The 72,089-nt window shown below is 41.7% G+C and overlaps 1 protein-coding gene across 1 annotated transcript; it reads right to left on the minus strand.

Annotated features, from left to right (window-relative positions):
* Positions 1 to 12,490: 12,490 nt before the first annotated feature.
* On the minus strand, positions 12,491 to 42,395 carry MAL2 (mal, T cell differentiation protein 2). Its single transcript, XM_069601092.1, has 4 exons — positions 41,838 to 42,395; positions 26,460 to 26,630; positions 17,248 to 17,403; positions 12,491 to 14,614 (listed from the first exon to the last, which is right to left on the minus strand). The coding sequence occupies exons 1-4, from the start codon at positions 41,967 to 41,969 to the stop codon at positions 14,543 to 14,545; spliced, it is 531 nt and encodes a 176-aa protein (XP_069457193.1). The 5' UTR covers positions 41,970 to 42,395; the 3' UTR covers positions 12,491 to 14,542.
* Positions 42,396 to 72,089: the final 29,694 nt, after the last annotated feature.

Below are 72,089 nucleotides of genomic sequence, written 5' to 3' on the forward strand. Positions count from 1 at the left end.
TCCACCAGGTAATGACCACCCACTCCGGTACTCTTGCCTGGAAAATCCCATGGACGGGAAGCCTGGTAGGCTACAGTCCATGGGGTTGCAAAGAGTCAGACATGACTGAGCAACCTCACTTTCCTTTTCCTTTCCACCAGGTAGGAGAAGCTAAGGATATGCTGCCTACTAGCGGGTAGATCCTAGCTCCCAGGCTACTAGGAGGTTGATGATGCTGACTCCCACTTACCTCACTACCAACCAGTCAGGAGACTGTCCCTGAGCTGATCATGCCCTCTTTGAACCATTACTATATCATTTCTCACTACCTTCTCCAGGGACACACAGTTTTTGAGGGCATTAGCCCACTGTGACCCTCTTTGCCTGGCAAAACAATAAAGCTATTCCTTTCTACTTCACGCAAAACTGTCTCTGAGATTTAGCTCAGTGTTGGGGTACAGAGGCTAGATTCTGCTGGGGTCCAGCCCCGGTGGATCCAGGGAATTGGAAGCAGGGATGGCGTTGGTGAGGGAAAAAAACTTGTTTATTTATTAATATAAGATTAGATTAGGAAGAAATAGTGTAGCAGGAAAATTAAGTGGAGAAAAGAGGCTGATTAACTTGGTTTATGTGGAAAACCAATAAAGTTCCAGACAAGGAACTTGCACCGTCTACGTTGGGCCACAGGCGCCCACTTGAATAGCAGAGGGTGCCCTGCCTTGGGCTCCCTCTCGCGGGGGTCTCAGAAGCCCAGGCAAGTAAGTAGACTTGGTGAGCCTCCACGTTCCAAGGGATCAGCCAGAAAAGGAGAGGGAGGGAGCAAGAGAAAGAATCTACACGGGGGAGGCCAGGCTTGTGCAAAGACCCCTTCAACTTTATTGTTCAAAAGGTGTTTATTTACCCTAAATTTTACATAATGGAAGATACAGAGTCACACAGGGACAGCAGTCCTGACCCTTTTGGTATATCTTTTTGTATACAAAAGGTCTCAAGTGATTTACATTATCTTCTGGCCAAGAGGCTTGCTAACACTTCTTGGCCCTCTTTCTTAATGAATGTTAATCTCGTTTCCCCTGAAGTGTTTTTCTTTAATCTGCATCTCCTTAAAGCACTAAAGTTACATCTCTATAGAACAAAGGCGCAGTGGGTTATAACAAAGAAGGTACTTAACTCAAAAATCTAATGTTGCTCCAGAAAAATAAACGACCCTATCAAAAAATGGGCCAAAGAACTAAATAGACATTTCTCCAAAGAAGACATACGGATGGCTAACAAACACATGAAAAGATGCTCAACATCACTCATTATTAGAGAAATGCAAATCAAAACCACAATGAGGTACCACTTCACACCAGTCAGAATGGCTGCGATCCAAAAATCTGCAAGCAATAAATGCTGGAGAGGGTGTGGAGAAAAGGGAACCCTCCTACACTGTTGGTGGGAATGCAAACTAGTACAGACACTATGGAGAACAGTGTGGAGATTCCTTAAAAAATTGCAAATAGAACTACCTTATGACCCAGCAATCCCACTTCTGGGCATACACACCGAGGAAACCAGAATTGAAAGAGACACATGTACCCCAATGTTCATTGCAGCACTGTTTATAATAGCCAGGACATGGAAACAACCTAGATGTCCATCAGCAGATGAATGGATAAGAAAGCTGTGGTACATATACACAATGGAGTATTACTCAGCTGTTAAAAAGAATTCATTTGAATCAGTTCTGATGAGATGGATGAATCTGGAGCCGATTATACAGAGTGAAGTAAGCCAGAAAGAAAAACACCAATACAGTATACTGACACATATATATGGAATTTAGGAAGATGGCAATGACGACCCTGTATGCAAGACAGGGAAAGAGACACAGATGTGTATAACGGACTTTTGGACTCAGAGGGAGAGGGAGAGGGTGGGATGATTTGGGAGAATGACATTCTAACATGTATACTATCATGTGAATTGAATCGCCAGTCTATGTCTGACGCAGGATGCAGCATGCTTGGGGCTGGTGCATGGGGATGACCCAGTAAGATGTTATGGGGAGGGAGGTGGGAGGGGGGTTCATGTTTGGGAATGCATGTAAGAATTAAAGATTTTAAAATTTAAAAAATAAAAAACTAAAAATTAAAAAAAAAATCTAATGTTGCTACTTGTTTTTTCTATATACCAACTATATCAACAAATAAAAGATATGAAAATTTGGCAGCAAGTATTGGCTCAACAAATGAAACCTTTAATCAGTCCTATTCTAATGATTTTGACTCCTCGGAAGCCCCTACATTCCTAGGATGTTTTAAGCTTCCTGTGCCCCCTGCGGTCAGGAGGCCTCAAACAATCACAGGCACAGCTGTAGGAGTCCTGCAGGCAGGCTAGAAAACCATCAGAGGGGTTTTTGGATTGAAACACTCATATTATGCCCAGGAGATTTATTATCTAAAAGCTCTAATTTTTTCCAGAAAAAGGTGGTGGGGGGACAGCCCCCTGTTAATGACAGAAGAGTAGGTGGAAATCATAACACAGAAGAGCAGGCAGACTCTGGTCTTGGAGGGTGGATGCTCAGGAAATTCCAGGGGGAACCCCTGAAGCCTGATCACTCCTTGCGTTTTGTCAGGCTTCCTTCCACAAGACCTTGTCACGGGCGGGATTCCTCACGCTGGCCCCCGGCAAGATTCAGTTTCGGGCCCCTCTGCCTGGAATGCCCATCTCCTTCCTGTCTTGATACTTTCTTACGTGTGTGTTAATCATTCAGTCCTGTCCAACTCTGCGACCCAACGGACTGTAGCCCATCAGGCTCCTCTGTGCATGGAATTCTCCGGGCAAGAATACTGGAGTGGGTAGCCTTTTCCTTCTCCAGGGCATCTTCCCATCTGGCTCTAATTCATCCTGTAGATCCCTTATATATATCAGCTCTACCAAGAAGCACACTTCTCCCCTCTACAACCTTCCCTCATGCTTCCATAGCATTCTAGCTGCTCCTGCTGCTAAGTCAATTCAGTCATGTCCTACTCTGTGTGACCCCATAGACGGCAGCCCACCAGGCTCCCCTGTCCCTGGGGTTCTCCAGGCAAGAACACTGGAGTGGGTTGCCATTCCCTTCTCCAATGCATGAAAGGGAAAAGTCAAAGTGAAGTCGCTCAGTCGTGTCTGACCCTTAGCAACCCCATGGACTGCAGCCTTCCAGGCTCCTCCGTCCATGGGATTTTCCAGGCAAGAGTACTGGAGTGGGGTGCCATCTAGGCTTATCTCTAAAATCAGCTTTTTCTATCTTTATTAGCTCAGTCAGTAAAGAATCTGCCTGCAATCCAGGAGACCCGGGTTTGATTCCTGGGTTGGGAAGATCCCCTGGAGAAGGAAATGGCAACCCACTCCAGTGTTATTGCCCAGAGAATCCCATGGGCAGAGGAGCCTGGCAGGCTACAGTCCATGGGGTCGCAAGAGTCGGACACGACTTAGCAGCTAAAGAGAGAGAGAGAGAGAATTGTACATTAATTTACAGATCCCCTCCTTATGGACAGTTATTGGGTCTTATTCATCATCGTGGTTTCATCTCTTCTACAATTCTTGTCCTAAAATAGGTTATCAGTACATATTTTGAATAAATGAAAAGACTCTCTTACTTTCCTTAGGAACAATCCAGAATTTCTACTTGAGAAGTTCTCACTCAGTGGCTGATTTTACCTTAGTGGTGAGGTCACCCTTAGGACATTGCTTAAGGACATGGCAAGACTTTAAAAGCCCTGAAGTCAGCAACCACTCTAGAATTCTTTTCTTTTACTTTTAAAAGTCTCCACCAACGTATAATTTATCATTATTTGTGTACAACAACCGCCCTGAAGCAAGCTGACATTTTAGCTTTAAATGCAAACAGTGATACACTAAAGCATGTTATATTCTGAAAATACATGGTCCAAATACGTGACAACTGAATGCAGAACCATCTGCAACATGAAGGGCTTTGACTGATTTGCCTGGTGGTGCTTAAAACATCTCGGAGGCCTTCACACTCATTGTCCAACTAGACTCTTACAACAGTCCCTTACAGGCCCAGACTGTAATTTCCAATCTGAAATTATGATTGTTGTATAGTTTTCCCAGGTTTATTCAGTAAACAGGTGGATGCCAGAGTTGACAGTCCTTACCATTTCTAACTTGGAGCTTGCATCTGAACACTGGATTTGTACATGCAATCGCTTCTCAACATGGACACCCAAGGAATCTTAAACTCAAAAACAAATCTGAAGGACTTTCCTTGGTGGTGATTAAGAGTCCACACTTCCAACGCAAGGGACCCAGGTTCGATTCCTGGTTGGGGAAGTAGATCCCACATGCCGGAACTAAGAGTTTGTATACTGCAGTGAAAGATCCCAAGTGCCGCAACTAAGACCTGGTGCCGTCGAACTAATTAATTAATTAAAATTTAAACCAACAAAACGAACTTCACATGTCTGTATGCGTTCATTGTGTCCCCTCGCCGAAAAAAATTATATTCAAGTTCTAACTTCCAGTACCTTGAATGTGACCTTATTTGCAAATAGACTCGTTGCAGATGCAATCACTGAAGCAAGGTCATTAAAGTGGGTCCTGATCCAATGTGATTGTGTCTTTTTAAGATCCAAACTCAGAGAGAATGCCATGAGATGACAGACGCAGAGACTGGAGTGATGCAGTTGTAAGGCAGGGAACCTCAAGGATTGTCAGTCACTGCCAGAAACTAGGAGAGGCAAGAAAGAACTCTATCAGAGTCTCAGAGACAGCAGGGTCCTGCCAACACCTTGATATCAAGCTTCCAGCCTCCAGAATGTGAGCAAATATGTTTCTGCTGTTTTAAGTCACCACTTTGTGGTGCTCTCATACAGCAGCCTTAAAAAACTAATACAATATCTAAAGCCTAACTTTTGAATCTTTTCTAAACCACTTCCTCCCATCAGTTCAGTTCAGTTCAGCTTCTCAGTCATGTCCAACTCTTTGCGACCCCATAGACTGCAGTACACCAGGCTTCCCTGTCCATTGCCAACACCCAAAGCCTACTCAAACTCATGTCCATCACGTCAGTGATGCCATGCAACCATCTCATCCTCTGTCGTCCCCTTCTCCTCCCACCTTCAATCTTTCCCAGCATCAGGGTTTCTTTCCATTGAGTCAGTTCTCTGCATCAGGTGGCCAAAGTATTGGAGTTTCAGCTTTGACATCAGTCCTTTCAATAAATATTCAGGGCTGATTTTCTTTAGGATGGACTGGTTGGATCTTCTTGCAGTCCAAGGGACTCTCAAGAGTCTTCTCCAACACCACAATTCAAAAGCATCAATTCTTCGGCGCTCAGCTTTCTTTATAATCCAGCTTCCTCCCACAGTTTCTTGTAAAGCAGTAAATGGCAACTCCATCCTTGATCTCAGTTTTTTGCCTCTTGCTCACACTCCAAACCCAGTCCATCCACACACTCTGCCGGCTTTACCTTCACAGCTTGTCTAGAGTCCAACCACTTATCACCACCTCCACTGCTGCCCCTCTGATCTGACCACCAGCATCTCTCACCTGGTTATTCCAACAGCCTCTTAATGTATGCATGCTTCTACCTTTGTTCCTCTACAGCCTGTTCTCAGCCCAGCAACCACCATTATCTTGCTAAAACCTAAGTCAAATCATACCACCTTCTGCTCACGACCCTTCAATGGCTTCCCAACAAACACAGAAAAAGGTAGAGCCCTTTCATGTAAACACAAGACCTTATGTGAGCTGCATCTGCCGGCACTGCTTCCTGCTTCGTGTCACCACTCCTCCTGTCCACTTCCCTCTGGCTCTGCTAGCCACTAGCTTGATCCTGGATCACACCAGGCATGCTCGGAACTCAGTCCTCTGGAGAGATTGTCCAAGTCCCTAAAGGCTTTTCTCTTAGTCACCTGCTTGCCTCCATCCTCCAATTTCAGGATCCTGCTCCTTGCCTCTAAGCTCCCCTACCCAATTTATTTAAAATAATTCTACGTCCAGTGATTGTCCTATACCCTTTATCTTGTTTCATTTATCTCATCAGCACTGACGGATATCTAACCTTTCATACATGTGCTCTGCATCTGTTTACTGCCTCTCTCCTCACATTACAATGTAAACCCTATGAGGATAATAGCATTGCTTTCTTCCTTGTCTCTCTGGCATCTAGAATCATAGCTGACATTTAAAGGAATTCAATAAATGTTTGTTGAATAAGTGGATAATAAAGTCTCTTAAGTCAGTCTGCTACTTTTCCCATTTATTCAAATGACAGAAAAAGAAATCCAGTGTCAGTAGGTTAGCTTTTAAAACAACTGGCAAATATACTCAACACACTAACAATGTATTTGCATTCCCCTGAATTAACCACCATAAAATATTTAAACAATTTAAATACCTTGTCAGACTTACCTGAAATGGCCAATAGATTCAAAAGTGGAGGAGGAGAAAGAAAAGAGATAAGAGGCAGGAGGAGGACTTTTACAGTTTATCAAGATAGGAGTGTTCACTATCAAAACAAAAAGAATGAACACTATTAGTAGTTTTAAAACTGAATGGCTTCGGTGACATAGAATTGGCTGAAGGAGATTGATGCTAATTTAGGGAAGCCCTTACATCTTTCTGGGCTTCCCTGATAGCTCAGTTGGTGAAGAATCCTCCTGCAATGCAGGAGACCCCGGTTCGATTCCTGGGTTGGGAAGATCCACTGGAGAAGGGATAGGCTGCCCACTCCAGTATTCTTGAGCTTCCCTGATGGCTCAGCTGGTAAAGAATCTGCCTGCAATGTGGGAGACCTGGATTTGATCCCTGGATTGGGAAGATCCCCCGTAGAAGGGATAGGCTACCCACTCCAGTATTCTGGCCTGGAGAATTCCCAAAGAGCATGACTGAGCGACTTTCACTTTCTCTTTACATCTTTCCTCTATTCTGTTTTAGTGAGTCATCTGGATTTCTTTTCTTTTTGGAAACCAGATCTATTCAAATATTTGGACAAAAAACATGCTATGGTTAGTTATTGGAATCTAAACAAATTTGGCAGTGATACTTTAGAGTGAAATAATGCTTTTGGATTAGTGGCAAGCACATATTAAATTTTATAAGAATAGTAAGTGGTGCCGATACAATAAAAACCATAGATTCCTTATTAGGTAAATATAATCTCCCTAACATAGGAGAATGTCTCCATGGAGAGGAATACTCTGGGTGATGTGATAACTCAGGCCTTTGAAAACACAGAGGAAATAACATATGACATTATAAACAGTGAGAATAACACAGCTCAAGAGCACACTCAAGATCTGACGGGTTTACTGAATCGCAAAGGATTCTGTACTGAAGCAAATCTGTAATGCTAAATTCAGCATCCTGAGGAGGAAAGCCTGGGCCCCTGAAACATGGGATGGAGATGCTTGAATATGTGTGCATGTGCGGTCATGTCCAACTCTTTATGAACCCATGGACTGTAACCCGCGAGTCTCTTCTGTCCGTGGGGATTCTCCAGGCAAGAACACTGGAGTGGGTTGCCATTTCCTACTCCAGGGGATCTTCCTGACCCAGGGATTAAACCCAGTCCCCAGCTTCTCCTGCATTGACAGGAGGATTCTTTACCACTCTGCCCCCTGGGAAGCCCAGATACTGCTGAAGACTGTGGCTGTCTAGAATTCCCTGAAACACTTGGAGCTTCAGAGGTAGTTCATCCTTCATGGGCCTCCTTATTAAAGTTAGTACTTTCCCCTGCAGAAAGAAAAGAGAGGGGAAAGAAACTCTTCCCCAGGACATGTCCCCACCTTTCTACTGAATGCCTCCCTCAGAACAGCCCTGCTGAATTCATGTTGGGTCTGATAAGAAAAAAAAAAAAAAAACAAACAGATTATACTCCAAGACAGTTGCAAAAATTAACTAGCATTTTATTCACAGGAGCAGGGGAATACAAATGGAATTGGATCTTAAGGATGCTTGATCAAGAAAAGAAGAACATAAGAGCGAATGAGAAAATTCCTTAACTCCAGGGGACAGTGCAGACCCCTCAGAGATGAGGGTTTGGGTCACAACACCGGAGACGTGAAAGGCCTGGAAAGGAAGGTGCAGAATTCAGGGTAGATAATCACAGAGAGATTACGAGTGTCAGTTATGGCTTCACCTACAGTAATGAGGCTAGCAGTTTGGTGTAACATCCCTGTTCTAATTCTTCTCTTAGAACCAGAGGCCCACAGGAGCCCTGGGGGAGTGGCTCCCATGACACACATGGAGAAGTGGACTTATACAGAGCAGCAAGTGGCAGAACCAAGAGTGCTGTGCACAACTCCAACAAAGACCCGCCCTCCGGGAGTGCGGGTGCCTGACAACCTCCGGATGCAGGTGCCTTCAATCTTCCTTTAGCTTTTCAACCAGTGAGCTGAGGTCAGTCTTTCTGCGCAACCCACAGCCAGTGATTGAGCATGGTGTAGGCACAAAGGCTCATCTCTTCTAGCTAGTGTGGGATACCTCTATGGTGCTGGAGCTCCCTGCTGAGTTGGTTGAATCTTTCTCAGAGCTAGAACACAGCCTGGAACTCTTCCTATTTTTTTCCCCCTTTCCTCTTGACCCTTCATAGGCATTACTTCCAATAAAATGCTTGAACTTTTAACTCTATCTTGGGTTCTTGTTTCCCAAGGACCTACTGCCACAGGTTTGTAACTATGCTCACCACTGACAGATGAGGATATAGGCTTGGATAAATGGACTCACCTCAAATCATACAGCTCTTAATGGAATATTATTTCCTATTTAAATGTTTATTTAGTTTCATGCTGAATAATATCCATGAAGCCATGCATTTTATATGCAAATTATATTTTCCTAATTCACACTGAGGGCTTCCCTGGCTCAACTTCTGCCTGCAATACAGGAAACATGAGAGATGTGGGTTTGATCCCTGGGTTGGGAAGATCCCCTGGAGAAGGGAATGGCTATCCACTCCAGTATTCTTGCCTGGAGAATCTCCTGGACAGAGGAGCCTGGAAGGCTACAGTCCATGGGGTCACAGAGTCCGATACAACTGAAGCAACTTAAGATGCATGCATAATCCATGTTGAAAGTATAACTATATATCAGAAAAAAACAAAAGCAAAAAACTGAGGCAACTCTTACTCATCTTACATTGCAAAGAAGCCTAATACATCCATGTGCTGAGACTTTATTTGTTCTTAAAAGTTTGTTTGGCCAAGAGTTGATTTCTGAGATTTGGACAACTTTTTCACTCAAAAGAAATGGAGGAGCTATCATCTCACCAGGAATCCAAAGCCAAGGTATTGTTAAAGTCAATGGCCACCAGACCCTAAAATAGACATCTTCTCTTACCAAAATGTGTGTCTAAATAAGACATTAACACTTCTGTCAAACAAAAGATAATATTTTAACTATTTTTTAAAATTTAAAATTAAAATGCTTTGGGAATTTCCTGGGGGTCCAGGATTAGGACTCTGTGTTTTCACTGCTGAGGGCCAGTGTTTGATCTCTGGTCAGGGAACTAAGATCTCAGAAGTCACAAGGCAGCCAAAAAAAAAAAAAAATTAAAATGCTTTACTAATACTTAAAATAGGTTGACACTAGTTCATACATTTTATATGCTAAATAGGGTATGTATGTTCAAAAACTGAGACAACTGTTAATCAGCCTTAAAGTATCAAATCTTTATTCAATTTGTTAAATACTTTATATACTTATGTATGTAAATAAATAAGTTTACTCCGCTTTAAAAAATTTCCGTACAAAAATGCAGCGTATTCAGCAAGATGGCATACTTAAAAATCAATAGCAAGTAGAATTTCATAAAAGGGCAATGAGGCCCAGGATACTGATTCATCAGAACACCATTGTGTCAGCTACACTGTACCTTGACTCAGGATATCAGGCCTACTTAGGATGCCACATTAAACTGCATATAGGGAATTCAACAACATCCTTCATCTAGAATACCTCTCATAAATACATACCCAGGGATAAAGCTTGGAGTTGGGAGACATGAAAAATCAAAATGCCACATTATAGATACCTGCACCTGTTGTTAGGTTTACAACAGTAACTCTCATAATTTCTGGCCAAAACTACTAGCCAGAGCCCTCCACTCCAATCATTTATAGAAAAATGACAGTCTTTTTAACAATTAATTCTTAGTTCTCATGATGCTTTCAGGATTATCTAAGTCAGTTGAGTGTACAGTTGTATCTTTAGTAATTAAAATGTTTGAATAAAAATCTGAGTTTATATGAAATGCTAAACTATTATTATTACAGTTTCTCTGCTATAGAAGACTAATTATACAACATTTTGGTAATATACACACATTTAATTAGTAGATGACCTGTAAGGTTAGGCTTCACCTGAAATACATCCAGAACTAGGTGAAAAGCATACCAGAAATTTTCAAGTGTTGCTAAGATCAATTTTTATAGAATTTATTGATAGAATACAAGAGTAAGTTATTGTCATTAATATTCATTCTCTAACTCAGTATATAATTACCAAGTACCTGCTCTTTGCTATGCTCTATTCTAGGCACCAGAGATAAAGCTCTAAACAAAAATATTCCTCTCCATAAGCCTTACACTCCAGTGGAGAAGAGGACAAACAAAATAAACAAAGTATGTGCTATATATTGAAAATCTGTATCATAAGTGCCATGGAGAAAATGCAGGAAAGAACAGGAGTGCTGGTGTGAGATTCAAGCTTAAACGCAGTTCTCAGGGAGGGCTTGCAAAGATGACAACTGACTTGAGACCCAAAGAGGGTGCCAAAGCAAGCCATGGAAGGCTCGAGAAAAGAAGACTCCGGAGAGAGGAACTTTTATTTACCTGTTTCTCAGGGTACAGCCCAATACATGCTCACTCGAAAAAGCTGAACTTTCAAAATCCTATATACATATATTCTAAAGATAATCACCTGTCTCCAAAACCCTGGACCCTTCTCCCATGAATGCCACCTGAAAAGCTGGATCACTTGGTGACAAACTTGAAGCATGATGTTGAGGATAGAACCTTCCATGATGATGACTTAGAATTTCAGATTCTGGCATATGCAGAGGTGTATATTAATACTTCATGTGTAAAGGTTGAATGGTGTATCTCAGACTAGAAAACCTTTCTAATGTCAGTTCCAGGGGTGATCAAAAAGCCAGGTCAATTTAGGACTTGATGAATGAGGGCTAAATTGATGCAAGGCAATGAATTGACTGAAGCCCCTAGTCCAGAACCAGAATGAATGGACCAGAGCAACATTCAGGCAGTCTGGATAACTTTGCAGACCACAGTTGCTTCACTTTTTCCCCATTATGTAAATGTGGTCTAAGTTCTTACAGCTAAACTCGTGAGCCCTTGGTTGTGACAAAACAAAACAAAAGTTCTAGAAGGTAACATCTATCATAAGCAGTTTTGTGTGTTAAGCATTCTTCTAAAATCTTTGAAAGGCTGCGGCTACTGCTGCTAAGTTGTTTCAGTCGTGTCCCACTCTGTGCGACCCCATAGACGGCAGCCCATCAGGTTCCCTCGTCCCTGGGATTCTCCAGGTAAGAACACTGGAGTGGGTTGCCATTTCCTTCTCCAATGCATGAAAGTGGAAAGTGAAAGCGAAGCCGCTCAGTAGTGTCCGACTTGCAGCGACCCCAGGGACTGCACCCCACCAGGCTCCTCCGTCCATGGGATTTTCCAGGCAAGAGTACTGCAGAGGGGCGCCATCACCTTCTCCGACATTTTGATATACTGGGTATTAGAACATATGACCATATGAATCTGAGGGGAAAGAGTCACATTTTGGGTTATACAAAATTTGTAAAATCTGGGAGGACTAAGGGATCAACAACGATGACGAACCTGGACTTTGCAGCCAGACTGAGGTTTACAATGCCAGCTTTCCCACTTGATAGGTACATGACCCTCGGTGTTTCTTACGGTCTGTGTTTTGGCTCCCTTGTCTTTGAAATGTGACAATAATATCTACTCCATAGAGTTGTTACAATGAAGATTAAATTAGTTAATATTTGAAAAAAAATGTTCAGAACATTGCCTGGGATATATTAAGCCTATATAAATGCTTTTAAAATAAAATAAAGTATAATTTAAGCTTCCTTTATAATACTTCCCTAGTGGCTCAGACATAAAGTGTCTGCCTACAATGCAGCAGACCTGGGTCGGGAAGATCCCCTGGAGAAGGAAATGGCAACCCACTCTAGTACTCTTGCTTGGAAAATCCCATGGATGGAGGAGACTGGTAGGCTGCAGTCCACAGGGTCTCAAAGAGCTCGACACAACTGAGCAACTTCACTTCACTTCACTTATAATACTTCCAAAGAGCTACCTCTTAAATCTTCACCAAAAATAAAAATAAAAAAGACTTGCTGGCAAAGACTGTCTTTTACATAGAAATGTTTAAAGCAGAACTCAGATATATTATGAGTCTAGAAACTCCAAATCTGTCAAGTTGATATCAAATCTTTAACTGAATTTCAAACTGAATTGTATAAAAAATAGATGACCCCCAAAGATTATCAAATGAATACTTTATTAGAGTCATAACACTTATAAAATAAATTTATTTTCATCATGGAGTTACCAGATTTTAAGACCAACCAATACTTTCTCATTTTTACAGCTAAGGTATACAAAGAAATACTCAAATGCTATAATTTTTGTTCAGTGCTTTGCCAGTCAACTCCCAAATCTAGATCATGATTAATCTACAATTCTAAATATTCACAGTTAAATGACTTCTAGGCTTGGTTCTTTATGATAGAGAAGCAATCCATTTATAAAAGTGCCACCAAGGCAGTTTCATGAAATCATTTAATTTAATGCCACCAAGCAGCATGGACCTGTTATACCTTGGAAATAAAAATATAATCTCACGACTAAATCTAGCAGACTTTTAACAATTCCAGCCGGAATCGATGATATATCCTTATGGCACATTTATGACTTTGCAATAGACCATTTATAATACAGGTTTAAGTGTGTGGTATGGAACTGAAAAAACCAAGGAAGTTGGATTTTTATAGAAATGCTATGATAAAGTCATGACTGGTTTCCTCTTGCCACATATTAAATATACCTTTTAGCTTTACAGTTACATCATAAACCAAACCCTAATAAGATTCTTCTTCCTAAGGGATTATTACATAAACAGCATTTGATCACTGAGCATTTTGATTATGCTGCTCATTCAGGATTGTTCCATGTTCCATGAAATCTAATTGCTCAACTTATACATGGCACTTGTAGGGGATGATTCAACCAAAATACAAAGGGCTGAAAGTATAAAATAATCAAAAGCCCTCTTTTTCCAGAGGTAGCCCTCTTGGGGCAAGAGATAAGTATCTCATTTGGACAGGTGGTGTGAGCTGGGGCCTAACTCTAACTTGTTCTCAAGCCATTTTGGCACTTTGCCATGACCAGGGTCTCCAAGGTGGGCTAAAATACTTTTCTGTGCTATTCAGCCAGAGATAGCTTTTGTGACCACTGTTGCTTGAAAACCGATTCTATGTATTTCTCACCAGTGCAAAACAACATAGGACTATTCTCTAGATGAGAATCTACAACTTTAAGTTACATCTCATGTTCTGTTTGAAGTTAACTTAGAGTCATGTGAAAGAATTAGAAGTAAAAAGTTTACCCTTTGGAGAGCTCTACTGGGTAAAGCCTCAGATATCCACATAAAAATACTCATCTATTCATGCACAGGACAAACAGCTGCTATTTAAAGCATAAATAAACCCAAAGTAAAACATCAGGCACTATATACCCATTTCAGGAGTGGCTTAGGGGTCTCTGGGGCTCTCGTTTTAGGAATGCCAGGTAAACATTTTGCTCAGTTGTTAGGAAAACACTTAGGTGGATTAAGCCACTAGGGTTCACTTCATAAATTACTTTTTCTTGTACTCAAGACTCTGCTTGAATTAGCTTGAGATGCTATAGCTGCTTCAAGGGTAAATGTTTGATCATTAACCCAAAGGCAATGTGATTATTGAATGAGACTAAATATTATGTGGCTTGTCAAATTCACTTTAGACCTTTGAGGATCAGTTCAATAAAACACAAAACCCATAACCAAGGTTTTAAACCAGAGGTCAGCAAACGATAGCCTGTAGCCCACAGGCCAAGTACCTTTAGAGAAAAAGAATGCTGATCTCCATTTTACACTAAAACACAGAGTTCAGTGGGAATCTTATTTTAAATGTGTTTTTCTTCGAAAGTTTTAGTGACCTATTAAAATTAAGGTTCAGGTGATTTGGCAACTAAATACAAGAGATACCCCTTTTTCATGAATGATGTCTATGTATTTTATGGATGTAAAAGGAAATTTTCTTTAAAATGAGAAAAAAAAGAGACAGATAAATGTAAAACTAAAGGCCATTTCTCTGTTTAACATCATAATAAAATTTCCATCCATGAAATAAACCAAACTTATACTTAGATTCTCTCTATATACCAAACAAATTACTTTGGGGATATTGTTATATCTGAACAAAATGGTACCCAAATTGATCAAGACATAAAAAGTACACAAATGAAACACACAAGCAGTTAGTCTTTAAGGAGTGTTATGGTCGCCATCTTCGTAAAGCCAGACCCAAACTGCAACCATAACAAGCTGTCGTCACAAAGGCAAAAATCTAAGAAAGAAGAAACAAAAATTCTTATCAGATTTATAACACTGACTTTAAGAAATCATTTGTCCAAAGGAACAACTGTTTGAAAACTGATCAGCCTACTTAAAGATACTTCAACACGTAAGAAAACTAAATCACTAAGATGATTTAGATTCAGCTTTTTTTGGGGACGATTTTATCCCCTCATACCATTAACCCCTTCTTTTAAACATTCTAGCCCCTAACAATAGGACATCATTTGTGGACAGCTTAGCTTGAGCCTTTGTTCACACACTGGACTCACTTGTTAGGCACTGGTGAGACCCATAACATGGTGCATATTCAAAACTTCATGATGAGATATCTACCTGCACAGTGCTCTCACAGCCACACAGAGTGCAGCTCTCGGGGCCCGAGGATGGAGCAGATTATTTCTGTGACAATGGAAGTGACTGTAGAGCTAAACAGAGAAAACCCAAAGGAATGAATCATCAGGTTGGCGTGGGAGATAGTTCTCAGGAGATAGTTCTCAAGCGTGCATGAGTTCTGAATTACTGTCCTTCGTATTCAAAAAGGATGTTTTTAGCATCAACCATGTGTGCATCGGTACATTTGGTACCTATAAACAAGTAACAGGTATTGTCCTCACCCTTCTGGGGTTTATAATCCATAGAGAACTCCCCAAACCATCAAATATGTTAAAACATTATGATGTAGCACAGGAGTCCTTCTAGCAGGAAACCAGAGCTCTCAGAAGGCATATCAGATCCACCTACGAAACATTTTTACAGTGTAATTACCATGCTGCTACTTTCCCCACCCTTCTTCTGCTGGTTGTCTCTCAGATACATCTCTCTTTTTAAAGAAAACTTGACTAGTGTACAGTTGCTTTCCAACGTTGTGTTAGTTCCTAGCGCATGGCAAAGTGAATCAGGTATACATTTACATATATATCTTACATCTCTGATCTAGGCATTTCTTTTCTGTTGCAAGAGAATGACCACTTTATTTTAAAGTACAAATGTGAATATTTAATTAGAACATGAAAAGAAATCACAATCACCACGAATTCTGAAAAGCTGACAAATGTCACAAATATTCCAAATCTAAAACAACAATTTTGTTTTACTATCTGCCTGATAACATCTTACTTCTAAGGACCCACTTTCTTTGCTATATTTTCACAAGACTATTTCAGAAGACAATAGCATGAGAGAGATTTTGTAATCTTGGGTAAAATCCACTGTTTCTTCTGTGATGATTGATTAAAATTTGTTTTTTGTTTCGATAAAAAAAGGTTTCTTTCAGTTTTATACGTATTTGTAGTAACATGCAAACTGTGCAGGTTTGTCAAATTTGGAAAACTCTGTATCATGTTTCATACATGATTTATACAATTTCAGGATATTTCAAAATTTCTTGAGGAATGATACTCTTAAACCATAAATCTCAAAGTGTAAATCTTACTGCACTTTGAGTTGCTCACGTGTAGTTACAGTTGTCCTCCATGTCTTCCTTGTACTGGCAGATGATGAAATTTACATTATCCCCATTGAATTCTGGGGGCCTTTATGCATGTGGCTCCCTTAGTTCTATTTATAATACTGCTCTAATGTTTGCACAGAATTTCTGATAAGTTCTATCTCAAATGATTCTCATAAAAAAAAGCCTGGTGCATTTTTTATTTTATGTCAAGTATACACCTGCCAGGAGGGAGTTTCTGTTTTGACCAGGAGTCCACTTACATTTTTGTGCATCAGTTGATCTGATCTGCAAGGTGGTTCCCCTTGTTGTGAGTCAGCTCATCAGCTCAGTGGATTTCACTCACCACTCTGTGCTGACTAGTCCCTGGATGAATGACTACTTTTGATATCTATTACTAGTGAAAAGGAGTTCTCTCTCTAAGGCAGAGGTCGCCAGCCTCTGGGATCTAATGCCTGATGATCTGAGGTGGAACTGATAATAATAGAAATAATAGAAATAAAGTGCACAATAAATGTACCGTGCTTGATCATCCTGAAACCATCCCCCTGCACCCCTGGTCTGTGAAAAAACTGTCTTCCACAGAACTAGTCCCTGGAGCCAGAAAGACTGGAGACGGACTGCTGTTCTAAGGTATACTGAAATGGAAAGTGAAGGACTCAACAGAATGTCGCAAATGAATGGCTCATGCACTTAAGTGTTATTAAAACTCAGAAACTAAAGATTTGCTTCTATCCGAGTGTATGGGTAAAATGGGGGTTAATGCAGAACTTAAAGCATGGAGAAGTTTACTAAGGCAGCGTCACTTAGGCAGAAAAAGGGAAGGACAAATCTGTGTCTGTGACAAAGACCACATCTGAAGCTACACGGAGTAGAAAGCACAACTAATTCTTTTCACAAAGTAGACTTTGTTGCACAAGGCCAACCACTAGCACTCATGTAGGTATGGTCTTATATGAATGTCAACCTCCTGGTGCTTCAGTTTCATCATCCACAGCACTGGGGTAATGACAGTACTTGGTTTGGCTCATAAGGTTAACTGTACAGATAAACAGCTATTATAAGTTTAATGCTGCTGGCTATTATTAAAGAACACCATTGTTGCCAGAGGAGTTTCTTAGAGACCTTGATGGGGGAGGGGAAGCGTGGGTAAACAGTGTTCATCCCACACTTACTGTGGCGGCCACGTTTATGTTATACTGGTTATCGCTCAGGAGTAGCTGCACAGTCATGGTTCTATTGCAGCGTAGGTCGTGCAGCGACGTGGTGGCTGCCTCCAGCAAAAAGGCTCCAAAGTAGAATACAAAGACTGTGAAATGGTAAGCGAAGTCCTGAAAGAGGATGGAAAAGAGAGTCATCTGCCAGTGAAGAGAATAAGCTTTTCCAAGAGTTTCTTATTTCAAACCAAGTTTAGGTTCAGGAAAAACAGAACTTTTAATCAAACAGTCTTTAACCACACTGGCCGTTTCTTTTGGCTCCCTTAGCAATGTCAAGCTGTTAGAATTCCAAGGAAAATCAACCAACTCGTTGTAATTGGCACAGTGGTAAACCTTCAGATAGACTGAATTTTATAAAATACATAATTCAGTTTAGATAAGGTACCACAGAATTCCTGTCCTTAAAATTCAAGTAAAACAGCATTTAAATTATATCTTGTTAGAGTAATTATATAACTATATATAATAACATATACACAGATTTCATAATTAAGTATTTTATTTGTGAGCAGTTTTTATTTTTATTCATTAGATTGTCATTCCATACACCAAAAGATATAGAATATTTATGAAATCACCAAATTCAATACCATATCTCTAGACATTTTAAAAAACAAAATAAATACTTCTACAAAAAATAGAGGAGGTTTTCATGCAAAACTCAACAATTATTAAGTTATTTTATCTGTCACTGGCATTAATGTGACACGTAACTATTAAAATTCACGTTGTCTAACCTGACTCAATGTACCATCAACACACTGCTGTGTATTTTTGTTAACAATTTCTATAGCAGGCACTTCACATTTATTATTAATCACCCTTACAACCACCATTTATTATTTCCATTTAACAAATAAGGAATTTCTTCTTCTTTTTCTGGTGAAGTGATGAAATGACTTTCCCAAAGCCCCACAAAGCTTTGGAGGGAGACCTCAAACCTAAACCAGTCTGTCTGATTCCAAAGTCCATTTGCTTTCTTCTCTATCAATCTGTTCCTGATACAGCTATAGTACCAAAAAAAAAAAAAAAAAGAAAAGAAAAAAAAAAAAGGAACACTGCATGGCTTTTGTGTAAATGCCCATTCAGCAAGCAAAACTGTCCAGAGAAATTGTTTTTACTCTCCCTAGAATAATAAGGACAAAGTTAACTAACTAAGAGTGAGAATTACCAAAGGTACAATGCTAAAAATGCTTTCTACTTAACCATTCTAATTTATAAACTGACCAACCAATGCCTTCAAAAGATCTAAGAAAAAAGTTATACATGAGCCACATGTCTAATCTATAGGAGAAATACTTAAACATTTACATGTGGTTAGTCAATAAACGTTCACTGACGAAGGTCAAAATCCAATGTCGCTACTTTGAGAGATAAAATGCAATAGAGTTGGGTCTTACTTAAGGAAGTGATAAAGACTGAGAGAAAAACACGTTTCAGACCATTCAGACTCATCTAATTTACCAAAGGGGACTCGGAAATGGCTCATTTCATCCCAAAAGGAACGGGAAGAGTTGGGTGACACGGCCTGAAACTCTTGGGATGATGTGGTCTTTGCCGTCTTTGCCAGCCTCATCTGATGTCACTGTCTTTCCTCTTTGAACATCAGCCATGCTGGTCTCGTTTTGGTCCCAAGGAATCACTCTATACCTCAAGACTGATACTCTTTACACGTGGCAATTTCTCTGAGTCTTCCCACAACCAATGACCACATACACCTACCCTCCAGCCCTCTACACACACACACACACACACACACACACACACACACACACACACACACCCCACCATTCCATTCCTGCCCAATTTTGCCTCCTCCCTCCTTGGGCTTCCCTGATGGCTCAGCAAGTAAAGAATCCACCTGCAGTGGAGGAGGCACAGGAGACACAGCTTCATTCCCTGCGGTGGGAAGATCCCCTGGAGAAGGGCATGGTAACCCACTCCAATATCCTTGTCTGGAAAATCGCATGAACAGAGAAGCCTGGCAGGCTCCAGTCCACGGGGTTACAAACAGTCAGACAGAACTGCGCACATGGCACACACACTCCTTTACAGGAGCATCAGAACTGAGTTGCGACAAAGGCTTTCAGATCCAATGCTGTTTCCTCCCCCTGCATCTTTCACAGGTGTTACCATCCAATAAACTTCCTGCACGTTCAGCTCTATTTGGCTTGGGTCATACCATCCCATCCTTCACATTAGCCTTAGGATCCCATGTACCACAAAGTATGGGTTTCCCAGGTGGCGCTAATGATAAAGAATCTGTCTGCCAATGCAGGAGACGTAAGAGACGTGGGTCCAATCCCTGGATGGGGAAGATCCCCTGGAGAAGGAAATGGCAACCCATTCCAGGATTCTTGCTTCGAGAATCCCATGGACAGAGGAGCCTAGGTGGCTACAATCCACAGGGTCACAAAGAGCTGGACACGACTGAAGTGACTCAGCATGAAAGCACCCTAAAATGTAAGAGGAACTCATGGCAACAGTGGTGAGAAAATCACTATGTCAGCTCCTGGAGTTATAGAATCAGGCATGTCACCTGATTTCCAAGATGTGAATTACAAGTCTTGGAAAAGCATCTCCTGGTGTCCCCCTGGGCCCTTGTAGGGAAGGAACACTTGATCTTGAGACAACAAAGATGAAGCATCCAGAACTGCCCATTATGAATGGAGTTCTCTCAAAGCCACTAACTCATACAGTCACAACCTGCTTCTTCAGGTGGGAAGGGGACATCAGAGTTCAAGCTGAGCTGGGCTAGTAGGCCTGAGTCTGTTGTGTGAGCAGGTGGCCCAGGCCCCCAAGCCACCCACCAGGATGGTCCTGCCCTCCTTCCTCAGCCCAAGCCTATAGCCACATGGGGGAGGAGATCCCCAGGGTCCAGATGAAGGGGAAGAAAAACACCTGAGCTTGTTTCTCATGGCGTGATGGGCTGTCGCAAGGCGAACAGGGACAGCAGCTGTATTACACATGCTTTAGAGACACATTCAGAGCTGGCTGTGAAAGCGCAGTTAGGGAACATCTTCCTAATGGATGGAACTCTGAGTGGTGCAGCATGTCACACACTTTGTTAAGAAAGCAAAGTGCCCACACAGAGACGCATCCGCAGTGGGGAAAGGTCTGGCAAGCTGGTCAGGGCCCTGGAAAATAAAAGTTCAGAGACAAGGAAGTATGGAGCAGGGAGATGGACATACGGGATTAGGCATGAAATGTGAAGTGTGACCTTTCTTTTATGTGGTCACGCCCACTAGAAGTATCTACATGGAAGATGATCTGGCCAGTTGATGTAACCAATTAAAAAGCAGAGACATTACTTAGCCAACAAATGTCCATCTAGTCAAAGCTATGATTTTCTAGTAGTCACATATTGATGTGAGAGTTGGACAATAAAGAAAGCTGAGTGCCAAAGAATTGATGCTTTTAAACTGTGGTGTTGGAGAAGACTCTTGAGAATCTCTTGGACTGCAAGGAGATCAAACCAGTCAATCCTCAGGGAAATTAGTCCTGAATATTCTTTGGAAGGACTGATGTTGAAGCTGAAACTCCCATACTCTGGCCACCTGATGGGAAGAACCGACTCCTTAGAAAAGACCCTGATGCTGGGGAAGACTGAAGGCAGGAGGAGAAGGGGATGACAGAGGATGAGATGGTTGGATGGCATCACCAACTCAATGTACATGAGTTTGAACAAGTTCAAGGAGTTGGTGATGGAGCCCTAGCGTGGTGCAGTCCATGGGATCACAAAGAGTCGGACATGACTGAGCGACTGAACTCACCGTCTCCTTCCTGGCATGATGGATACATGAACAGAGGGGCCATGGCTGGGGAGGCGAGTCTATGTCATGGCCCAATAGCGTGGACTCCCAATAGCGTGGACTCCCAACAGCCAAAGCTGACAAGCCTCCTATCCATATACATCAGAGGCCAGAGAGAATGAAAACCACAATCACAGAAAACTACCCAAACTGATCACAAGGATCACAGCCTTGTCTAACTCAACAAAACTATGAGCCATGCCATGTAGGACGAAGAGAGATGGGTCACAGTGGAGAGTTCTGACAAAACATGGTCCAGTGGAGAAGGGAATGGAAAACCACTTTAGCATTCTTTCCTGAGAACCCCATGAACAGTATGAAAAGCTGACCCACCTCTTGCCTTTTCTGAATGCTGGATGTGCCAGCAACAGAGACTGATTCTGAGACCCTGACATGGTGCTTTTCTCACCTGGTATCAAATTGATGAAACTCAGTTCCCAGCTTCCTGAGAGGCATAAAGTTTCATTCTCACAAAATGGACACTGACTGTGAGTATGGATTTGCTCTTCCTCTCTGCAGAACCTCTGCCACTACCACTGTCCAGGGACTTACAGAATATGCCTCATCTATCAGCATCCACTCAATACATCTGACCAAGGGATTAACTTCTCAGCAGAGGATGAGTGGGAATGGGCCCACAACCCTGAGCTGTCTCCTATCCTGCACCATCTAGGAGCTGCTGGCCTGGCAGCATGCTGGGATGGCGGGCTGAAGGCACAGCCTGGAGGAACCACCCTGTGAGGATGTGTGGCCACACGTCAGGACGCAGTGGATACAATGAAGAAGAGTTTTCAACATGGTGTCGTATCCCCATTGGAAGAGTGGGAACCAAGGGTGGAAGGAGTTTCTCCTCTTACCATGGTCACACCCAGTGACCTCGGGAAAGACTTTTTAACTGCTGTCCCTGCACTCTGGACTCTGCACGACCAGAGGTCCCACCCCGGGGGATGTACTCTTGCTAGAGGATCCAGCAAGCAGCCCACTGACTGGGAGCTATGACTGCTACCTGTGTGCTTTGGTTCTTTGTGCTCAGGGATCAAAGGTGAGAGGAGGGGTCACCATCTTGACAAAAAGAAGGTGTGGCTGCTGATACCCAGGAGGGCAGGAAGGAGTCTATGTGGAACTTGGGTGCTCTACTCGGGGTCCTATTAGAAACCTCCTGCCCAACTGTGAGTAAGATGGAGCAACACTGGCCTGAAAAGGATATAGTTTCCAGCGGGCTTACAGTCCTTCAGGTGGAAGGGATTGGATTATACCACCAGGTAAACCGCAGAGACCAGCAGATGTGAAGTGCTGAGCAAGAGGAGTTTGAAATGGTCAGCGGACCCGGGGAGGTGACCGAGACCAGTTGTGGCTCTGAGATCAGCTCCAGTCAGAGGGGCTGCAGTTTGTCTCTGTAGCCTCTTTAAGTTCTGCTTCAGGAAGAGAGGTACACTGGGACCTTGGAGGAGCAACGCCCCACACGTATATGGTGGAATGGATCCACGGGGTGCAAGAAGATGCATGGGTGTCCCCTCTAGACATAACCTGACATTCCACTGTGAGGACCACAGTCAGCGGACAGCTTTGGCTTCAGTGGATTTGGAATCTATGCTGAGACTGGGCTAAGCCCACGTTCTTCTCTGACAGCTCACAGCCAATGGCGGTGCAGCGTGGACACTGTGCCTGGCCACTTTCACCCAACACAAGAGTCTGAAAGGGAAAGCTGTGCTCTGAAGCGTCACACTAGGCTGGCAAGAACTTTGTCATACTCTAAGACTTCTTTGCTTTATCTTACAGCTTCCTTCTTTTAAAGGTGTTGCCTCCTCCCCTTTCCCTCAAAAAAACCCCAAAAACAAAAAAAAAAACAACCCACAAAAAAACTCTTGTACTTCAAAATCCATCTTAGAATCCACGTCCCGGTGGCCTGGAGATGACATATATATATATGCTATTCTCATTCCCTTCTTGGCCATTAACATAATTATAATTATTGCATCAGGCTTTCAGGTGGCTCAGTGGTAAAGAATCCACTTGCCAATGCAAGAGATGCAGGTTTGATCCCTGGATTGGGAAGATACCCTGGAGAAGGGATAGGCTACCCACTCCAGTATTCTTGGGCTTCCCTGGTGGCTCAGCTGGTAAAGAATCCTCCTGCAATGCAGGAGACCAGGGTTTGATCCCTGGGTTGGGAAGATCCCTTGGAGAAGGGAAAGGCTTCCCACTCCAGTATTCTGGCCTGGAGAGGTCCATGGACTGTACAGTCCCTAGGGTCACAAGGAGTTGGACATTGCTGAGTGACTTTCATTTTCCAGTATTATAGCCAGGAAAATTTCATGGACAGAGGAGCCTGGCAGGCTGCAGTCTATGGGGTCGCCAAAGAGTTGGACATGACTGAGCAACTGAGTACAGACACAATTCTTGCATCAGCTGTATAATCATTTCCTCACTGCTACTGTCCACTCCAACAAAGTCTCTGAGGGCCGCTCCCAGTCCTACCTTGTTCACCAGAGTATTTCGAGAGCCTTAGGAAGGATCAGGCATGTCCTAGGTGCTCATATCTCCCTCCACCCTTGCCTAGAGTGACCCCATGGACTATAGCCTGCCAGTCTCCTTTGTCCATGGGACTTTCCAGGCAGGAATACTGGAATGGATTGAAATTTCCTACAGGGGATCTTCCTGACTCAGGGATTGAACCTGCATCTCCTGCATTGGCAGGCAGATTCTTTACCACTAGCACCACCTGGGAACCCCAATATATGTTATTACTTATTAAATTTTTATTTCACCATTTACACCAACACTAGAAAAAATACTGAAGACACCAGTCATGAATGCTAATTAAATCTCATATCAGTAAAAACTAGAAGCTATACATATTGTAGGTAACATTCCACAATGAACAGTTCTAGAAAATAATTTCTCTATCAAAATGCATTCCTGCTTCCCTCATGCATGGCATACAGGCGACAGACATTAAACAATTATCAGGGGGGGAAGCAATAATTTTTTAAGCGATTAATGTTTAACAACTCCAGAAGGCAGCAATTGAAAATTGTTACCATCTGGTGATGACTGCATGATACGCATGGCTCAAAAATTCTCCTGGCTGAGTGTACAAAATAAATTGCAAAACCTATCAAAAGCAACCATGTGGCCAGAAATGACTAAGAACGCCGAAAATCACAAAAGAAGGGGGATAGGGTGCCCTTTCTAAATACTATGTAAGCATATAAGCAAATTTCTTGAAGGCAAGAGTTGGCTTTTTGAAACTATACCCACTATATGACAAGACAGTACTAATAACCTCCACAAAGTGTAGTGCGTGTTGCTGTCCCCAGCTTTCTCTTAGTAAAAGTGGACTACTCTAACTCAAAAACCCATAAGATGAGCTCTGCAGGTGACCTATGGAACAGACTGGTCATTTTAACTGTCCCTTTAATGAAGTGGTTTAATTTTAAAAAAACAACATGTTTTATCGTATGAACATCAGATACAAGGCAACAAAAACTGGGAAGAAATATAAGTTTAGAAAATCTAATTAAACCGAATACATTTACAAAAAATATTAATGCTTGGGCTCAATACCAAAGATAAGGCTCCATATGAGCAAAAGAGAAAAAGAGGATATGAATGTACATCTAATAAAATCAGGAGTGATATCTGAAACATATTTAAACATTGGTAAGACATGTGCCTCAACCAGTTAGAGAGAATGCTGAGCACTGCAGGATCCTGGAGACTCACTACTTGCCCAGATATTGACTCTTTACTTGCCGGGCTATTAGGAGGTCCAGGAAGGTCCCAGAGAAAGGGTCAGGTTATGGGGATTAGGAAGAGGCAGTAGGTTGGGGCAAAATCTATGTATTAACTAGTACCAAAGTACCAGTAGAGCTGTTCTGTTGGTACATACTGGCCAAGTACCATCTTCAAGTCTGATATTAAAAGAGCTTGGTAGCACTCTCCAACATGAAGGATTGACTGATTCATTCAGGTGTTATTAAAAGAAAGTCAGGAATTTAGAAAAAGGCAAATAAGCATCTATAATATTTATAACTTAAATGGGGATTTTTGATCTTCATCATTTGAACAATAATTAGAAATCTTTTCTCATCATTAATGAGAATCAAGGCAAACATGAGAAACACATTGTGTCAGCAACCTAAGAAATAGGAATTTGTAAGTTTCAAACTGCAAGCCTCAACACACTGAAGGAGTTCGATGATTTACTGATCACTTACTATAAATCAGACACAAAGCTGAACACTTAATAATACACGGATTCCACTGTTCCTTAACAACATCTTGTGAGGCTGGTATTATCATTTTACAGAGGAAGAAATGAGGCTCAGTATTTTGCCCAAGGCTATTTGGTTAGTAAGCAGACCCAACTAATCTCAAAGCCTGGGCAGGATTATAACCGCCACACTACACGTCCTCCTTAGCTGGCCCTGGCTTACTGAATGGGCAGTCACATTTGCTAGACTTCACTGCTGATAACATCTGAGATGATGCTCCTCAGTATGGTCTATAAATAAGACAAAAACCGATATTTTTTCTTGCTGCTGAATAAAACACTACCACAAGTGAAAGAAACATATACAAAGCCTGACTGAAGGTCTGATTAAAGTTTCTAACTGCCAAAGTGTGAAAGAACCTAGTGGTGGTTCTTCATGATCCTTATTAAACTGATCACTGATGGACTGCCATTCATGCTCCACTGGGCCATTGACAGATAACCCCAGAGAATGAATGACCATAAGCATGAAAGAGATTTGACTACACGATAGGAAAAAAAGGAAATGTAAGTTGACCCAATATAAGGGTATCATAATTTTTAAAATGGTGTCAATTGCAAATTCACTTCTTAAAATGTATCTACTCTTGCTAATCTAGGACAGACATTGAAAATAAATGTAAAATATGGCCTTGCCTTTTCTAAGTTATCTGAAGAGTAGAATATAGAGCTACTTGTTTTCTGAAAAGAATATATGTATTTGGTATCTGAAGCAGGAATCAATGGAAAACTTTAAGATATATGGCACAGCATCCATCTCCCCGAATCATCTGTTCGATAGTTCAGTAACTGTAATGAGATTCATTTGTTGTGTGAAATAAAACCGTCTTTGCAGAAAGGTCATCTAACTCATAAGGGAGTAACAGAGAGATGGTTGAGTTATGTCAACACCGGAATTGCACAAACTGGGACCCTGCCGTCCAGTTGGGCTGGCCGCACAGCAACACAGCAGCCCCTGTGCTCTGACCTCTTCTCTCCCACTAGAGGTAATGGATAGAACCAGAGATCTGGCATCTCAGGACAAAACAAGATCCTCATAAGTTTTTCGCATTTTTCCAGAAAGAGACATAAAGATCCCTTACCAGGAAATTCCAATTGGCATTAATCTGAGTCACCACGCCAGAGAGGAACACGCCCAGGAAGAGAAGGGAACAGACGAAAGCTGTCACAGACACAAACATGACCCATCCTTGCAACAGAGGTAGAGGAACATTGGAGGAGGCGACTAGGATCCACACGAGTCCTCCGAACACCTGCAGGGGAAAGGAAACACAGTGATAGATTTGGCACAGAACTGGACATGCCTGCATCAGGCTTCCTCGCTGTCTTGGTTCCTCCCCAGACCCCTGCATGTGTTCCTGCAACCCCGCCAGTGACTTGGCTCCATCATTACTGGAGATGCCTTCTCTCAGCTGCAAGCAAGAGCTTCTGCTCTGGGGCCTGATCTGACTCCACACCATTTCTGAACCTGCCTTTCTGTTGGACTCTTGTCCTCAGTCTAAGACCAGGTTCAGCATGCTTTCACCATCTAAAAGTATTTTCCTTTAAAAGAATTTGATAAAGAATAAATATATGTATGTGTATTATATAACTGAATCACTTCGCTATACACTGAAACTAACACAACACTGTTAATCAACTATGCTCCAAAAAAAAAAAAAAAGTTAAGTATTTTCCCTTGACGTTGCTGCCTCTCTAGTTTCCTCTCTAAGGATTTCTTTTCAGTTCACCATTTTTACAAATTTACCTCTCCACCGCCTCTCCTTATTAACATCTACTGGCTTCTGTTCTCGCCACTTCTCAGAGAGTCTATTAGCAAAGATCAGCCATAAATTTCTAACCTGTCACTTCTCACAGCCATGCTTCAGTCCTTATCACGACCTACTCACACAGGTGAGATTTGCCTACACATGGTGACTCAGATGGTAAAGAACCTGCCTACAATGCAGGAGACCTGGGTTTGATCCCTGGGTTGGGAAGATCCCCTGGAGGAGGGAACAGCTACCCACTCCAATATTCCTGCCTGGAGAATTCCATGGACCGAGAAGCCTGGTGGGCTATAGTCAGTCCATAGCATCACAGAGTTGGATACGACTGAGAGACTAACGCTAACTAACTGAATAGCTGTAGCTACTGTACATGACTGGAGAAGGAAATGACAACCCACTTCAGTACTCTTGCCTGAAGAATCCCACGGACAGAGGAGCCTGGCGGGCTACAGTCCACGGGGCCGAAAGAGTTGGACATGACTCGGCAACTAAACCACCACCACTGTACATGATAGAAAACAATAAAATCTTTCATCATTTATTGATGCTCTTCTATGTGTTGGACGTAAGAATAAGTACTTTAGATATTTATACACCCAATATTCAGCAAATACCCACTGTCTGGCACTGTGCTGGGTAAAAGGCATAAAACGGTAAACAATGGTCTCAGCCATCACAGAGTTCATAGTGTCTTATAGGAAAGAGGAAATTAAGCAAGTCTCTTAAATGCTGCTTCACGTGTGGCACAATTGGACAAATGCGGGGCACTAAATCCAGTTGTGAGAAGTCAGAAAACACTGCCTAGAAGCAACAGCTCAAAAGACAGTGCCAGGGAGAAGGGCAGAGGGCAGAGGAGGCTGTTTCAGGGCAGGAGGTAAATCTTGAGATGATTTGGGGCAGAGGGGCTGAGAAACAGCCTGGCAGGGCTGAAGGGCAGAGCTCGGGGTGATGGAGCAGCAGGCTGGGACATGACAGCAAAAGAACGGATGAAGAAAATACCCAGATTTATGGCTGGGGCAGGTAGCAGTGAGTGAGAAAACAGAGGAGGAGGAGGAGTTAGCGGGTGAGGACAGTTTTATAAATCTGACAGCAATGGTCTCCTCCATGCTACTGCCAAAGAGATAGAGGCTAGGGACTTTCCTGGTGGTCCAGTTGTTAAAGCTCCTCCCTGGTTGGGGAACTAAGATCCCATATGTCATGCAGCCAACAAAAAGAGAGAGTGTGACATAAAGGCTACACATCCTTTACAGGGTATTCCAGGCCATTTATGAGCTAATCTGTCTTTTCCATACTTGTCTCTTGCCATTGAGCCCCTCACATCTTACATTATAGAAAAAGAAATGAACAGTCCAGAGACAAAGCTCTTTCACATTTGAGTGGCCTGACTTATGTTGGCCCAGAATATTGTTCCTTCCCTATGTGTTTCTGAGAAACTCCCATGCATAGCTCCCCATGGATAGCACATCAACCAGAAGGCCTTTCCTGAGTTCCATCCCACGCTCAGGCCATCTTCCTGCCCTCTGGGCAAACTCCCTATTGTGGATTTGTTACATGGATGAGAAACACCGTATTAATAATTAATGCCCCTGGCTTTCAGTCCAACTGTACTACTAGACCTTCTTGGCAGTAGGCTGTCTTATATGCCTCTGTATCTAATATCATTTATTTATCTACAAGTTGATTCTTTCTTAGCTCTCGGTCAGGCACTGTGCCATATTTGGCAATGAAAACCTAGGTTATAGAAGTATCCTGGAGACACAAACAGGTAAGTGGGAATAAATCCCCAGCTCCACAAACAATACAACAATATAGGTGATGTCATAGAAGCAGGTTATGTCTGGCGTATGGAAGGCTCTTAGATATTTGCTTCGTGAACAAACAAGTTCTTATTTCCCATGGGAGAACAATCGGAGCGCCAAATATTAAAAAACAATAATCATGTGTATCTTGCTAGATAATATCCAACTTGCTCATTAGAAGCTGAAAGTACACGTATTAATTCAAGTTTCTAAAAAAACAGAAGAGGCCCACACAATTCATTAGTGCTTTGAAAAACATTTTGGAAAGCCTAAGTTATCACTTGAACAACAATAATGAAAGAGCCAGTCTAATACATTGATAATAATGTTGTTATATCTCAATTCCTAATTCCAAACAAAACATGAACCATCAACCTGGAAAGTTTTATGAAGTAAATCTAAGTCATGAATATTAATATATACTTTAAAAAAATATAACCATAACCTTAGTAGCTATGAAAGAAACAGTGTTCCTGGTAAAAGATTCTCTGCTCTTTCCTACTGTTTAATACATATTTGAAGGTGATAAGATCTTTCATTTTTTCTTTTTTCTCAGCCTCTTCTTCTTGGTACATTGTTCTTACTCTCCCCCCAACAAATAAGCAACATATTTTTAATACTGCTTAAGAAATATACCGGAGAAGGCAATGGCACCCCACTCTAGTATTCTTGCCTGGAAAATCCCATGGACAGAGGAGCCTGGTGGGCTACAGTCCATGGGGTCGCTAAGAGTCGGACACGACTGAGCGACTTCCCTTTCACTTTTCACTTTCATGCATTGGAGAAGGAAATGGCAACCCACTCCAGTGTTCTTGCCTGGAGAATCCCAGAGGCGGCGGAGCCTGGTGGGCTGCCGTCTATGGGGTCGCACAGAGTCGGACACGACTGAAGCGACTTAGCAGCAGCAGCAGCAGCAAGAAATATACATCACTACTAAATATCTATTAATTCAAGAATCATTTCCTGAGACTCCAGGTGCCAAAATAAAGAATAATAAAGAACAACCTGCCACTGTCCACTGGGGACAGGCAGACTCAGAAGGATAAGCATCATTATATGATACAGAGGTTATGATCACATGACGCCTCTAAAGAAGATGCTGTTATGATCTCTTGGAATTAAGCATAACATGTAATAAACCTGGACTGGACCTCAAACTGGCCAGCCTCAAATCTGCTGCCAAGCACTGTAGTAGGATACTGAGAAAAAAGGTGGAAAAAAAAAGGCAAGGTTCTGTCTCCAGGAGCTCTAAATAAGGGAGAAATAGACACCATCAAATCTGATTCAGGAGCAGATTGTGGTGAGTGCTATAAAAAGAGCTCAACGCTGTGTGCTCCGGGAGATGGGGAGAGGGGAGAAGGAGCAGAAGGGGAGGAATCCAGAAGGCAGGCCGGGGAGGCAGGCTCTGAAGCAGGCTTCCAAGGCAGATGAGGGCTGTAACCGGGGATGCTAACGTGACACAGTAGAGATGAACTGTCCTTGTCAGACCCGAAACTACTGTCCTTCCCATACCTCAAAGGCTAGGAAAGGGAACTGGCGTGTATATGAGAAAAGAACAGACTTGCGCTCCTATCTGCGATGGGGGTATGGCTGGAAAGAGGGGAGGGGAGGCAGGAAGGTGTATGAATGCCTTCCCCCCCACCCCCACAAATGCTTTTGCACGCATGCGCACACACACACACACCCACACTACATCCTTAGATCAGAGATTCTGTGAAACCCAGATTTAAGTCTTGCTCAATAATGGAGAAGGAAATGACAACCCACGCCAGTATTCTTGCCTGGAGAATCCCAGGGACAGAGAAGCCTGGTGGGCTACAGTCCCTGGGGTCGCAAAGAGTCGGACACGACTGAGCGACTAACCCTTTCACTGCAGTAGACAGAGGATGGGCCAGAAAAGAGAATTAAGCCACTCTGGAGATCCACCTTCCTCGTTGCAAGACTGCCACCTTGGTAAACAGGTCCGGAGGGCCTTGACACAGTATTTCTCCTTACTCCACAATACACTACCTCTTCTTTTTGCCAAAAGCTACTTTTCTCCTGAGCATCCAAATCTGGCTCCAACTTAAAAAAAAAAAACAAAACTGAGCCTTTACTAACATTACCAATGTTGAGTATATTCTCTTCACCTGATTCTAGGCATTCCTTAGTTCAGCGTATTTACCGGCCACATTAATTATCAGCATCCTTGTTCAGCAGAGGTGACTCTGGAGGAAGCTTTGTTTTTAGAAGTGAAAAGCAGAACACAAAAATGGTTAAAATCTGAGGGAGAACAGTCTTGCAGCAACTGGAGAGTGCACATGGCCTGAGGAATTGGGGAATGCTGGCTCACCGGTGGTGTGTCTTGGATCTGAGTCCACTTGTGACCGCTTGTCTATTATGGCCTTCCACCACTCTCTGGTGTCCTAAAAAGTCTGATAATTGCATACAAGACTCCCTAAGGCACCACCTTTTGAAATTTCTTCCAGGAGCAAAGTCAGGGCTCATGACTTTGAATCTGGTATCAGTCTTCCCCTCTTCCCCTCGCCTCCTGAGCTCAAATTTAAGTGTACTTGGCATGCACCTTAAGTGCTCAAATACACCTCGAGTTGCAGTGACTAAGTTGCTACCCATTCCTAAACCCACGGGTCTCCTCTGTGGCTTAGTGTGTGCTCATCACTTCAGATTGGTTCCTGCAGGCAGAGGGTGTGACCTGGCTGAAACCTTGCCATAAGAAAACCATGCAAGCATTCATCCACACATCACACCAAACTGAACCATCACAGTTGGAGCTAAAATATGTTTTCACTAGAAACTGTGGAAGGACAAAAATACGTAACTCCATGGTCTTGAGTAACTGATAATTCTGGCTGCATGGATTACAGACTTCTCAACTTGGCTCCTATTTGGATAGTCTTCCTATGTCCCCTAAGGATGCCTTTTGCAAACACCCTTTTTCTTTTCAAATGTCACTTATTTCCTAACAGCGTGCTTTTGAACATGCCCTCCGACAACTTAGCTAATAATTTCCAAACCACTTTGACACCTTCATCTTAGTATACTCTTATTATTCACTAAATAAACAGGCCAATTTCTACGCTGACCTATTTTCAGTCAATATTTGGAATGAGACCAGGGAAAGGTAAGTGAAGCTGAAGGTGTGAAGGGCTGGTCAGACTGCCCCTAAGGAGAAACACTTCACTACTGCGAACTTTCTGTATGTAAAGCATAACCCTCTCTTTCCAAATTTCCTACTATTTACATATTGGACATTTCATCACTTTATATCAGTGGAATGAAAAAACCAGAATGCCTAGAGGAAAAAAAAGTCTCCCAACCTGGCTTACAGAGTTAACTTGAGTATGACGTTAAAGCTGATGAGGCTAAGAGAAATATGAGCTAGTATTTACCTAGCTCTTGTGTTCCAAGCACTGTTCTGAGGGTTTTATTTGTACCAACTTAAGCCTTACAAACACTGAGAGATAAGCACTATTATTATTCCCATTTTATAGATAAGCTCTTCAAGATACAGTCATTAATAACTTGCTCTAAATTATACAGTTAATAAATGTGAGACCTGGGATCTGCACTTATACTCTTAACATTATGCTATTCCAGCCCCCAAAAGTCTAATGTTTATCCCAGAGCAGAGTTTTTATAATTTGGCCATGGATTGGCTTGGGGGAAAGGGCCGGATTGATTCTCCAAAATCATATCAAATTGGGTAGGTAAGTGCCTATACATTTTTTCTGTATACAGTCATATATAGTCTTCAATGTCCATCAGAATCACAAAGGGGTTTGAAGGCCTCCAAAAGTTCAGAACACCTTATCTTCTTGACAATCTCTCCTATTTCAATGGATGCTGACTAATAGGGTTCCTGCACATGAAACAGTATGGTTAAAGGACATTTAACATGTTCAGACTATTTATCTTCTAGTGAATAGATCATCTATAACTCCATTTTATATACAACATGTTTTTAAGTGGAATATACTTCAGTCAACAGATACAATAACTGATAGATGTATTTACAAGGCAGCCCATAAAAGTGCAAAGTCGTTCACGACCTGACTGCAGTCCAGTGGACACAGCACGGGGGAGACTGCTGTCAGCCTCTGCAAGCTCACCCTCTCGCCTGCAGTGCTCCTTTCCCTGCCGCCCTCTCAGCACTGCAGCCTCGGTCCCTCTTCCCTGCATACAAAAAGGCCATCACACTGGTCCATGCTTCTGCCCAGCATGCTGCCTTGAGACTTTTTGTTGGATAACAAAACTCTGCTACCAAGTCTTAACAGAAAGACTTCCCTGACTGGTTGAAATCAGAGGCTCGCATGCATGTTTTGCCCACTGGATTGTGAGGTCAGAGTCAGCCACATTGCCTAAACATCTCTGTATGCCCAGAACCCAGGCCAGCATTTTATACTGAGGATGCTCAACGACATTCTCTTTTGAAATGAATGGAAACTCACCAGTGTGTGTAATAGATGGTTCTAGAGGACAATGCTCCAGAAGAGCAGCTTGAGACACTGGGAACACACTGCTGTCTGGAGCTTGGCTCATTCCTTGGTACATGGTGGGTGTGCAAAAATAGGCACGAAGACTCGGGAAGCAGGAACATGTCCTTCTCAATTTTTAAGCTATTATTGGCAACACCCACAGCCTCGTACAAGATCTTAGGAGCCTAGGGCAGCAAGTTATGGGGAAGCTGGCACCTTTTGAAATCTAGCTCATGATACCTCTTTCAATCTTCTTTCTAATTCTTCATTTGAGACCAAGATTTTATTCAGTTTACCTATTCTGCTGCAATGGCCATGGAACCAGTGACCGAAGTATGCCTGCTGGTGCCTTGCCCCCTCCACCCTGGCTCCTCTCCATCAGTCACCATCTGCCTTCTCACCATGCTGATTTCCATTCAAACTGGTCCTGGACTAGCCCTGGTACAGTTCTCAGAAGCAAACACTGTCAAGGCGTTTTGTTTGTTTTGTTTTTAATCAGGGAAAAAAAGGACAAATTCTGAGAAGCAACAAGAAATGACATCTACAGAAAAGACCTAATACAAATGAGGATTTGCTATTTCAATTTACACTTGAAAGATTTAAAAATACATATGACAATGTCATAAAGAATTAGACTTGCTCCTTGTCCATCTGAGCTAAACTTCCATTTTGGTTTCTCAAATAGCTGTTACTAACCCTAAAATGGAAAGCCCATATTTTAGGGGAGAGGTATGTTCTGGCTCTTTTTTTACTCTTATTTATAGTTTCCCTTGATTTTTAAAATCTGTTTTCCATATGTTTATAGGTAGCAAGTTATCCTCCAGGTTAAAATGTTCATGCAGAAATACCAATGCTTCAGCATCAAAACGACTGTACAAGTCCTTGCCTCTTATTTTTCTTTTCATCCCCCTTCTTCTGAAAGCTATTATTCAAAAGTTAGGAATGTCGTCTGTGGTGACTATTCAAGGGCACGGCCCTTTTCACATAAAATAGGACACAGGAAAGTCAAGTAAACTATAAGCTCCTGAAGAAGAGTCATGACATTTTAGATGTTGGGCAATAATAAGTGCTGGAGAAGGTGTGGAGAAAAAGGAACACTCCTACCCTGTTGTTGGGAATGTAAATTGGTACATCTACCATGGAGAACAGAATGGAGGTTCCTTAAAAAACTAAAAATAGTGATACCATATAATCTAGCCATCCTACTCCTGGACAAACATCCTGAGAAAACCATATTTTGAAAAGATAAATGCACCCCAGTATTCACTGCAGCATTACCAACAATCACTAAGACATGGAATCTGTGTTCACTGACAGATGAATGGATAAAGAAGATGTGGTGTACACACACCGTGGACTCAGCCATAAAAAGAATAAAATAATGCCATCTGCAGCAACACGGATGGACCTAGAGATGATCGTACTAAGTGACGTAAGCCAGAAAGAGAAAGACAAGTGTCATATGATACCGCTTATATGTGGAATCTAAAAAATGCTAAAAATGAACTTACTTACAAAACAGAAATAGACTCACAGATGTAGAAAACAAACTTATGGTTACCAAACAGGAAAGTGTGGAGGGATAAATTAGGAGATTGGGATTAAAATATGTACACTACTATACACAACATAGAGCATCAATAAGGACCTACTGCATAGCACAGGGAACTATACTCTATCTTGTAATAACCTATAATGAAAGAGAATGCAAAAAAAACTGTACACTTCTATATGGAGAAGGACATGGCAACACACTCCACAATTCTTGCCTGGGAAATCCCATGGACAGAGAAGCCTGATGGGCTACAGTCCATGGGGTCACAAAGAGTTGGCTACGACTTAGTGAGTAAGCAACAGCAACAATACTTATATATATGTATAACTGAATCACTTTGCTGTTTATATGAAACTAACACAACACTGTAAATCAACTATCTATATTTCAATAAAAAAATTTGTTTCCTCTCCAATGTTTTATTATTAAAAAAATCATACAGAAAAGAAGACTGAATTTTACAGTGAATACCTACAGCACCTAGATTTTTCCATTTAGTTTTTACTATTCTCTTTTTTTATTTTATTTTTTTAAATTATGAAAGTATGATAACACATTTACAGGAGACTTGGAAGATACAGAACAAGGTTACATATTGTTCCACTATATATATCACAATTATTTTTTAAGTAGTAAATTAAGATTTTTAGTTGTAATTCCAATATCAAACTCTCAAAAATTAATAGCAAGGATATACAGAGAAGCAGAAGAATATAACAGACCTGAAAAGCACTGTAAATGAATTCTACATGAAGTGTTATACAATTTTCACACAACAGTATAAATAAATTTTTTTTTAATAAAATGTTTCCTTTCTTCAAGAAAGAAACTAGACAAGAATTTAGGCAGGCATACTTCAAAGCTGCCCTTTCCCGCTCCAGTCAGTTTCCCTGAAATATTTTCACACACTCTTCAATTTGTCCTGCAGAACAATCACACAGCGTTTGTTAAGTACTGCACACGCGTGGTATTGGGTACAACAGCCTGGCTCCTGTCCCCTGTCTTTCCTATTCGGTTGTATCAATGCAAACACACTCCATCCCCAGCTCCTACCACCAGGTACATTTCTATCGGACTCCACAAGACAAATCTCTCCTTTACCTTTTCGTTTGGAGCTCAAGGTCAAGGTTTTCAGCAACTTGGTTTAAAGTTTCCCATATTTCAGTTCTTCATATTTCTTAGGGAGCTGCCAATCACAGCAAATGACTACTGAAAATAATCTTTGGCAAGGGCTTTGTTTTTTTCTCTTATGAAGTTTTAAAGACTCCTTTCTCATGGATAGAGATTCTCAACTCAGACGCAAAGGAAAAATCTTAGCTAAGAATTAAAATCCTTTTAACACAATGGCACCCTACTGCAGTACTCTTGCCTGGAAAATCTCATGGCTGGAGGAGCCTGGAAGGCTGCAGTCCATGGGGTCGTTGGGTGTCAGACATGGCTGAGCGACTTCACTTTCACTTTTCACTTTCACGCATGGGAGAAGGAAATGGCAACCCACACCAGTGTTCTCGCCTGGAGAATCCCAGGGACGGGAGAGCCTGGTGGGCTGCCGTCTATGGGGTCGCACAGAGTCGGACACGACTGAAGTGACTTAGCAGCAACACAGGGAAATACACTCACAGATAGCCCTGTCTTCACCACTGCAGACACACAACGTCACTTTACAACCATTATCTATTTTCTGGGTGAGAGAGGAAAACTCTACACAGTGAAACATTTATGTGTTAGTCCATCTACAGTCAAAGCTGTGGGTGGGAAAATAACCTGAAATCCTTGCCATAGATTTATCTGCGTGACTGCACATGCCTGCTGCATAGCCCATCCCTCCCCATCATCCTTTCATTAACATTTTGTTTTTCTGGTATAATTCCTCTGTGTTATATATTATACTCAAGTTTGGTTTAGGATCATTTCAGGCCACGCCAAAACTTTACATCATGGTTGACCATCTAAACGTCAAGTCTGTGTCTCTTCTCTGCTTCTTCTCTTTGTCATACTTCTGGTTTGCATTATCCCTCATCCAAACTACTGCTATAAGCCCCTTAGCTATCGTCCCTGCCTTCAATCTCTCTGCATTAGTGACCAACCTTTACTACTCAAAGATTTCTACAACACAAGTCTGATCAAGTTTATCTCTGTCCTTCAGCAGCTCCCCATCACAGACAGAATAAATGTTATGCCTTGGCTGATCATTTCTCAGCAAACCACACCCTGAACTCTACCTGCCCTTTTTCTTCCCCGGCCACCTTCCCATGAGTCATGTGAAAAAACACACGTCGAAAAACACTAATCGTTGCCAGAACCTCTATGCCATGGTCTTTCTTGTCTCTGGGGTTTGCACATATTCTCATTTCTACCTGGAATTCTCCTTCCCATTTTTTTTTCTGTCTATTGAACCTCTACTCACACTTTCAGGTTAAACTCAAATGTCACTGTCCCATTGAAGCTGCCTGATATGACCTTCCCAGTGGCCAGATGTACTCCACCCTGTTTTTCAACAGTACTTTTCATAAACCAATTTTATCACTTCAAACATAGCATTAGAATTCTTTCCTGGCTTTTACTTCACTGTATAGGAATTTCTTTTAAGAGCAGGAGTTATTTAATTATCCTATTTTCAGGGCATAAAAGAAGGTGTGATACATAGCTGGTTCTTAATCATTTGTGGAAGACATGAAATTACTGTGGCATCCTAAACACTGCAGTTGGAAGCCTATGAATAAGAGTCTCAGACTATCTCACATAGAGAGAGATGTTCAGGATTATCCTGGGGGAATGCAGATGGTTTCCTAAACACTGAAACTGTGAAACACACTGAATACGATAATGACCTTTACTCTTTTCCATGTTTAATACATTCGTACTTTTTAATACAAGACAAGCTCATTAAGGACAAGAACCGGAAACAGCTTGCTCAGCCCCAAAGTTCAGATGCTCCAATGGCACCTTCCTAAACAGACCTGCCTGGAGAGTGCTTTGCCTATAGTTCACTTTCCAAGGTTGAGTCTTTATTCCCTGAATGGTAGTTATTTGGGGACATATCCTCTCAACTAGGTTATAAGCTCCTTCACGTGAGGCAGGGTCTAAACATCTTTGTTCCTAGAATGATGTCTTGTACACAATAGATATTCACTAATTACCTGGTGAATGATTTGGAAAACATTAATTCAGGAACCACTGAATCAAATCATTAGATTTGGAAAATGATAACTTTTGAAGGCTTCCCATCTTAAACTAAAAAGCTTTGCAAAACTAACTTAGTATTAAACTCTTCATAGCAAGCACATGTTGGTAAGGACAGCTGAGTCCAAAATGCCAGAGGAGGACAACTTAGGTGTCTAAGAGTTGCACTATCTCCACCTGGGAACCCAGCACTATAAACTACTTTACCTGGTGTTTACCTGTATCTTTTGAGTTATCTCCCCAACAACTGCCTTACGCTTGAGAGACTGTGAATATGGTACAATAAGGTGAATTGAAATCAAATTATTGGAGCAAAGTTCTTAGTGTGAGACATGAACTCCAAGATCACGGTTTCATCGATGACTGATAGCCCAGCGCATCTTTGTCAGGTTCGGTTTTCAAGTGTTCAGTTTTGACAGCACTCGGACATTAAGAAATTGCAAGGACAAGTAGATTTGATAAAAGGTCAAAATTAAGGAGTCTGGGCATATTTAGAAACCTTGGCAGAAGCTCAAATAAGGGGTCCCCAGAAAGGCGATCATCAGTGTTTAGAACTACTTCTCACATTAATTTATAGAGAGAAATTTCTGAAGAGGCGCCATGGGAGACTCAACAATTTCAAGGGATCAGAACATTAGAGGGAAATTAAAGCACAAAGGTGCTTTAAAAGTGTCTTCTTTGCTCATATCTGTGCACCTCCTCAGTGTGGACTTTCTAGATAGTAAGAGGGGACCAAGGTGGTCTCCATCTCAGCTCTCTTAAAGCACATAATCCAATAGCGCTATGCGGTACATGATGAGGGCCAAGAAGGAGCTATACTTTGGTTCCAGTGTGCTCTCTGCTTTCTCTAAGGTCACCAATTCCACTGAAATATTTCGGTCCTTTTATTTTTCGTGGGTTGGGTTGGGAAGGAGGGATGTTGATATCAAGTGCAAGGTAATGTGGGGCTCAGATTTAAACCTATCAAGATATTTGGCCATAACAAGTGAAAATAAATGGAAGTGGCTTTCAGAAGTGATGCCGTTCTATCTAGATAAAGATTCTAGAAGTGCTTGTGGGCTAAGAAGAGGAAATGAAGAGACAAGAGGAAAGACACTGGATATTTCTGGGACTGAAATATCCAGAAGTCTGGGACTTCTCCCGGAATGGAGCGAGGCAAAAGTTCTAGCAGGGAGAGAGGCTTCTTGTCAACAGAGTCCCATAAAGGTCTCCCTTGGTGGTTCTCAGCCAAGACTGCATTAGTACCTCTGGGGAGATTTTGGAAAAACCTCACGGACTTGAGGTGCTCCCCTAGAGAGTCTGATTTAATTAGTCTGGCCTAGGGACTGTTTTGAAAATCTGCCTGAGCAATTAAGTATGGCGGGAGTTGAGAACCACTGGGTTAGATAAATAAAGAGGATACTGGGGTGGGAGAGAGGAAATAGAGTAAATCATTTTCCACTTTCTTCCCTCCGAATTAAGCAGAGTTTCCAGAAAGTGTCACATAAACACAGATGGTTCTTGAGATGGCGTGTGATTTGATAGCACAGGGATAAGCCTTCTTTGCATATATATATACATATATGTACGTCACATATCGTTACATATACGTACACCTGCTCTGCTCTGCTAAGTCATTCATTCATGTCCAACCCCTTGTGACCCCATGAACCATAGCCTGCCAGGTTCCCCTGTTTATAGGATTTTTTGGCAAAAATAATGTAATGGGTTGCTATACCTTCTTCCAGAGGATCTTCCCAACCCAGGGATTGAATTCACATCTCCTACACTGGCAGGCAGGTTCTTCACCACTAGCGCCCCCTGGGAAGCCCATATATACATACATATGTATATATTTACAAGTATCTATTTTAATAAATATTAGAAAAATATAACCAGCATATCACATTTGAGAATTCATGTTTTTAATGCTTAGGATGGGCTAAGATAAGGTACTGAAGTGCAGAAGGTAAACGCATTTAAGTGCACAATCTGTAAATTCTAGAACAAGTGGATATGGCAAAAACTTCTGGCAGAGGTGAGCTTCCCTGATCGCTCCCATGGTAAAGCATCTGCCTGCAATGCGGAAAGGTCCCCTGGAGAAGGAAATGGCAATCCACTCCAGCATTTTTGCCTGGAAAATCCCATGGACCGAGGAGCCTGACAGGCTACAGTCCGTGGGGTCGCAAAGAGTTGGACATGACTGGGAGACTTCACTTTCACTTTCTGACAGAGGTATGTAAAACAACTGGAGTTTGAAGAACAGCAAACTCAAGTGGCCCAGAACCTGTGAAATCTTTCTCACCAGCCTTCACTGGTCTACACTGTCTCCCTTGGCCTAGCGGTGCAGACCGCACAAAGCCTCCCTCTCCTGGCTCTTCTCACCTGGATGCTCGGCCCTCATCCCAAGTATTCAGATACTTCCAAACTGGGCACAGACTCAAATCGGCCTCTTCCAGCCTCGCAGTCACGATCCGATTACTGATGTTAAAGCCTGGAACTTAACTTGTCTCCTTTTTCAGATTTAAATCTGAGCTAAAACCTAACTTAGGGTGCCTTAGCACAATAGGGCAGAAAACCAATGCTCACCAGGCGTCCCAGCCCCGCAAGCACAAAAGTGAAACCTAAGCGACCCAAATCCAGGTTATGCAAACGCAAAGGAGGGGGTTGAGGGGACGAAAGGAAAACTCCAAAGCGAGCAAACAAAACCCGCCTGCAGAAAAGGCTCCGACTCGCGAACATTTCCCTCTGTATTTGCCGTTCTCAGGGCATGATGCAACCTAAGGTTGCCCAATTTATATTTGAACATTTTTCCCAGCGAGCTTCAAAACCTCCCAACTCCATAAAATGACGTTTTAAAAGTTCAAGTCTGCAGCCCAAGAAGCCTGCACGACAGGCCGGATAACTCGACGGTCACCTAAGCCCAAGGAACTGGGCTGAGTCTCAAAGGTAGATGAGGGAGAGGCGCCAAGGCCGGCAGCTTGGAGCCTAACAGCCACGTACGTCTGTACCTTTCCCCTACCAGCCTCAGTCCACTGCGTTAGCTACTGCCAGGGGAGACCGTCCGCGCTTCACCTTTCCCCTGCTCTGCTTCTTGAGCCCTGCTCCTCTCCCCGATCCAAAGGGCGCTCAGAATGGCAAAACGGGAAAACCAAAACCAAAAAAAACAGTGCCCAGGTCTTTAGCCTTTCTTCTCTTCCTGGTACCTCCCGCCCCCGCTTTCCACATCCTGGCGGCCTCCTGGTCACCCAGTCATCGGCTACACCTTGCACCACCCAATAAAATGGCAGGTAGCAACAGGCAAGGCCTCCAACCCCGCGAGCCTCCCACCCCGGGCAAGCCTCCCGGGGTCTCCGACGGTACCCCCAAACCCAAATCGCCCGTCTACTCTCCAAGTCTCCAATCCACGGTCCCGCGGAGCCTCCTGATCGCTCTCCTGGGACCATTTCTGTCGCCAGCGGAGGAGCAGGTGGCCGCGTAACAGGTGCCAGGCGAGAGGGCCCGGGCGGTGGCGCCGCCGCCCAGATGGGGGCTGCACTGGGCACCGGGAGGACCCGGGTAGGAGCGCCGGAGGAGGCCACGTCGGGGGGACAGGAGCGGGGGTACCGCGCAGAGGGAGACAGCGCTCGGGGGGGCCCAGGATGCGGCCGCCCGTCCTCGCCACCCAGGACGCGACCCTCGCCCAGGCTGCCCCACTTACAATCTCCAGGCACACGAAGGCGCCCGAGTAGGTCCGCAGGATGTCGGGGCCGGCGGGCAGGGTGACCCGCGGCGCGGGGAAGGACATGGCGGGATTCGGAGGCGGCGGAACTGGTGCTCCGCCGGCCGACATGCTGCCGCTGCTGCGTCTCCGCGCGCCGCCGCCTCCCTCCGCCCGCCTCCGCCTCCCGGGCTCCCGCCGCCGCCGCAGCCGCCGCTCGGGCCCGCCGGGTCCTGGCGCGCCGCTCGGGAGGGAGGGGGCGTGGCCGCGCCGTCCTCGGCCAGGCCGGGCCCCGCCCCGTCACGTGGGCCCAGGTGAGCGCGCCTCCACCGCGGCGCCCGGGGGTCACGTGCACAGGTGCGGCGGCCACCTGGCCCGATTCTTCCTGCGCCCGCTCTGCCGGTCCCCTGTGCCACCCAGGCCAGCGCTCCTGGCTCCACTTCCCTACTCTTTATTTTTTCCCCTTAGTCTCCCTCCCCGTAGTTTCCACGTTTTCCTTCACCTGTCCTCCTCCCAACTCTCACAGCGTCCCTATCCCACTTTCCTCAATGTAACTACAAGTCAGGTCTTGGAGCTGTGACTCAAGGTCATCAGTCACACCTAAAAAGGGGAGTGGATCAGTTTTAAATGAGACTCTTGTGGGATTTTAAAAACACCACTAGGACATTGTCGCCTGGTGGAGTCAGATGGGTCAATGCCAACATCTATTGGCGGTGGATGGCGGGCAGGGAACCGGCTGCTTTGCATGCCAGTGGCGTGCTCATCTGTGGAATGGGGTTGAGGTTAGCTGCTCTATATGGATGTCTGAATTACATGATACAACATGAGAATAGTAAACCCAAGTAGGTGCTCTTTAAATGGTAGCTGGTAGAATGATGCCTATTTTTCTAATTTTTACATACGCACACATCACACTGCTCTGTAGACATGAAATTGCATGTTATACTTTCCACATAAAGCTTTACTTATTGGTTTCACCTGACTGAAACTTATGAATTGCTGTTTTTAAAAAAAGTATTTATTTATTTGGCTGCACCAGGTCCCAGTTAGGGCACCCGGGATCTTTCCTGCATCATACAGGAACTTTCCTTGTTTTGCAGGAACTCAGTAGTTGCCCCAGGAGGTCTTATTTGCTGCAGAGTCATGTGGGATCTTAGTTCCTCCACCAGGGATCAAACCTAGGCCCCTGTGTTACAAGGTGGCTTCTTAAACACTGGAGCACCAGCGAAGACCCTGTTATTTTCTTTTAAACACTTAGGTTTGTTTTTGTTTTTGTTTTTTTTTTTAAACATTCTATGTATGGCTTGGATTCCCTGCCCCAATTTACCCCCATTTTATATTTGGTCTTAATGTCAACATTTTATAAGTAAAACAAATGAGAGGAGATAAATTTTCTCAAAGATCAGCTGAAGATAAGCAAAGCTACACACAGCAACATACAAACACATGTCGAGCAGGCTTAAAAAGTATTAGGCAAGATCATCAGACACTAATTGAATACTAATCTTGTCTGTCAGGTTTAGCCTTTGAGGAACCATGTTTACTTGTATGCATTGGTCATCAGATTTTAGTCATTCTATCTCTTTATTATACTAATAAGCGAAACTCATAGGTGTGGTGGCAGCATCAGAGTAGAAACCATAAAACAGGGTGTGAGTGAAACCTTTTATGTAGATCTTTTATCTTCCCACCTCTTCATGTCATCTCTTCCTGATACTTAGTGTGTGGCATTTATCTAATAGGAAATTTCATTGGTTTGATCAATGAACCTGCTTTAAATTTTCTTCCCGCTTTGAGTTTTCAGGCTCAGACTGTCAGGGAATGATCTTTCATGATTGTTTTATTTTATTTACTGCCAAACAGCTCTCAGTAAACACTTCAAGTGTGTCCAAAAGGAAGACCTCTTCAAATTATTCATCATGAGGATGTGCAGCTATAGTGATGGGCCCCCAAAATTTCAATGAATAAGCTTAAAGTTGGAAAAGACTCTGATGTTGGGAAAGATTGAGGGCAGGAGGAGAAGGCATTATTGACTCAATGGACATGAGTTTAAGCAAACTCCAGGAGATGGTGAAAAATAGGGAAACCTGGAGTGCTGCAGCCCATGGCGTTGCAAAGAGTCAGACACAAACTCTGAGTGACTGAACAACAACAAAGCATAATGACCTTGAACTTTTAGTGACTTAGAAGAGTCTTAATTGTGCTTGTTTAAAATTACCACCAAGGGGAAAACTTCATTGTGTCCTTTCTAGCACCTTCCTTGCTGATCCATGCATCCCCTACCATCCTAGACTATACCTGCTTTCTTCCTGTTTCCACAATGACAAGCGGAGTAAAAAATATATCATTGAGACCTCGTCTATTATTGTGACATATTATTTGTTAAAAAATGTGTTCCTCCCTAGAATGGTTTTCTTCCCTCATGACCACTACCATGATCTGTTTACTCTTGATGACACCGGTTTCCTTCTAATGAAGGCAGCAGCTCTGGAGTCAAAGAAAAGCACTCATCTTACCCCAGCCCCTCATCACTCTCTTCCTCCATACAGCTGACTGTGAGCTCTTCACAGCTTCACTTTTTTATTTTTCCGCATCCTATTTCCCTGGTTTACTGGTCCTCAACATGACCTTTACCTTGCTCACAGACTTCTTTTAGACCCCGTGTTTTGGAATGTTATCCTTCATATTCATGACATTTTCAACAATTTTTTGCCTTCCAATTTCTTGCTACCTTCAATGAGCTGAACCACACCTGAATCACACCTGGACCACGTTATTGCTTGGAATTTCACTCCTCTGTTTTCTTGAAGGTTGACATCTATCCATCTAAGTCTTCTTTGTTTCTTGGTCCATTGACCTCCAGCCTTTCACTCCCTCCTAATTCTCTCATTTCTGGCTTCCCTCTCCATCTCGTGCTTATGGGAAAGTATTTTAGAGATGCCTGTGTTCATCTCACATGTTGCCTCCCATTTTGTACTTTGCTATAAATTTATCCACACTGCCACATATTCTGCTGTGTGAGCTCAACCCATCAGCTGCATCTGCTCTCAGATTCTACTCTTAAGACTTTTGTTTCCATTATTAATTCATGTTATCTAGTCAGGGATTCCGAGGTGTCAATTTCTTCCACTGCCCCTCCCCCTCTTCTGTCACTTATTATCTCATAGCTTCTTTCACTGTCTCTCAACTCTGTGCTTGGCACAAGTAGACAATATGTTCAAAGTATGAAAACAAATTTAAGCCATTGCAACCTTCCCTACTTTCTCCTGCTTTACAAGGAGTTTTAGGATCTCTAACCAGTAATACTTGTTTCACAGGAAACAGGACCATCCATCTATCCAGTTATCCAAGATAAACAAATAGCAGGGTTTGTTTCCCTTGGTAGTCACATATTTAACCAGTTACAAGGTCTGGCAGTTCCACTGTCTTATTCTCTCTAATAGTCATCTTTCCCTCTCTTGCATTTTCTACACTGCTCTCAGAATCATATCTAAACACAAAATTGATTGCAGTCACATCTCTACTTAAAACTCCTTCAGGATTCTCTACTGTCTCAGGGTCCGTTTGAAATACCCTAGAATGCATTCAAGGTTTTTCTGGGATGTAGCTTCTGATGCATTCTCTGTCCTCCACCAGTTTTGTTAATCCACCTACAGTTCCAGAAATTCTCTTGCCACCAGATCTTTACACATTTGCTTCCTTCTAGAGGAACAGCCTTTCTTCTTACTACTCCTCTACCCCATAACTATTTTCAGGGTAGTTCCTTTGGGTCCTAAGAGCCAATTCATTACGGCAGCATTTCTCCGGCTATTGAAGATTGTATGGGATCGCCTCCCATCTGTGTTTCCCTAACCTGTTGTGCTTACTGCACTTAAAACTCTTGCTTCACTAAATGGATATTGCTTGTCTCATATTCCTTAGCTAGTGTTATGAAACAGGATACAAAACATTGAAAAGTTCAGTGGAAGCACCAGGAGACAAGGCACCCATCTCTCACTTCTATCAAGAATAAGAAAGCTCAGGAATGAGGATTTGGAAAGTGACTTGGGGGATTCATGCTGGGAGCCACATTGCACTCTGTCCCTCCTCCATCTCCTCTCCCACCACGCAGGAAGTAGGTGAGCTTTATTCACATTACATAACAGGGGCTCAAGTAATATCAGCTGACCACGTGAACTCTGCATCTATATTTCTCTGCTTCACAACCATTACTCTCCCCCCTATTTTCCTGTTTCAAAAGAAGCATTTCTATCTCTATCTCAGCTTTTCATTATTTCCCCTTTGTAGTTCATTTAGGGAATTAATCCATTAATTTTCTCTTCTTTCTCTTCAGTTTTCAGTTTCTACTTTACACTTGATCTTTCTCCATCTATGAAGATATCCAAGTTTCCCTCATCATCAAAACAGCAGCGCTTGACTTCTGCCCCCAGAAGAATAACCAGGATTGGATTTACCTTCCTGGCCAAAACAGCTAAATACCAAACAAAATATGTGAAACACAGGCTTTCAGAGATTGCATATCAAGTCATGCAGAATAGTGAGCCCGTAGAGATGGGAAAGAAATGACAGGAGTCCTGTAATTTTCTCAGCTTATTGACTTTCCAGCAAAGAGGAAGAAAGACCCCAATGAAGCACAGCTGTCTCTACTATCTCTATGAGTTGAGGTGGTACATCTGAGAATTTGAGGTGCAGAGAGAACTCGAGTTCACAGCGCACGAAAGAGGAAAGAGTTGCATACAGAAAATGCTTCAAAGGTCAGCAAAGGGTCCCCTTACATCTTCAGACAAATATTTATCAGCAAATAAGAGTAACTTATCTGAGTTGAAGGAAGACGCATTCCAAAGGAGCAGAGGACTAATCTCAGGAATTCACACAGGGACAGGAATATTTCATGTGTCCACAATCCAGAGTGTAAATATGCCTAATTAATGGCTCAGTGGTATAGAATCTGCCTGCCAATGCAGGAGATACAGGTTCTGTCCCTGGGTCGGGGAAGATCCCCTGGAGAAGAAAATGGCAACACACTCCATTATCCTTGCCTGGAGAATCCCATGGACAGAACAGCCGACAGGCTACAGTCAGTGGGGTTGAAAGGAGTCAGACATGACTGCATGACTGAGCATGCATGGATAGAGTATTCTGATAAGCATTGCCTTAGTACTGGGGCAAAGTCAACCTTAGACGTCAGGCTGCTCTGGTATTCTCTTACAAAGTTTTTAAAAAAGCCTCAAAATGCTCAGACCGTTTTCAATTAGCTGAATCACAGACCAAGCAAAAATATTGAGGAATACAAAATGTCCAGTACCCAATAAGATAAGGTTCACAATGTCTGGCATCCAATTAAAAATTACCAGGCATGCAAAGAAGCAAAAAACTTGAATTATAATGAGGATAGCAATCAACCACAATCAACAGACCAAGAAATGATATAGATGACTGTATTGTAGAAAAAACATTGGCAGTTATTATAAATGTATTCCATATTTTAAAAAATATAGAGTGAGATTGAGTATGTCATGTAAAAAGGACCCAAGTTGAACCTCTAGACATGGTGTCAATGTCTGAGATGAAAAAAAAAAAAATTCTGAAGAGGATTAGCACTGGGTTAGACACAGAAGAAAATATCAGTTAAAATGAAGACAGAAAATAAAATGGAAACATATAGAGCAAAAAAAAAAAAAGACTAAAAAAGTGAACAACATAGTGAGTAGTGGGATTTTTGCAAATGTTTTACTATACCTGTAATTACAGTTTCAGAAGGAGAAGAGAGAAAAAAATTTTATAGAAACAATAGCTGAAATATTTCCAAATTTTAGCTAAACTATATCCACAGATCTAATTCATTCAGTGAACCTCAGGAATTAACAATATGAAAAAATCCACAAGAAAAACACATCTTATTCAAATTTCTTACAAACAATAATAAAATTTTCAAAGTAACCAGTAAAAAGACACATGACATACAGAGGAAACAAAGAATGCAACAAACTTCTCATTGGAAACAATGCAAGCGAGGAGTAGAGCAGCGTTTACAAACTACTAGGAGAAAAAAGGAAAAACTGTCAACCTAACATTCTATTTGCAGAAAAATGCCTTTCAATAATATAATAAGCACATCATAATAAAAGCAATCAGAAGACAACCTGGGGGCTATGTTAATATCATACTAAATAGGTTTCAATGCCAAAATTTTTTACCAGAACTGTTATTTACCAGAGTGTTATTTAATAATGATAGAAGAGTCAGTTTATTATGAGGACTTAAAAACTCCTAGTATTTGTGCACTTAATAACAGAGTTTTGAAAATAAGTGATGCAAAAATAATAGAATCCAAGGAGAAATAGAGAAATCCACAATTAGAGTCAGCTATCTCATTACTCCTCTCTCAATAATAGATGGATACATTAAATTCTTGGAGAACAAAACGGCAATCCACTCCAGTATTCTTGCCTGGAGAATCCCATAGAAGCCTCATGGGCTCCATGGGGTTGCAAAAAGTCTGACACAACTGAGAGACTAACACACATATTAAATTCTAGGTAAAACATAAATTTCTCATAACTCTGATTACTCCAACCTCTGTGTCTTTGTTCATACTTCCAATTGCCCAGCCCCTTAAATAATCTCTCTACAATCTTTGAATCTATATTTTAAGGTTCTTCCTGAAAGTCACATCTTTCACAATGCCTTCAGTTCTTTTTTTGATCTAAATCATAAGGCTATTAAAAGCAAAAATGTCTTTTCAGGGTTCTAAATTGCAAGCAGCAGAAAATGAACCTGACTTAAACAGAAATGTAATTTACTACATTACACATGAAAAGACATGAGGTAGTTTATAGATTTGGCAGGACATTTGGGAAGCTAAGCTCAGAAACTGGATGGGAATAATGGTGGGTTGTTTCCCTGGTGGCTCAGATGGCAAAGAGTCCTCCTGCAATGCAGGAGACCAGTCCGATCCCTGGGTTGGGCAGATCCCCTGGAGAAGGGCATGGCAACCCACTCTAGTATTCTTGCCTGGAGAATCCCATGGACTGAGGAGACAGTCAGGCTATGGTCCACAGGGTCACAAAGAGTTGAACATGACTAAAGTGCCTTAGCATGCATGCACATGGCCCAAATTAAGCTACAAAACTAGTCTAATGAGGGGGCATTACTTGCAACTCCACCAATCACTGGAATCCATGACTTGGCACTGCTTACATTGGCAGAACTGGATCAAGGATTCTATATCAGCCCTAGTGCTGTTGATGCCTCTGTGATCCCTCAAAACTGAATGTCAGCCACTCTCACCACTTTGGAATAAACCTTTTAAAAAATATTTATTTATTTATTTATTTATTTATTTATTTATTTATTTATTTATTTATTGGCTGTGCTGGGTCTTTGTTGCTGCGTAGGGACTTTCTCTAGCTGCAGAGAGGGGGAACTACTCTCTTGTTGAGGTGCATGGGCTTCTTGCTGAGGTGGCTTCCCTTATTGGGAAGGGATGAGGCCTTCAGTAGTTGCAGTTTCTGGACTCTAAAGCACAGGCTCAGTAGTTGTGGCCCACGGATCTAGTTACTCCGCAGCATGTGTAATCTTCCAAGACCAGGAATGGAACTGGTGTCCCTTGCATTGCAAGGGGAATTCTTAGCCACTGGACCACTAGGGAAGTCCTGGAAAAAGTCTTCTTTTGTTTATGCTTCTTTGAGTTATTAGCTTCTCATTTGAACCTGGAAGGTGTATCTAATTTGCTAAACCTAGCACATTCATCTGCATTGTAGATGAAAGGAAATCTGAGAATGTGTCTTCTTTTAGCCCTCCACCATGGAAGCAAGATTTCTTTCTCACTATACCTTGTACTTTGGGAAACTGACTAAATAAGGAATTGGTGCCTCCACAGCTCAGCCAAAAAGACCTTGGTAAATGCTTTCTCTAGATATTGAGCATATGTAAGATAATAATAAAGAGTCTTCTAATGAGAGAAGCTGGGGAAAGTTAAGTGGCTTAATCATAAACCCGAATGATAAATAAAAGCTGGCTTGACCGAAGGGTAGAAAAGCATGTATGAGGACCTTCATTCAAGGAGGAGCTTGGTGTTCAGAAATGGAGTGAAATCAGTGGACTTTGAGATGAAGCCAGGGAGTTAGGTAAAGGTTTTGTTTCTTTCTAGAGCCTTCTACGTCATGTTTAAGCCTATGAACTTTATCCTAATGACCCGATAAGCACAGTGCAAGTTTACGGTGTGGGACCAAACTTATGAAACACAAGCTTTAAAAAGATAACTCAGGTAAAGAATAAACTGACACTCAAGTGTTGAAACCATCCAACAATGAATGAGAGAGCAGTGGGGTGAGGGAGTAAAATCAGAAACTTCTGAGCAAAGAGACTTGCTTGTCTTGAACAAATCAATTAACTTTCCTGAGGCTCCCTCCTCATCCATAAAATGGAGGTTATTTTCCTGTATTTCTCCACCTTCTAGGTTATTGTGAGGTAAGATGAAATAGAAGATAAGATTTCGAATTGTAGAATGCTCACAAATATGATGTTCCAATAAATATTTAGTGAGTGCTCAATTATTTTGCTAAGTGTGGTGGAAGGTATACAAATTTATTAAACTTAGAAGAAAACATTTTAATTTTACATTTTACAGAATGTTTCTTATTATCATTAGTCCCTCATCTCTATATTTTTAACTACACTTCTATAGGGAGGCAGAATTATTCTACAGATTGGAAAATATACGTGGATCATTTATTGTAGTACCTATCACAAAGTAAGTACCTGGTAAGTATTAAACATCATTAGTAATAGAAATTATTCTTGAAAAGGATGCATGTGTGTGTATTTATATACATATATGGGCTTCCTTTATGGCTCAGATGGTAAAGAACCTTCTTGCAATGCAGGAGTCCCAGGTTTGATCCCTGAGTTGGGAAGAGTCCCTGGAGAAGGGAATGGCTATCCACTCCAGTATTATTGCCTGGAGAATTCCATGGACAGAGGGGCCTGGCAGGCTACAGTCATGGGGTTGTAAAGAGTCAGAGACACTACTGAGTGACTAATACTAACACTTAAAATGCACACACACACACATATATTTGATATTGGTTCTTCATTTTGATAATTGTTTAAAGTTATCCAATAGAAAATGACTTTACAATCCACAGAGAAAAGAATTGGTATTTATAAAGACAGAAAAGAGTGGTGTTGCCAATATTTTACAAAAAAAAAATAAAAAACCAATAAAACCATTTTGGATAGCCAATTTTGCATTGAGTACCTCATCACACAGGAAAGGGAATGCAATCTTTCCCCAGGTAATTTGTACCTTCAATGTTCTTCAAATCTTAGACATAATCAGATCTGATTTTACTAAAAAATTATCCAGTGATAGATATCACCTGTTAAGCTAATTTTCCTCCAGTTGCCACACATATGAAGGCATAGCCCTTTGAAAGTTTGTAGTAGAAATCAGTAGCTTGTGATTTCTAAGGAGACAGATATACACAAAAATACATTTTTTGAAGTGAGAAAAAAATTGACAGAAAAGTTAGATAACACGACAAATATTTGGCATGTGTTGTACTTACTACCCAGCACGCATGACAGACGTCAATGATAAATCAGCCCTTTTTCCCTTGGAACAGCTGGCACTCTGGGGAAAAAATAAATCTTTTATTCTTGTTCTAGATGTTGATAAAAGGGTATTAATTTGCTAATAATCATTCTGGTAGGAGGATGAAATATACCAGAATGATTAGGAAATAGGTAGCCAAAGACCTTTTTTCTTTAAAAATATCCTTGAATTTCCATCTAACAGTGACTAATTGATGTGTTGATGAACTTATCTTTTACATTCCTAGAATCTCTCACATTCCAGGCTTATGTCAATGAGTTGATGTTGTTGTTTAGTCGTTAAGTTTTGTCCGACTCTTTGCGACCTCGAGGATTGCAACATGCCAAGCTTCCTTGTCCTTCACCATCTCCTGGAGTTTGTTCAAACTCATGTCCATTAAGTTGGTGATGCCATCCAACCATCTCATCCTCTGTTGTCCCCTTCTCCTCCTGCCTTCAATCTTTTCCTGCATCAGGGTCTTTTCCAATGAGTCAGTTCTTAAATGAGAAATAAGGATAAATGAGTCCAAGAATAGTCCCCTGCAGACTAGCCTCCCAGAAAAGGATCTGACTGTCTGCAAACTGCCGGTAGCTTGCCGTGGCTCAGTTCTCCAGCTGAGCAAATCTAGTCAAAAGCAAGGCTTGGACTTCCACTTTGGTTGAAGGACTGATGCTTTTCCAGGCATAAACCTTGATGATGAAAGCCCTACTGCTAGTGTGGTGTATCATCTAACTGGAACTGTAAGGTCCGAATCCCAGCACCAAGGCAAATGGTAACCCGTGAGTCTGCAGAAGAAACCAGACGTGATCTAAACATCCCACATCTTGTGAATGCTAAACGGGTAGGATACAGCTGAAGTTCAGTTTCGGCCACACTACATCATGGAATCATACCAGGAAGAACCAGCACTTAAAAGTTAAAAATGTGTAAAAGCCAGTGCTATCCATGCAGCTTACAAGCTCATGGTTTAGGGTCATCAAAGTCATGTATCTGGACTTGTTAAATGAATAAACAACTTGGAACCTATATATTTGCTACTAATTCTATATCTAATAGTTTTTCCTAGTGAATACTTTCTAGTTCACCTGTTTGTGGGGTACATGTGAGTAGAAAGGTATATACGTATATAACATTTGCTCTAGTATTAAAAGTGTTAAGTATACCTCTATGTAAATTTTTAAATTTGGCTTCTTTCCTTTTTAATATGAGATCAAACACTGAAGGTTTAAAAACTAAGAATATAGAAAGAAGAAAGAATTTCAGAAAAAAAATAAAAGGGTTTTGTTTGAAGTGAGGTAGGGTAAATGCAGAGATCAGTGTTCTGGCTTTAAACGCATCTTCCCTGTCCATGCCTAGGATCTGCCTTATAAAACCTTCTAATCTTCTTACATCAGTCTATTTCTGTAGTTTCACCCCCTACCCAATTCTTTACAGATTCTTGCTTTGTTTGCTTTTCTTAGTTCTCATCTCAATAGCTCCTAGCCAAGATCCTGATTTCTCTCTACCTTGCTTCTGTAGAGTGACAACCTGTTTAGATCACATCTGGTTTCTTCTGCAGACTCACCGGTTACCCCTTTGCTCTGCTCCACACAGCAGCTTAAGCGCCACCCTCCAAAAGCGGGCTTTTTTCGACATGACCCTATTTCCTTCCAGGGCAGAGGAGAGCTTCGATTTATAGTGCATGCTGATTTTCATGGTGCAAATATTTCCGCCATGGTCTATTTCAAACTACCAATATGAAATCACTGAAAGTGGAGTTATAAAGAGATGTACAGCAGTAGGTAGTATATTCGTTGTACATATCTAATAGGTGGAGAAAACCCCAAGAGCTTAGGTAACAAAAGACAGCCAAATAATTTATCTACCTGTACACTTATACGGAGAAGGCAATGGCACCCCACTCCAGTACTCTTGCCTGGAAAATCCCATGGATGGAGAAGCCTGGTGGGCTGCAGTCCAAGGGGTCACTAAGAATTGGGCACGACTGAGCTACTTCACTTTCACTTTTCATTTTCATACATTGGAGAAGGAAATGGCAACCCACTACAGTATTCTTGGCCTGCAGAATCCCAGGGTCGGGGAGCCTGATGGGCTGCCGTCTATGGGGTCGCACAGAGTCGGACATGACTGAAGCAACTTAGCAGTACACTTATACAAGTTAAATTTTAATGATGGCTGGGTACAATAAACAGCTTGCAAGTTTCTTAAAAATTTGAGTCAGCTCTGATGAGCAGGACACCCTTGCTTCCAGAACAATATTGCTTCTATCCCACCATTCAGAAAGAGACAAGAGAAGCAGGTGGTTTCAGGACAGGAAGTGCCCGGAATGAATCATGATGCATTATCCCCCACACTTAAATTTTCTTGAAGGTCTGTATGATAACACTACCCGTACTCATACGCACACTATTATATGCTCATAGGAATCAAGAGGCAGACTCAGTCACGTTTTTGTAGCCTTGCATTTAAACTCTCGTTTCTACTCTCCTCTAGCTGCTTTAAGTAAGTACACCCTGTCCACTGAACCATCAGTGGTGCTGAAAATGTGCTTAATACCTTATTCCTAGTGAAGTGAAGTTGCTCAGTCGTGTCCGACTCTTTGCGACCCCATGGACTGTAACCTACCAGGCTCCTCCCTCCATGGGATTCTCCAGGCAAGAGTACTGGAGTGGGTTGCCATTTCCTTCTCCAGACCTTATTCCTAAGTCCCACCACAAATTGGAGCTGTAAGGGCTTCGTTGATCTTTTCATTCTATGAATGGACGTTAGCGCCGATATGCTGAATGAGGACTTGCCCGGTGGCTCAGCAGTAAAGAATCCATCTGTAATGCAGGAGATGCTGGTTCGATCCTTGGGTCAGGAATATCCCTTGGAGGAGCGCCTGGTAACCCACTCCAGTATTCTGGCCTGGAGAGAGCCTGGCAGGCCACAGTCCATAGGGTCACGAGGGTCAGACACAGCTGAAGTGACTAAGCATGCACTCAGGCACACATGTACATCCTGAATGAAACTGCTTAGCATTTCACATTTTTCTACAAATGTGTATGGAAGTGTATTCTCTCCAAATTCATATTAAAATATATTAAAATGGTTTTTCCACAACTTTCTTCATTTCCAAGTACTTTCTTCTCTGTTGAGCTAAGCATTGCCTTAAAGAATCTGGAATACTATATTAAAAGAGCCTAGGAGACTTCCCTGGTGATAAAGTAGTTAAGACTTTGCGCTTCCATTGCAGGGGGCATGGGTTCAATTCCTAGTTGGGGAGCTAAGATCCCACATGCTGCACAGAGCAGCCGAGAGAGAGAGAGAGAGAGAGAGAGAGAGAGAGAGAGAGACAGAGAGAGAGAGAGAGAGAAAAGAACCTAGGAGCGCTATAATGTTAACTTTAAACTACAATGATAAACACATATATTTACCCTCCTTGTGCAAACGTTGCCTGCAGCCTTTATGTGTATTGTCTTTATCAACCTTCGGGGTTTTCTAAACTAGTTTACAGTCAGTATAATCATTAGAAAGCAGACATCTTTTTAATTAAACATATTTCATTACAATAATTAGTCTGCTGTGTACTCATTAAGTAGAATTATCTATCATTTTGTTCTAAACATTGAATTTGTTTCGCAGCCTTAAACTGTCTCAGGGATCCTCCCACGCCAAGAACTTATTAACCTCAATTCCAAGGCATCCTCATTTGAACATTAATAAGCTCAGTCTTTTTTTTTTTTTTTTCCTTTGGAGTCACCAGTAGTCATCAGTATTACCCTAAAAGCAGTTTCACTCACTCCTTTTTGTTTAAATGACAGTTTAGCTCTACAGTTTTATAGAAACTGATTTTTCAACTGTTGTTACTAATGGATGTCAAAATACCAAATGTATACTGTTGAGAAAATGTACACGTGTATATATGTTTTCAATTGCACACAAGTGACATTTTGATACCCAAAAGTGAAAAGGGTTGAAAAATCAGTTTCTATGAAGTTTTGGAGCTAAATACTCTATATAAGCTGAGTATCTAGTATCTGAGTATCCAGTAACTAGTATGTAACTAGTTACATCGTTTGCAAGCATGTGAAATATAATATTTGAAATTCACATATTATGTTATATAAGCTATATAGTCTATATTTATATGTATATATGATGTATACTAGATGTTCATAATGGGCTTCCCTGGTGGCTCAGACGGTAACTGACCTACCTGTAATGCGGGAGACCTGGGTTCAATCCCTGGGTTGGAAAGATCCCCTGGAGGAGAGCATGGCAACCCACTGCAGTATTCTTGCCAGGAGAATTCCATGGACAGAGGAGCCTGGCGGGCCCCAGTCCATGGGATTAAAAGAGCTGGACACAGCTGAGCAACTAACACACTTTCACTTTTCACTGCTTATCAGGAGTGTCACTTTGAGCAAGTACATTTACCTCTTTGTGTCACAGTCTCTATTCATGTTGAAAAGGAATAACAGTAGCACCTTCCTCCTGATGTCAGAATGAGTGTTAGTGTTTAATCAGGAAGTAGAACCCAATGAGTATTGAATAAAGGCTGCATTGCAGGAACTCCACTTTATACACTGTGGGAAGAATCTGGGGAGTAAAGGTCAGGAACAAGTTTTTAACCAGCTTTCTGGACCTGGGTGAATGAGCAGGAGATTTCCAGAAGCTAGGCACCTCCTACTGTGTAGAAGTCTCTAGAGGTTGTTGGCTGTTGTGACTGCTGCCTCTGTGAGTTCTCAGGAGAGACCCTGGAGGTAGGCCTATATATCAAGAATTATAAAGTGCAGAATGCCCAGTTAAATTTGAATTTCAGATAAACAACAAATAATTTGGGGGGGTCCAAGTATGTCCCAAATACTGCATGGGACATACTTAAACACCTTTGAAAAATTGCTGCTTATATGAAATCCAAATTCAGCTCAATGTCTCTGTATCTTTATTTGCTGAATCTGGTAACCTTAGGCTGAGGTCACTTTTGGTCAGCAGGGGCAGCAGTTGGGATGGAGAGCTGGACATGGAAGAGGGGGAATCAAGAATAAACTGGAAACTACCAACACCTTTGCCCCTGCCACTCATCACCTCTAACCAATGAGGACAGAGCACAGTGTCTGCTGCTTCACTTCAGCCTCACCAAATCTCACTCAGATCTTTCCTGTAACCAATCCTGACCTGGAACTATACAAGGGAGGGACTCCAGGAAATCAAGTTCCAGCTTAGCTAAAATTGACCAAAATTCCACACTGTGGAGTAAATGAATTCTCAGGGCAGCACCTACACATAACACACACAAAGAATACCAGGAGGCATCCTTACAGGTGCTGTTGTCTTAGCAGGTCTGCCAGATGGCACCTTGGGCTGAGAAGGGGCATGGAATTTGGTGAAGAGCTGTGAATAAGAAGGAAGAGGTGGAGCTTACTTACTATCAACCCACAAAAAGTTTCTTTACTGAGATAAAACACAACTGCCTTATGAGGATAAAAAGGAACTCTTTCCAGGCAGTAGACAGCTTCTCCTAGATGGCCCGGAGCCTATAGAACAGGCCAGGGAAGAGTATGATAACCTTGGGCTCTTGTTAGCCGCTGGTGCCTTTGATCCTATCTTGATGATTGCTGTTGTAGTGACTACTGGACACTTGAACCTTGGTAGTGCTTTATAATCCTTTCAGTGCAGACAGAAGTGTTGGAAAATGGGCTGTGAAGAGGTTGTGCAGCACTGTTTTACATACATGCTCCTAGACATGGGGACTCCTGGCAGCTGGGCAAGAGGCACACGCTTCCTGAGCATCTTACTACCTAGGTCCTTGCTGGACCATTTGGCATCCGTTGTCCCTCCTCCTATTATCAGCAGCCTAATTTTGCTTTTAAGGAGCTGCCTTTCAGTCATCCATATAAAGATTGACATTCCTTGGCTCAGGAGTGACCATGTGATCCACAATTGCCCAATCTGATGTGTGCTTCCTGGCATAGAGACCATCACCAGTAACAACAGAAAGCAGGATTTAATTTTCACCATCAACAAAACTATGACTAAACCATCCAATTTTCTGCCGCCTAGATCCTTTTTTTAAAAAAAAAATTATTGAATTATATTTAATTTACAGTGTTGTGTTAATTTCTTCACAAAGTGACTCAGTTATACACTGCTGTTTTTGTTCAGTTGCATCATAATTTGAGCTTTTGGATCCAGTTTTCAGTTAAAAGGGTCAATTCATTTCCTCCTCTTCGAGTAGGTTTTAGGTTGTGCACACATTTAACACAAGGCAAAGCCAAGCCTGGTGCCTGAGTGATTTGACTCATAAAGATACAGTGAACCACTTTTAGAATTAGACAGTTTATTACTTACACAGAGAGCAATCAGAAGAGTAAGCCAAAAGTCTTTGTAAGAGTAAGCTACACCGGTCTTTGTCCCATACACCAAAAAAAAGTAAAATGTTACTCTCTCAGCTGTGTCCGACTCTTTTGTAACCCAATGGACCGCAGCCCACCAGGTTCCTCTGTCCATGGGATTCCCCAGGCAAGAATACTGGAGTGGATTGCCATTTCCTTCTCCAGGGGATCTTCTTGACCCAGAGATCAAATTAAAGTCTCCTATATTGCAGGCAAATTCTTTACCATCTGAGACACCACGGAAGCCCCACACATGAGAAAGGATGACATAGAAACAAAAGGAGCCAGATGAATGAAACCCAAGTTGTGAAATACACTGTTGCTGAAGAGCCCATTCTAATTGGCAACTATTGAGTTTTCTATGCTGCATCTCAGTTCTGAAGAGACTGGAGCAAAAGTCTTACACTTCATCTGAAGCCCAGAAGGCAAGCAGGGAGATAGGAAGGCAGGCTATCCATGGCCTCATAGCTATTTCTTACAGACCTTTCATCCCCTCGTGTACCTGGGGAAGCACAAGCTCTTCTGTCAAGACTCAGATAAGCCGTGACTTGAGCCTTTGCCTCTGTGGATGCATGCTAGGTGTCCAGGGAACCGGGATGAACTGTTCCCTCAAATGTCCATCTTCTGTTTCGGACATTTGCCCTTGTTTTTGTCTACAGTACAGGAATCTCCTTCCTAAAGTTCAGGACTTCTTCCTTCCTTGAAAAAGAGCCCATCTCCCATTACGGAAGTTAACAATGTTAGATGCTTTCTAAAGTCCTTTGCAGTTGGGATTAAGCAAGTTACATACCATCTATCCACCTATCACATGTTCTCATTTCCAACTTTGACAAAGAGCAAGTGTCAAAATGAAGCTGAGACCCCACAGAATCTATCCTGATGAGAGTCACCATTTCTATAGCATAAATATTGAACTTGCTGTGGCTGCAGTGGAAGCTTTCATCATGGGAAGCAAAGGGCAGTGACCTGGACCAATGGAGGCAGGAGAAGTGTCTTCATCATGTATTTAGAATTATTTTCACTGTCATTTTAGGTGCATCACTTGCCACCTTTATCATTGGACTCTCCCGGAGATTTAGTGAATTACTCAGTATCCTTTAAGAAAACCGTTTTATGTTTAAAATAGTTAAAGTATCTTTTTCTCAATGGCATATAGGATCCTTAAATGATACATCCTCTAACACAAAATTTCTTCAAGTAACCTACCACCTACCACTTTCCATTGATACTACTCAGGCAGCCCATCCATCCATCATTAAGCCATCTTAATAGGTGTCTTGGTTATCAAATGCCTCAATATCTAAAGAATTGCAATTCTAATGATGGCATCTCAGGTTTCATGACTGAAAGGTGTTTGACTAAAAATGATGCACATTCACTTGGAGGCAGTATGGGGCATACATTACAGAACACATATTAGAGCAGAAAAAAAAATAGTTCATAATCTTATCAGGCAATACTTTTATTTTTTTCTTTCCAATCACTTTTTGTTTCATACCAATCAAGGAAATTTAATGTTTCCTTTGAATTACATACCACATAGAGGCTATAGCATTTTTTTTAACACTCATAATTGAGTTTGTATTTCTTAACAAGAACAGCTACTTTGACTTATTTTCCAGCATTTTTCTATGCTGTTTGAGATTCTGCAAAGTTCTTTTGCTTATTGCAGTCACTTTTTGATGCTTATTTTCACAGTACTGATAATAGCATCTCAAGAGCTTCTTTTTCCTTTTATGAAATATAACCATTTTTCATAGTATTTAGAAAACTCATTGGAGGTTACTCTTCCTATTGTGGCTTTGTAAGCTATTTTCAGTATTGCATTATTGTAAATACCTCATGTTTTGAATATCTTTGTTTGTAAAATATTTTTATGTTTCAGGTGAATTTCTTAGCATGTATTCTTAAAAGTGATATGATTAAACAAAAGGATATGAAACTGTCTTGATACGTTAATCAGATTTCTTCCCTAAGAGTTATGTACTCTCACCAGTCCTGGATGAGAATGCCCTTTTCATTGTATGCTAACTGGTATTATATGATGCCATTTTTAAAAATTGCTAACTTGATAGTCAAAATGGTATTTTAATAGATGAATGGCATAATAGATGAAAGGGTAAGGAGAGATGATTTCTAAAATAAGGACAAAAAGTCCAAAAAGCAGATGAAAAGTATTCACTTTTATTACTAAGTAGCAAAAATTAAAATTATACTGATTTTTAAACTATTTGGAGATCGAGGTTTTCAGAAACATTTACATTTCAGGCTGTATTTGCTTATGAGGAAGTTTGATACAGTTTTTAAGTGATTATTTAAGCTAAAGAAGGTATGTATTTAGGGCTGCACCTATTTGTATCAGATATATCTATCAGCCCAGACATAACTGCTCTTAACTTTTACTTCTTCCAGTGACCTTGGGACGTAGTGATGGATTTGCCCCTTACTTGCAGACAGCATGCCTGATATAAGTGGGACAGGATTTTTACAGCCAGAGATTTATTCTTCCAGGTCACATTTATCTCTTCTGGAAGATGATGTCTCATCCCAACACCCTTGTCAGTAACGGTAGCCCAGCATTGTTGTTGCTGTTGTTTCTTATTGCAAACTGGCTTCCTCTTTTCTTTGCATCATGGGTGGCATTACTTGATTTTCTTGTTGATGCATATTTTATTGGCTTCTTGTTTCTTAATGTGTGTACATTTCCCCTTTACAATGTACATTTTAAAATGCCATTTGTAGGCATATCAAACTTCTGACCTTACCAAGCTTCATATTTTGTATGAAGCTAAAGAAGGGATGTACTGGATGGCTTAGAAATCTGTTGGTCTCTTTAAAGCAGGGGTCACACATTAGCGTATCATGAGTTGTAACTGGCCCATAGACATGTTTGCTATGAAATATGTAAACAAAAGCAAATCACCAACGTTTAAAAAGTGTGAGATTTTATTCACAAGTTCAGATTTCAGCTTCCTCTTCGAAAAAAAAAAAATTCTTATGATCTGGGAACACTGAGTCCACATTTTTTTAAATCGTTTAGACTGTTGCCTGAACATAATAGCTGCTTAAGACACATTGGGTGTCATTATTAACTGCCTGGTCCTGTAGCAGTTGAGTCTGCAACCTTGTTTTAGAATCTCTAAATCTGGCTTGAGCATCCCTCACGGATGCAATATGTTCAAAACAGAATGAAGACTTCCTTGTGGGAATTTTCACTTTCTTCTCAGCAGAACCTCATTGAGAAAGGTGATCTTCCCCATCACCCACAGACAGACAGATAGACAAACACACTACCACCACCACCACATCAGGTGTCAAGATGGATAGTACTACAATACTGGAGAGAGTTAGGGATCTCTGAGCAATATGTTTTCGGCTAGACAGCCCAACAACTGCTGCCCTTAGATTAAGGCAAATCCAAAGGCAGAGCATTAATTTTTATTCTTCCTTCCCATAGAGTGGTGGTCTCTTATAGAAGGATAATCCCTTTTATTTCTCTAGATTCCACCTTCTCTTACACCTTCCTCAGTCAATTTTTTTTTTAACCACAACCACTCTTATATTTTCCCCTCCTATTATTTCATTTCCTTCAGCTCAAACTCCCCTGAGTTATATTGTGGGTTGTGTTTATTTTTATTTTTCCTCTTTACAGCTAGACTTTTTAAGAGAGAGATCTATACTCATTGTTTACACATTCCTTATTTTGGCTCTCTCCCAACTCAGATTGAAGTTGTTCAAGCCAAGGTCACTAGTTACCTCCTCCTGCTGCTAAGTCACTTCAGTCGTGTCCGACTCTGCGCCACCCCATAGACGGCAGCCCACCAGGCTCCCCTGTCCCTGGGATTCTCCAGGCAAGAACACTGGAGTGGGTTGCCATTTCCTTCTCCAATGCTTGAAAGTAAAAAGTGAAAGTGAAGTCGCTCAGTCATGTCTGACTCTTAGCGACCCCATGGACTGCAGCCTACCAGGCTCCTCCGTCCATGGATTTTCCAGGCAAGAGTACTGGAGTGGGGTGCCATTGCCTTCTCCAAGTTACCTCCTAGGTGTGAAACCTAATGCTGTTTTTCTTTCCTTTTTTTTCAAATTGTATTTATTTTTGTGTTTATTTTTTATTGTGCTGGGTCTTCGCTGCATGGGCTTTTGTCTAGTTGCAGCAAATGGGGCTACCCTCTAGTTGCAGTGTGCAGGCTTCTCATTGCAGTGGACTTTTTTGTTGCTCAGAACAGACTCTTGGCCACTTGGGCTTCACTAGTTGTGGCTCCCAGGCTCTAGAGCACAGACGCAATAGCTGTGGTGCATGGGCTTAGCTGCCCCGCAGCCTGTGGGATCTACCAGGATCAGGGATCGAACCTGTGTCTCCTTCTTTGACAGATGGATTCTTTACCACTGAGCCACCAGGGAAGCTCCTCTATTTTTAATATAATACCTTTCTTAAGATATGAATCATATCTCTCACATTTTACTTAAAGTATACCATGGAATGGTCCTTAGTATACTCAAAGAATCCTTCAATCATTACCACAATCACTTTTAGACCATTTTCATTGTCTCAAAAAGAAATTTCATACCCCTAAGCTTCCATTCCCCACTTCCTGCCCAGCTCCAGACAATCACCAATTTATATGTTCTCATTTGTATATATTTACCGATTCTGGACATTGGATGAAAATGGAATTATCAATATGAACTTTGCAACTGGCTTCTTTAATTTAGCATAACATAGCCAAGTTTCAAACATGTAGTAGTATATAGAATCAGTGTGTGTGTGTGTCTGTGTGTGTGTGTGAGTACTCAGTTGTATCTGGCTCTTTGCAGCCTCATGGACTGTAGTCTGTCAGGCTCCTCTGTCCATAGGATTTTCCGGGCAAGAATACTGGAGCAGGGGGCCATTTCCTACTCCAGAAAAACTTTTCGACCCCGGGATTGAAATTGCATCTCTTGTGTCTCCTTCATTAGCAGGCAGATTCTTAACCACTAGCACCGCCTGGGAAGCCCATAGTATCAGTGCTTCATTTGTTTATATAACTGGTTGCTATTCCATTGAATGGAAATATACCACATATTGTGCATTTATTAGATGATAAGCATTTGAGTTGTTTCTACTCAATGAGTCTACTATGAATGAATCTATTAAGAATAATGTTCCTATGATCATTTGTATGCAGTTTTTCATGTGGATATATTTTTTTAATTCTCTTGGGTTTTGGTGAATTTTTAATTTGTATCTTTCATCTCTAGAAATTCCATTTAATTCTTGAATATATTTTCCAATTTTCTCCTTTCACATTTATGTTTTACCTTAGGTCCTTGAGCATATTGAACATATCTACAGTAGCTATTGTCTGCTAATGTCATCACCTTTATCTGCTAATGTCATCCCTTTATCATTTCTGTGTTTCAATTGATAGACAGCTACTTATAGGTTACATATTTCTGCTTCTTGGCATGGTTACTAATGTTTGCTGAGTGGTGGATATTGTAAGTGTTATATCATTGTCTAGATTTTGTTTCATTTCCTTTTCATGTGGCAGGTAGTTCTTACTTGTAGATGGATTTGATACTTTTCAGGCTTATTGGTAAGTCTTGCTAGAGTGAGTTTAGAGTAGCTTTTTATTAGTTCAACTTTAATCTTAACAACTCAAATACAACCCTCCTGGAGTCTCTACTGAATGCCCTAGTTATCATCATAGTGTGGTTCTTTGAACCAGCAATGTGGGCATCATCTTATTAATGCTGCAAAGTCTCAGTCCCACTGTAGACCTACTGAATCAGAAGCTCTGGGATTGAGGCCCAGTTATCTGTGTTTTAGCAGGTGCTCTGGTGCATTCTAATGTCTGAGAACCATTATACCAGAGCAATCCTTCTCAACACATTTTCTGATTCAGTAGTCTGGATAATGTCTGAGATTCTAAATTTTTGACAGGCTCTTAGATACCAGTGTTGCTGCTGAGCCTCTGACCTCAGTTTGAATAGCTAGGGCCTAGAAACCTTACCTTCAGCCAAGGAGTCTAATTTCAATGTCACAAGAGTGTTTCCTTTTTAAGTATCTACATACTGATAAGCAATCTATTCATGAATTTCTATACTGAGGCTACAAAAATAGGAGCCTTACTGGATAAGTGAAAGTGAAAGCCACTCGGTCGTGTCTGACTCTTTTTGTGACCCCTTGGTCTATACAGTCTATGGGAATTCTCCAGGCCAGAATGTTACCGGAAGCACACTGATTGAAACCACCCACACTGGCCAGGCACCATAGTAACCATTTGCATGAGTTGTTTTATGACAGGAGGTTCTGGTAAGGAACACGGAACTAATAAGGCACCACCAACTGGAAGAGTTCTGGAAAGGTCAAAAGGAGACACCACATGTCTGACCACCTCCCAGAATCCTTCTCTCTGGCATCCGTCTTGGCTGAACAAGGTATGCACCACCAGGAAGTACTCTGAGTCAGAATGATTGGCTAAAGACAACCTGGACTAATCCCATCACCATAAAACCCAAGACTGCAAGCCCTGTGACAGAGCTGTTCTCCTGGGTTCCCTTACCCTACAGCTCTTCACCCGGCTGCCCTTTCCCAATGAAATCTCTTGCTTTGTCAGCAGATGTGTCTCCTCAGACAATTCATTTCTGAGTGTCAGACAAGAGCCCAGTTTCAGGCCCTGGAAGGGGTCCCGTTTCCTGCAACAAGAATACTGGAGTGGGTAACCTCTACCTTCTCCAGGGGATCTTCCCAACCCAGGGATCGAACCCAGGTCTCTAGCATTTCGGGCAGATTCTTTGCCAGCTGAGCCACAAGGGAAGCCCATTACTGGATATATCCAGTAATATAGTGATAGCATATTACTGGATATGCTACCCATAAAAATATGTATTTTTAGGTGGAAATAGAGTAGGTATTTCTTTTAATTCCTAAATCCAAGTGCAAATAGGATAAAGACATTGAACTGGTAATAAGGATAAAATGTCATGTGCTAAAAATTTTTATATTCTAGATACTGCCTAATTCTTTAAATCCTGACATTAACCTGAAGAGGTCAATATCATTATTTTTACTTTTTTATATTTCCTACTTTAATCTCTCCAATGGAAACTCAGATTAAACTACTCATTTTATGCCATCCAGAGCTATCAAAGACTTCCCTGGTGGCTCAGACGGTAAAGCGTCTGTCTACAATGTGGGAGACCCGGGTTCAATTCCTGGGTGGGGAAGATCTCCTGGAGAAGGAAATGGCAACCCACTCCAGTATTATTGCCCGAAAAATCCCATGGACGGAGGAGCCTGGTAGGTTACAGTCCATGGGGTCGCAAAGAGTCTGACACGACTGAGCTTTCGCTTTCAGGGCTGTAAAGTTCAAATCCCAATACTACAGTGTTTTTTGTCTGTTGTTTTGCTTTAGTGTTTTAGTTTGAATGCAATATTAAAGTGAAAAAAAAGAACCAATGAACTTCCTATGTGTTAAATTATCGTGATTATTACAACAAATCTAAATTAAACATGGATTCCATGTAATGCCATCTGACAGACTGTGTGCACTGCTCTGAGTTCATGATGGCTAGTTTTAAATAAGATTTCCATTATCTCAAAATGTCATGTACTGGCCCAAGTATTGTATTGTTTTCTTTATATTAACCAGCAGAACAATGCCTCTGTTTTAATAAGAAGTAGGAGGTTAATCTTGGCAAATAAAGGAAAGACTTTGAAATGGTTGGCAAAAACTGGGGCTTTGTATACTGTGGTTAAAGCTATGTCACCTCTGTTTCAAAGTCAGGCCACCATGGTTGGGAAATCGAAGTGGTTCAGCGAGGGCTCCAGGGAAGCAAGATGTGGGTTTACCCAGTGTGCACTGTGGCACACTCACTCTCTTTTTCTCTTTCTGTCTTGTTTAAACACAGGCAAAACTCTATTCTGAAACACAAATTTAAACTCTGTTCTCTGCAGCAGTTATTCTGTAGCCTGAAGCATGAGATTTCATGATTAATATCTTGGATCAGAAAACAAATTATCATTAGTTAAAAAGTTATCCATCTTTAAAAAATATAGTGAACCAAAACTATGCTTTCTAGTTTTGGCCATTACATACTGAATTTTACATCTTGGGTAAATGCCACTGGAAAGACTTTCTCCCTTTATAAAAATCATTCAAGCTAATTTTTTTTTTTTTTTTTTGGTAACTGAAACTCTTTCTTAAATCTAGTTTCCTTAAATCTCCAATACAAATTGCTTGAGGTGAAGGATGTCCTAAACAGATGATCCCCCGAAGATTTTTCTGTAGAAACGTGATTCACATTCTCTTCCTCCTTCCCTGTCGCCCCACCCATAAACTTTAGCATGTTCTTACCTGAAGATAAAAGGCAGGCTAAATGGCCATTCAGAGATCTTATAGCGTTGTGATACTGTAACTATCTTCTTGGGTCAAATTTATACATAAACCAGATTTTACTGTCTGGGTATTCAGCTTGTAAGAAGTATCTGGATCTAATCATATCCTAAGTCCTTGATCAAAACAGAGAGCTTCAATGTCACATCACAAAGCTGTCTACAACTTAATTTAGAAAAATAAGGCCATGTATTTTCTACATGCTCAATGGTAGGAGCTGGTGGAAACAGAGATGTTTCTAAGGATGTCTCTTGTTAGGGGTGAGATGAAAAGGACTGGCAGGCCTTGGGTTGGAGAGCCCTCTAGATGCTTGGTGATCTGGAGGAAACTGGGTTCTGCCTGGGTGGTGCTTGGCAGGTGGGGGTTTGGGGGGACAGAGAGGAGGTGAAACGCTGGAATCTGGGTAGCCCAGAGTTGGGCATAACCCAAGGAGGAAGCAAGGTATACCCAGGTGAGCAATCAGGACTCAGGAGGCTAGACCCCTGAGGGCAAATTAATATGAGGCCTCCAAAGTCTGAGCGGGTAGGCAGTCATAAACTGAGAATGCCACACGGAAGCAAAGCCAGGGAACCAGAAACTTGGCAAGCTGTGTGAGCACTGGCATCAGTAACTAAAGACCTCAATCACAGGAGTGCAGCCCTACTTATGATGTAGTTGGAAAGGCACGAGCTGAAAGAATCTGACCTCAAATCCCTCCCCACCATACCCTGTGACCCTGAACTTCTAGCCCAGTGCCCCAGTGTCCCGCACTGTGAAAGGAGAAATGCAGTCCAGTCTCTAACGTGCAGTTGAAGGACTTTACCTGCCTCACGGGGTTGCTAAGAACAAAACGAATGTAGTGAAGGGATCAGGAAATACCTAACATGCCTTGAACAGGTGCTCTGCAAACACCAGTCCCTCTTGCTTCTTTTCAGTGATGATCTTCCCTATTTACTTTCACCTGGGCTGGTGACAAGGGGTGAATGATGAGAGCAAGTAAAGGCCAGCAACACATGCAGCTTGAAAGGGAATGAGAGGCAGGAGAGACAGACCAATGCTGATACAGGGCTGGGGATTCGTTGGGGGAGGTGGTGGATTTAAACTGTTGATAACTTTCAGAAACAAGTTCTAGCTGGAAAGTCCTGTTAGGACAGGATGACGGAGGGATATTTTCTATTTTGAATTAAAATAACTTCCTGCTTAAAAAAGAATCCTGATCTGTTTCTGCTTGTGGTCAGTGAACTTTCTTCTAGGAGGAGATGACAGTCTGGTGGGAACTGTGCATGCATCCATGTGCAGTGGCTGGGATGGAGAGATGGAGGGATCATCTTGAAGATGTTTTTGCAAAGCAAGTCTACTGTCTTTACTTACATAGTGTGTTGTTGAGGGTGGTTTTTCGAAGGGAGGACAGAGTTTGAAGAAGATAACTTGCCACTACAAAAAGTTGTTCTAAAATTCAATTCTGATGATGCTCTTCCCTTGGTTATAACCCTCAGTGACCCAGCCTCCCCTCCTTCCCACACTGGTGCCCCAAGAATAAACTCCAAACTCCTTAATATGACGGATAAACCTTCACGATCTATCCTTATCATGCTCTGTGGCCTCATCAGTCACTTCTCCACCTCCCGCCCACTAGCCTAAAGCTGAACTAAACTATAAGATTCCAGTAGAATCCCATGTTCTCTCCACATCCTTATAAGTGGTATTCATACTACATGTAATATTTTTCTGCTTTACTCTGTTTATCTTTAGACTCCTGCTTGTGCTCTATATCCTAGTTTGAGAGTCACTTCTTCCAGAAAGTGACCCCGAATCCCCTAAGACTAAACCAACTGTTCTCTTCACCACATGTGTCTATAGTACCTTATGTTTATTCCTATTACAGTAATAAATAAATAAGTCACAGTGTGTGGTAATTACCTAAACACTAATTTTTCTCTCCCACAAAGCTGTGGATGTTTAAGGGACAAGAACTGCCTGGTCACCCCCATACTAGGAGCACTTGAAAGATAGTAGATATTCCGTAAACACTTGTTATATAAATAAGAGAATGAACTGAATGTGAACAAAAATTTTCCTAACAACAACAAAAAGAATCCAAAGCAATTTTAGTGCTAATAAAGCGCATACTGGAATATCAGTGGCTCTTGAGGAAAACTGATTTAAAGTTGTGCAGTGGCACATGAGATGATGCTCAACATACTAATGATCATGCTTCAAGTGTGCTTAGTTGCTCAGTCATGCCCAACCCTTTGTGACTCTGCCGCCTGCCAGGTTCCTCTGTCCATGGAATTTTCCAGGAGTAACAACTGGAGTAAGTTGCCATTTCCTCCTCCAGGGAATCTTCCCAGTCCAGGGATAGCACCCATGTATCCCGTGTCTCCCGCATTGGGAGGTAGATTCTTTACCACCGAGCCACTAATTATCAGAGAAATGCAAATCATGTGATCCAACATATTAGGTTCTTAATAAAGACTGTTGAATTTACACTTTAAGGAAAAGAGGTTTTTTTAAGTCTCAGTGGCTGGGCCTGAGTCCAGTTGCCCCCTCTTGCTGTTCCCTAATCAGAAAAGCCAGAACACATGGGTGAGGGAGACCCACTGCTAGAAGTCACTTTTCCTGTATTTCCTTGCTCTGTAAATTTTAAAGCTACAATCAATTATGGAATGTGAGCAAACACCCAAGATACAGACCAGAAACCTGGATCTCGTCAAGTGTTTTGCAGGAATTTGCGAAGCAATCCTGGCAACAGCCCTGCAAGTAGATGCTGTTTTATTCTCACTTGACAGGCAAGGAAATTGAGACAGAAAGTTGAAGTAACTTGCCCAGAGCCGTGTTTCTTGAGAGTGGCAGTGCAGGGATTCAAGCTCAGTGTGACTCCAAAGCCCACCCTCCATTGCCTTTGGGAAGCAGCACGTGGTGGGAACACTGGTAGCAGCAGGTAGCATATGAGAAACATGTGTGTGACCTCCTGCCCTTGCTGGGATGGGTGTCTCTGAGTCCTGGCATGTTAGGGAGGGGTAAGGATTACCTAGTACACCTGAGCACAGTGAGCCCCGTTATTGGTGAAAAAGACATAATGCTGCTGCTAACTTCCTCCTTCAAAACAGTGAGTTCTAGTTTTCTGCAAGCATAGGAGCTAATATTTCTTGCCACAAAACCGACATTTTATAAACCTATAAGTTTAAACAGTTCAGAAAGTTCAGAGAAAAGAGGAGGCAAAGTGAACAGGTCTGTTTGAAAATAAAATAATTGCATTCAAAACTTCTTGAAGTGATCATCTATTAGGGTGAAAGTAAGAAATGTAAATGAGCAAACTCCTGGAGACAGTGAAAGACTAGGAAACCTGGTGTCCTGTAGTCCACAGGGTCACAAAGAGTCAGACACCACTTAGCAACTGAACATCAACAAAAAGAAATGTAAACTACTATTGTGTCAACATCAATAATTTTTTTAGGATAATTTTACTTGATATGTTTATTTGTGTCCCAGACTTATTAAGGTATAATTGACAAATAAAATTGCACAAATTGAAAGTGTACAATGTGGTGATTTGATATATGTATAATTGTGAAATGATTACCACAATCAAATTAACACATCCATCACATCATAGAGGTACCTTTTTTATTTTCATGGTGAGAACATTTAAGATCAAGTCTCTTAGCAAATTTCAAGTGTACAGTACAGTATTATTAACTCTAGGTACCATGTTATACATTAGATCTCAAGAGTCTATTCATTATATAGTCAAAATTTTGTACCCTTTGACTAACATCTCTCCATTCTCCCTAACCTCAGCCCCTGGTGACTACAATTCTAGCTTGTTTCTATGCTATTGACTTTTTAGAGTTCCCAAATAAGTGATACTGTATAGTATATGTCTTTCTTTGTCTGACTTATAATAAATAAATTTCATATTTTTATATTGTGGACAATTTCCTGAGAGTTATCATTTTGCAAAATCAAACAAGGTCTAGCAAAAATATAATTAATGGGTTTTAAATAATAACAATGGTAGATATATCATTGTCTTACTGGCAGCTTGAGTGTGCTAATTCAGAACTTGGGGGTTTTGTTATAAAAGGGCTGTTAATCTAGTCTTCTGAGACTAACATGATGCTGCTATGCTGGCGACGGAATGAAACACCAACACTGCAGAGTGGTTTGAATCTTTTTACTTCAACTCCTTGCTTCTTACAGCTGCTTTATTTTATATCCCTTGCACAACAATCTACAGGGCAAGTTGCCAAACACCATAATTCAGCGACTATACAGTGCGCAGGCGCGGGGCGAGATAACCTTTACCTTAACTTATTTACTGCAGCTAAGACTTTGTTTTGGGGGACTTCCTTATCAACTTAGAATCCATTTTGTCCCTGGGTCTGTTCCTTTTGAGGAATCAGAGAAACATCCTTGTGTGAAAGAAATGTTCTTTTCCCACAGAAACAAACAGAGGATTCTTAGCTGAACATCTTGTTTGCAAGAATGTTCAGCCCTGTTTGAGAGTCTCGTTTGCAAGCACTTCTCAACCTTCCTTATACCTTGTTCCCTACAACTCCCCCTTTCTTTTCTTGCAGGTGCTGAATAAGCGCTTGAATATGAAAAGCTTCTTCTTTCAATTGTTTCCCTTTTTGCCAGCCCAGGTAGACTATAAAAGCAATAAAACATAAAGCAACAATTAACAAAGTATTCACAAAGGATGTTGTTAACAATGTAGATACATGCCCTAAAGGATTAAGGTTATCTAATCCTTCTTGGAGACTCTTCAGTATATCAGAACCAAGAATATCAGGCAGTGTCTTACTAAAAGTTGACAATATAGTTTGTTCCAATTCCATAATTTCAGCAGTTAAATTCTGGTGCCCCACTAAAGATCTTTTCACCTTTTCCCAACCCTCACTCATATTAAAGGGAGCAGGGGTTACACATAGGTGAGATGAGTTCCAATCACATTTTAACACACTCTTTGTAGCTAACACAGTCACTTGATCTCCTAACCAGGAAACAGTGTGTTGTAAATTCAATACATCAGTAGCCAATTGAGCGTCCAAATCATGCTGTTGTTGCCACAATAAATGAGCATCTTTATGCCATTCTCTGACAAAATCAGCAGTCTGTATGCCCTGATGCAAAGCAAGACCTGCTCCAGTTGCTGTTGCTGTTACTGAAGCCACGGCGAGAATTGATGCGATGACAATGCCAAGCATTCTTCGGGATCGATGGAGAAGAGTTTGTACAGCATTCACAAGATGAGTGACAGCAAAAGAGTCCCACCAAGGTCGAGTAAGATTAACAGGCAACCAGAGTTCAGTCCGTGCTTTCACAATGACCAAAGAGTAATTACTGGAATGGACCATCTTGTTTTCAACATTTTCCCACCAGGAACGGTTTATACATTGAGTCAAGTTACAATCAGAACATGGTATAATTCCCAAAATTTCATTCCAAATCCATTGCCCATACAGTAAAGAATAAGGAAATTTTACACATGCTATAGCAGAGTAAGATTTATTAATATGCAAATGAACTTGAAATGGCCCTTTAGGATCATTAATATTTAAAGTAAAGTTTCCCATCTATATAGTAAGGTTACCTGACACTGCCCATGATTATACACTGGAATAGCAAAAGCAAATTTATTTCTCTTTTATTTGCAAAGGAATAGTAAAAAAGCAATCCTTCAAATCTAAAACCATCAAAGACCAATTCTGTGGAATCAAGGCAGGAGAAGGGAGACCTAAATGCAAAGCCCCCATAGGTTCTATACATTTGTTAATTTCCCTTAAATCAGTCAACATTCTCCATTTACCAGATTTTTTTTTTTAATGACAAAAACAGGAGAATTCCAAGGAGACGTGGGAGGTTTAATATGGCCAGATTGAAGCTGTTCTTCTGCTAATTGTTCTAAAGCCTCGAG

The sequence above is a fragment of the Ovis canadensis genome, chromosome 9 (genome assembly GCF_042477335.2).
Source record: "Ovis canadensis isolate MfBH-ARS-UI-01 breed Bighorn chromosome 9, ARS-UI_OviCan_v2, whole genome shotgun sequence".
NCBI classification, from domain to species: Eukaryota; Metazoa; Chordata; class Mammalia; order Artiodactyla; family Bovidae; genus Ovis; species Ovis canadensis.

What these genes read in the sequence shown, in the direction of transcription:
- MAL2 (XM_069601092.1), bottom strand. Translation starts at nt 41,969, where the DNA reads ATGTCGGCCGGCGGAGCACCAGTTCCGCCGCCTCCGAATCCCGCCATG. An exon ending in CCTTCGTGTGCCTGGAGATT is followed by an intron (nt 26,631 to 41,837) that starts GTAAGTGGGGCA and finishes TTTCCCCTGCAG; the next exon opens with GTGTTCGGAGGACTCGTGTG. An exon ending in ACATAAACGTGGCCGCCACA is followed by an intron (nt 14,615 to 17,247) that starts GTAAGTGTGGGA and finishes CTTCTTTCTTAG; the next exon opens with ATTTTTGCCTTTGTGACGAC.